The sequence below is a fragment of the Hypanus sabinus genome (assembly GCF_030144855.1).
Source record: "Hypanus sabinus isolate sHypSab1 chromosome 5 unlocalized genomic scaffold, sHypSab1.hap1 SUPER_5_unloc_1, whole genome shotgun sequence".
Lineage (NCBI taxonomy): Eukaryota > Metazoa > Chordata > Chondrichthyes > Myliobatiformes > Dasyatidae > Hypanus > Hypanus sabinus.
This window is the reverse complement of record NW_026778917.1, coordinates 324381-395330: the sequence shown is the minus strand read 5'-3', so window position 1 is coordinate 395330 and position 70950 is coordinate 324381. Positions and strand designations below refer to the sequence as shown.

Below are 70950 nucleotides of genomic sequence, written 5' to 3'. Positions count from 1 at the left end.
TGTCCACAGCAGCAGGCAGGATTTGCAGACTGAGGAGCACTCGGACTATAGCGTTTGCTCTGCAATTTGATCATTTCCCTCTCAACATCAATAGCCCTCTCCCCAGACCCTTTCATACCCCGACTTCTCAAGAATCTATCAACCTCTGCTTTAAATATACTCAATGAATTGGCTTCTACAGCTGTCTGTGGTAATGCATTTCACAGATTCACCAGCTTTTGGCCAAGGAAATTCCTTCTCATCTCTGTTCTAAATGGAAGTCCCTTTACTCTGAGTCTGTATCCTCTGGTCCTAAACTCCCTGGCTACAGAAAACATCCTCTTCACATCCACTTTCAACATTCTAGGACTTTCAACATCTGATGAGTTTCAATGAAGCCACCTGCCCCTCATTCTTCTGAATTCCAGTGAGTACAGGCCCAGAGCCATCAAATGGTCCTCATAAGCCCTTCATTGCTGGAATCATTTTTGTGAACATCCTTTTGAATCCTCTCCAATATCAGCACATTGTGATGAGCAAACCTAGGTTGAGATGGGGTCCACAGTTGACCCCCATGAACTATGCTGCTATTGCGGGGGGGAAGGAGGAGGGAGAAGAGAGAAGAGAGAGAGAGAGGAGAGAGAGAGGAGAGAGAGAAGAGAGAGAAGAGAGAGAGAGAGAGAGAGAGAGAGAGAGAGAGAGAGAGAGAAGAGAGAGAGAGAGAGAGAGAGAGAGAGAGAGAGAGAGAGAGAGAGAGAGAGAGAGAGAGAGAGAGAGAGAGAGAGAGACCTTTGCCCCAAGGACACTTTGCCTGCTCGTTAAAATTCCTGCAGAGACAGCAGGGCGGAGCCGGTTTGATGGACAGCCGATGTCCAGCAAGTGCAGATAAAAAGCAGGTCTGCTAAGATCCAGGGGGACACACCACGGGACACTGAACGAGCTTTGTGCACCCACGTGAAGGTGGGGGTTTGAAGGATCGATTCGGGGAATCGATCAGTGGCTCACAGTGTGTGGAGGTGCGACTGGTGCAGACTCGTTTGTGTGTCCACCCTCGCCTGGGTGACAGGTCCACCACTGAAGAACAGCCGTACGGGGTCACAGTTGGTGACCATAACTGGACAGGAAGATAACGGAAGATTCGACAGCAACTATATCACCTCTCGCTCGCTCTCTCTCTAACGGTACACCAGCAACTACCTCGACTAAACTAAACTGAACTGAACCCTGCACCATCTTAAGACTATTCATTTACCCCTAGACTTTGATAGAGCTTGGTTTCGATTCCTATTTCTATACTTCCGTATATATCATCGCTAACCTGTTTCATATATTTGCATTTTATATGTAAAGGGGGTTTCTTTTTTTTCTTTGTTACCGTTGGGAAAGGGTTTCTTTTTGTTAACTAGCAGGAATGCTAATTTACTGATAACGAGAATGGTATTCCTTTGTAAACCAAATGGGGATTAATGTTCTTTCTTCTGAGTCTGTAAGCTTTTGTTGACGGGCTTTTGGGCAGATCGGCGCGAGGGGGTCGAGAGAGAGGACGCAATGCTCTAAGCTGGGTGAGGATCGGACCCCAAAGGGGGGTCCGAGGCCGGGAGATTCTCCGAGGGGGGGGGAATGAAGCTAGATGTGCTTGGTTGACCACTCAGAGGGTCCTGAGCTGTTTGGAGAGTCGAGGAGTTCGGAGGGTCCTGAGCTGCGAGTCGAGGAGTTCGGAGGGGATCGAATGGTGGCCAGAAGACTTCAGAAATTGAGCTCCAACGGCTGTGCACGAAGTGGTTTGGACTTTGACAAGTTTGGCGCCTTTTCTTTAATTTTCTTTTCATATATACTGTATCGTTATTAATCACTTAGTTATAGTAACCTTTATGAATTGTACTCATTTAATCGCTTATGGTGTACTGTCTGTTTTTGGGCGAGGCGGGGACATCACACAGCATCCACACCAGCTGATTACCCAGTTTGGCGGGGCCGAAGGCTGCTCCCCCTAGACGAGAACGAGCTGAGCGAGCCTGAGGCGACCCAGGGAGTTACATTGTGGGGTGCTCGTCCGGGATTGATTTCTGTGGAAGCTGTGTGATCACCCTCTTTAAATTGTGTCTGCGGCGAAGAGCTGGTGTGCCTTTGTGGGTGTGCGATTGCTGGTTATCACTGCGTGTGTGTTGGGTGGGGTGGCTGCTGTTGCTAGCCTGGAGGTCGTTGTTCGAGTTCCGACTAGTGCTGATGAAATGGTGGTGGGACCATGGGCTGTCCGTACTGTTTGGAGAGTGAGGAGTGACAGGTTGGGATGGTGGGCTCCACCCGGTTGTTGGAATAACGTCCAGCCCTAAAGGGGCGGAGGCGTGGGCAGAGCGGACCCCTCAGTTGTTGGGTGAGTGGCAGTACTTGGCTGAGGGAAAGCGACAGGGACGGGTTGAAAGTTTGAGTAGGCGGGTTGGTGACTTTGTTAGAACTGTCGGGCGCAATTACCTCGAAGTGACGGCTGCCAGTTCTGGGAAAGTGTGGGAAAATGCGTGTGGTTCGACTGGAAGTCAAATGCCGCAGCTGGGGGGCTTATCATATCCGTGGCAGGAGATTGGTGGGAAGTTTTTAGGGTATCCCTTTTTGCCTAGGGGGGCAGATAAATTGCTTGTGGTGCCAAGGGGATCTGTCAAGGGGATCAGTTGTTCCGTTGATTCGAGAGGTGTCGGGAAACTTAGAGGAGGCCCAGTGGGGGAACAGCTTGGGGTCTCTGGGGGAGCACGTTCCCAGCAATGTACCAAGGAACTCCCGAAAGGAACAGACCCTATTCCTGAAGGCTTAGAGGGACCACGCGCACAGGTGTTGTTACGGATGGATGGAAGTCAAGTTAAAGCCATCCTCGGCACCGGGGCGCCGGTTAAGTTGCTGTACAGTTTGTTTCATAACCGTTATTGGAAGCATTTACCCTTGACGACATTGAGGACACTGGAGATTCGGGGTACCAGTGCCGGTGATTATCCAGACGACGGTTGTTGGTCAGTGAAAATGGAGTTCTTGGAGGCAAATCTGGAGGAGACTGAGGTTCAGGAATCGTTAATGCTGATGTGTCCGGACCCTGTTGAGACGGGCAGCGTTTCTGTTCTAGAGAGAACCAATACCCTGCTGGTGCGCTTGGGGACCTGCCCGGAGGAGGCGGTTGAGCGTTGTTTGGAGACATTGTCGATGCACCCAGAGTTTCGAGCTGCTTGTGTGGAAGTGTGTAGCAGCATTGGGCCGATACCGAATTCAAACAAGAGCCAGTGGCGGTACGGCCTGGGGGAAGTATCTGAGGGTGAGACCCTCTTAGTGGACGCTGCGAAATACCACGAGGGAGCGGAGTTGACTGTTGAAGACACCTCGGAGAGAGAGAGGTTGCGGTGACTGGCCCCTGAAGCCGTGGAAGACGTAGGCAGCGTGTGTGTGGATTATATTGCGTTGAAGAGGCGCACTGTCAGTGACCAGAATATGGCCCTGAGGGCCAGAGAGGCGTTGGCCTGTCTGAACGGTGCGATGTGGTTTAAGGTGCTCGATCTGAGGAGTGGATGTTTCCAGATCCCGATGAGTGGGGCCGACAAGGAGAAGACGGCCGTTATAAATTCCCTAGGAGTCTTCGGGTCCGAAAAGATGCCACAGGGCATATCTGGAGCCCTTGCAACCTTCCTGCGGGGCAGGTGGAAGACCATAGGGGATGTGGAGGCGTTTGGAGTTTTGGTGTATGTGGATGATCTCTTGGTATTTGGATTTGCCTCAGGAGAATATGAAGTGAGGTCGTTGCAGGAGCAGCTGAGAACTACCGAGTTAAAGTGTTTTCGGGACATGTGCCAGGGCTGGCGAAGGTCGCAGCTCGTGAGTGACTGTCTCTACAGAATCAAGTTTGAAATGAAGACGGAAAGACTGGAGAAAGTGATCTGGAACCATTCGGGAGACTTACAAGTTGGAGAGAATGAAGAAAGTTGTCTGACTGAGGGTAATAGCAAACTGAGAACCCGGAGAGGGGAGTTTGCGGAGGTGAAGAAATTACAGACGAATCTCAGAAGAGAGAAGCGGAAGCTTGAAGGGAACCTGAAGATGACCATCGACAGTTCAAATGAAGTGCAAAATCTGAAAGTTGATCTGGAAGAAGTCATGAGGAAGAAAAAGGTGGAGAGAAGTGTAGTGAATACTGAACAGGAGGCTGCAGAGACTGCGGGAGCAGTGCAGGCCACGTGTTTCCGTTTAGAGAAGATCAAACAGCAGCTACCGATCACAGGAATGAGGAAGAATACAGATTCGATGGATGACGTGCTGGATGTGTGGTACATGCTGCCTTTTGCTGACTTTCCCTCGATTGAGGAGGAGACCTTTGGCCCTTCTCCCATTGAGTCAGGTGTAGCGGGGAGGGTTAGCTGTGTGCAGTGTGGGGCATGAGTGAGAGGTTGAGAGAGGAGTTGGTAGTGGGCCCAAGGTATCCCCAGTTGTGTCCGAGCCTGAAGGGTTTAGGTGAGGGGGTACGGAGGCCTCAGAAGGGTTAGGGAACTCCCAGATAGTTGGCCTAAGTAGCGCCTGAGGAACAGGGCGTGAGGGTTACTGTGTGGGGAGGAGATGTCACTGTTTGTGCTTGGGTTACGGTGTGTTGGCAGGAAAGGTGGCGAGTTATTTAGTAGTCATGAGGACATGACTTTTATTTGGTGGAGGAAGAGTATAAAGGGGGTTTCCTTTTTTTTCTTTGTTACTGTTGGGAAAGGGTTTCCTTTTGTTAACTAGCAGGAATGCTAATTTACTGATAATGAGAATGGTATTCCTTTGTAAACCAAATGGGGATTAATGGGCTTTTGGGCAGATCGGCGCAAGGGGGTCGAGAGAGAGGACGCAATGCTCTAAGCTGGGCGAGGATCGGACCCCAAAGGGGGGTCCGAGGCCGGGAGATTCTCCGAGGGGTGGGGATGAAGCTAGATGTGCTTGGTTGACCACTCGGAGGGTCCTGAGCTGTTTGGAGAGTCGAGGAGTTCGGAGGGTCCTGAGCTGCGAGTCGAGGAGTTCGGAGGGGATCGAATGGTGGCCAGAAGACTTCAGTAATTGAGCTCCAACGGTTGTGCACAAAGTGGTTTGGACTTTGATAAGTTTGGCGCCTTTTCTTTAATTTTCTCTTCATATATACTGTATCGTTATTAATCACTTAGTTATAGTAACCTTTATAAATTGTACTCATTTAATCGCTTATGGTGAACTGTCTGTTTTTGGGCGAGGCGGGGACATCACACAGCATCCACACCAGCTGATTACCCAGTTTGGCGGGGCCGAAGGCTGCTCCCCCTAGACAAGAACGAGCTGAGCGAGCCTGAGGCGACCCAGGGAGTTACATATAGTACTGTATTACTTAGTTTACTAATAAACTCTATTAGTTTATAGCAATACCAGACTCCAAGGTGTTCCATTTCTGCTGGTTCTTAATCCGGTCACAGGGTACGTGACAACATCCTTTCTTAGATATGGGGCACTAATACTCTGAGTGAGGCCTCAACAGTGTCTTATAAAGCCTCAGCATTTTATCCTTGTTTTATAGTCACCGGCAACCAATAATCTCCAATTATTCCCACAGTTTGCCTCCTGCCAATCAGCCAATGCTCTATCCATGCTTGTATCTTTCCTGTAACACAATGGACTTTTATCTTGCTAAGCATCCTCATGTGCAGCACCTTGTCAAAGGTCTTCTGAAATTCCAAGTACACAGCATCTACTGATTTTCTTTTGTCTATCGTGCTTGCCATTTTCTCAAAGAGTTCCAACAGATTTGTCAGGCAAGATGTTCTCTTGAAGAAACCATGCTGACTATAGCCTCTTTACCATGTGCCTCCAAATACCCCAAAACCTCATCCTTAACAATTGACTCCAACACGTTCTCAAGCACAGAGGCCGGGCTAACTGACCGATAATTTCCTTTTTCCTTCCTCCCTTCCTTCTTGAAGAGTGGAGTGACATTTGCAGTTTTCCAGTCCTTCAGAACCATCCCAGAACCTAATGATCTTCATTCACTTCTGCCCTCTGATAATCTCCAAATTCCAACATACTGCTAGTGTCTTGCACAGTGAAGGCTGATGCAAAATACTTGTTCAGTTCATCTGCCATTTCCTGGTTGCCCGTTACTAGCTCCCCAGTGTCATGTTCCAGGGGCCCAATATCTACTTTCACCTCTGCTTTACTCAAAAAAATCTTTTGGTTCCTCTTTGATATTATTGGCTAGCTCGCCTTCATATTTAATCTTTTCCTCTGTTATTAAAAGCTTCCCAATTCTCAAACTTCCTACTAGTTGTTGTTCTTTTTTATGCCCTCTCTCTCTCTTGCTCTGATGTTGGCTTTGACTTCCTTCGTCCCACCTCCAGAATACCACTTCTTCTTCTGGATGTTTCTATCCCGCACCTTCCAAAATGCTGCCAGAAACTCCAGCCATTTCTGCCCTGCCACCATCGCTTCTCGTGACCCCTTCCAATCAACCTTTGCCAGCTCCTCTCCCATTCCCTTCACTGAAATACTGATACATCGGACTTTAGCTTCTTCCTCTTTAATTCAAGGGGGAATTCTATCATAGCATGATCACTACCTAATCAAATCCAGTTCATCACACACCTGATCAACCACACGCTGCTCGGAAAAGCCATCTCGTAGGCACTCTACAAATCCTCTCTCTCTCGGGCTCCAGAACAAGCACCAACCCGATCTACCCGCATATTGAAACCCCCCATGACTATCGTAAGGTTGCCCTTTTCTATTTCCCATTTTAATTTGAGCCCCCGTCCTGGCTTCTGTCAGGTCTTTTTACCCTTGCAGCTTCATAACTCTACCCACAATGATTCTACCTCGTCCCATCCTATGTCACCCCTTTCTCAGGGTTTAATTTCTTTTAACCAACAGACTGTCCCCACCCCTCTGCCTACCTGCTTGTCCTTTCAATATTTTCCGTCATCTGCCTGTCCTTCCTGACGGTCTCACGATACTCTGTCTCTGCCCCATCCTCAGTTTCCTGAATTACTTTACTGATGGCTACCCATTTCAATTCTACTTCCCATTCCCAATCGGACATGTGTATCCATGGCCTCCTCTACACCATGATAAGGCCCATTCAGGTTGGAGGAGCCACATCACATATTCCATCTGGGTAGTCTCCAAACTGATGGCAACAATATAGATTTCTCCAACTGCCAGTAATTCCCCCCCCCCACTTCTCTTTTTCTATTCCCCATTCTGGTGCCCGTCTCACCCCTTCTCTTCTCCTCACCGGCCAATCACCTCCCTCTGGTGCCCGTCTCACCCCTTCTCTTCTCCTCACCGGCCAATCACCTCCCTCTGGTGCCCGTCTCACCCCTTCTCTTCTCCTCAACGGCCAATCACCTCCCTCTGGTGCCCGTCTCACCCCTTCTCTTCTCCTCACCGGCCAATTACCTCCCTCTGGTGCCCGTCTCACCCCTTCTCTTCTCCTCACCGGCCAATCACCTCCCTCTGGTGCCCGTCTCACCCCTTCTCTTCTCCTCACCGCCCAATCACCTCCCTCTGGTGCCCGTCTCACCCCTTCTCTTCTCCTCACCGGCCAATCACCTCCCTCTGGTGCCCGTCTCACCCCTTCTCTTCTCCTCACCGGCCAATCACCTCCCTCTGGTGCCCGTCTCACCCCTTCTCTTCTCCTCACCGCCCAATCACCTCCCTCTGGTGCCCGTCTCACCCCTTCTCTTCTCCTCACCGCCCAATCACCTCCCTCTGGTGCCCGTCTCACCCCTTCTCTTCTCCTCACCGGCCAATCACCTCCCCATTCTGGTGCCCGTCTCACCCCTTCTCTTCTCCTCACCGCCCAATCACCTCCCTCTGGTGCCCATCTCACCCCTTCTCTTCTCCTCACCGCCCAATTACCTCCCTCTGGTGCCCGTCTCACCCCTTCTCTTCTCCTCACCGGCCAATCACCTCCCCATTCTGGTGCCCGTCTCACCCCTTCTCTTCTCCTCACCGCCCAATCACCTCCCTCTGGTGCCCGTCTCACCCCTTCTCTTCTCCTCACCGCCCAATCACCTCCCTCTGGTGCCCGTCTCACCCCTTCTCTTCTCCTTTACCGCCCAATCACCTCCCTCTGGTGCCCGTCTCACCCCTTCTCTTCTCCTCACCGGCCAATCACCTCCCTCTGGTGCCCGTCTCACCCCTTCTCTTCTCCTCACCGGCCAATCACCTCCCTCTGGTGCCCGTCTCACCCCTTCTCTTCTCCTCACCGGCCAATCACCTCCCCATTCTGGTGCCCGTCTCACCCCTTCTCTTCTCCTCACCGCCCAATCACCTCCCTCTGGTGCCCGTCTCACCCCTTCTCTTCTCCTCACCGCCCAATCACCTCCCTCTGGTGCCCATCTCACCCCTTCTCTTCTCCTCACCGGCCAATCACCTCCCTCTGGTGCCCGTCTCACCCCTTCTCTTCTCCTCACCGCCCAATCACCTCCCTCTGGTGCCCGTCTCACCCCTTCTCTTCTCCTTTACCGCCCAATTACCTCCCTCTGGTGCCCGTCTCACCCCTTCTCTTCTCCTCACCGGCCAATCACCTCCCTCTGGTGCCCGTCTCACCCCTTCTCTTCTCCTCACCGGCCAATCACCTCCCTCTGGTGCCCATCTCACCCCTTCTCTTCTCCTCACCGGCCAATCACCTCCCTCTGGTGCCCATCTCACCCCTTCTCTTCTCCTCACCGGCCAATCACCTCCCTCTGGTGCCCGTCTCACCCCTTCTCTTCTCCTCACCGGCCAATCACCTCCCTCTGGTGCCCGTCTCACCCCTTCTCTTCTCCTCACCGGCCAATCACCTCCCTCTGGTGCCCGTCTCACCCCTTCTCTTCTCCTCACCGCCCAATCACCTCCCTCTGGTGCCCGTCTCACCCCTTCTCTTCTCCTTTACCGCCCAATTACCTCCCTCTGGTGCCCGTCTCACCCCTTCTCTTCTCCTCACCGGCCAATCACCTCCCTCTGGTGCCCGTCTCACCCCTTCTCTTCTCCTCACCGGCCAATCACCTCCCTCTGGTGCCCGTCTCACCCCTTCTCTTCTCCTCACCGCCCAATCACCTCCCTCTGGTGCCCGTCTCACCCCTTCTCTTCTCCTCACCGGCCAATCACCTCCCTCTGGTGCCCGTCTCACCCCTTCTCTTCTCCTCACCGCCCAATCACCTCCCCATTCTGGTGCCCGTCTCACCCCTTATCTTCTCCTCACCGGCCAATCACCTCCCTCTGGTGCCCATCTCACCCCTTCTCTTCTCCTCACCGCCCAATCACCTCCCTCTGGTGCCCGTCTCACCCCTTCTCTTCTCCTTTACCGCCCAATCACCTCCCTCTGGTGCCCGTCTCACCCCTTCTCTTCTCCTCACCGGCCAATCACCTCCCTCTGGTGCCCGTCTCACCCCTTATCTTCTCCTCACCGGCCAATCACCTCCCTCTGGTGCCCGTCTCACCCCTTCTCTTCTCCTCACCGGCCAATCACCTCCCTCTGGTGCCCGTCTCACCCCTTCTCTTCTCCTCACCGGCCAATCACCTCCCTCTGGTGCCCGTCTCACCCCTTCTCTTCTCCTCACCGGCCAATCACCTCCCTCTGGTGCCCGTCTCACCCCTTCTCTTCTCCTCACCGGCCAATCACCTCCCTCTGGTGCCCGTCTCACCCCTTCTCTTCTCCTCACCGCCCAATCACCTCCCTCTGGTGCCCGTCTCATCCCTTCTCTTCTCCTCACCGGCCAATCACCTCCCTCTGGTGCCCGTCTCACCCCTTCTCTTCTCCTCACCGGCCAATCACCTCCCTCTGGTGCCCGTCTCACCCCTTCTCTTCCCCTCACCGGCCAATCACCTCCCCATTCTGGTGCCCGTCTCACCCCTTCTCTTCTCCTCACCGGCCAATCACCTCCCTCTGGTGCCCGTCTCACCCCTTCTCTTCTCCTCACCGGCCAATCACCTCCCTCTGGTGCCCGTCTCACCCCTTCTCTTCTCCTCACCGCCCAATCACCTCCCTCTGGTGCCCGTCTCACCCCTTCTCTTCTCCTCACCGGCCAATCACCTCCCTCTGGTGCCCGTCTCACCCCTTCTCTTCTCCTCACCGGCCAATCACCTCCCTCTGGTGCCCGTCTCACCCCTTCTCTTCTCCTCACCGCCCAATCACCTCCCTCTGGTGCCCGTCTCACCCCTTCTCTTCTCCTCACCGGCCAATTACCTCCCTCTGGTGCCCGTCTCACCCCTTCTCTTCTCCTCACCGCCCAATCACCTCCCTCTGGTGCCCATCTCACCCCTTCTCTTCTCCTCACCGCCCAATCACCTCCCTCTGGTGCCCATCTCACCCCTTCTCTTCTCCTCACCGCCCAATCACCTCCCTCTGGTGCCCATCTCACCCCTTCTCTTCTCCTCACCGCCCAATCACCTCCCTCTGGTGCCCGTCTCACCCCTTCTCTTCTCCTCACCGCCCAATCACCTCCCTCTGGTGCCCGTCTCACCCCTTCTCTTCTCCTCACCGGCCAATTACCTCCCTCTGGTGCCCGTCTCACCCCTTCTCTTCTCCTCACCGCCCAATCACCTCCCTCTGGTGCCCATCTCACCCCTTCTCTTCTCCTCACCGCCCAATCACCTCCCTCTGGTGCCCATCTCACCCCTTCTCTTCTCCTCACCGCCCAATCACCTCCCTCTGGTGCCCATCTCACCCCTTCTCTTCTCCTCACCGGCCAATCACCTCCCCATTCTGGTGCCCGTCTCATCCCTTCTCTTCTCCTCACCGCCCAATTACCTCCCTCTGGTGCCCGTCTCACCCCTTCTCTTCTCCTCACCGGCCAATCACCTCCCTCTGGTGCCCGTCTCACCCCTTCTCTTCCCCTCACCGGCCAATCACCTCCCTCTGGTGCCCGTCTCACCCCTTCTCTTCTCCTCACCGGCCAATTACCTCCCTCTGGTGCCCGTCTCACCCCTTCTCTTCTCCTCACCGCCCAATCACCTCCCTCTGGTGCCCGTCTCACCCCTTCTCTTCTCCTCACCGGCCAATCACCTCCCTCTGGTGCCCGTCTCACCCCTTCTCTTCTCCTCACCGCCCAATCACCTCCCTCTGGTGCCCGTCTCATCCCTTCTCTTCTCCTCACTGCCCAATCACCTCCCTCTGGTGCCCGTCTCACCCCTTCTCTTCTCCTCACCGGCCAATCACCTCCCCATTCTGGTGCCCGTCTCACCCCTTCTCTTCTCCTCACCGCCCAATCACCTCCCTCTGGTGCCCGTCTCATCCCTTCTCTTCTCCTCACCGCCCAATCACCTCCCTCTGGTGCCCGTCTCACCCCTTCTCTTCTCCTTACCGGCCAATCACCTCCCTCTGGTGCCCGTCTCACCCCTTCTCTTCTCCTCACCGGCCAATCACCTCCCTCTGGTGCCCGTCTCACCCCTTCTCTTCTCCTCACCCCCCAATCACCTCCCCATTCTGGTGCCCGTCTCACCTCGTCAAATCTGCTTTCGGAGTCCTTCTTCGGCCCTTTTCCAAATTCCGACTGCATCGCCCTCTTCCCCGTCACCTGGCCTAACCCACCAGTCGCCAGCTTGAACGGCATTCTGGCATCTTCGCCCTTCTCGGCCCGAAACTCTGACCTGCTGATTTCCTCCAGGATTCCCAGCTTCTGCAGAATCTCGGGGGTTCTCGCTTTGGAAGTTGGTGCAGGACCGCCGGGGGGAGGTGTTGGTGGACAGACCAAGATTCAAGTTTATTTTGATAGGCCATTCCGCGGTACTAATGTCACGGAAACTGGCTTTTCCCGGCAGCTTGTTAACGTAAACTGAACATAAAGAACGCCTCTCGTGTGGAGAGAGACCGAGGCTCCTGCAGTCGGTTCAGGAACCTGATGACAAAGGGGAAGAAGTTGTTGAACCGCCGGGTCGGGGCAGATCAAAGGGGTCGGGAGGTTTTCGGGAATAACTGAGACGGGGAGAGAGGGGTCGGGACGGGTCAAAGAGATCGGGAAGTTTTTAGGGGCTGGGGGAGTCACGGAGACGGGGAGGGTCACAGAGGGCAGGGAGTTTTTAGGGGCCGGAGGAGGCCCGGAGAGGGGTCGGAGGGAAGCGTGTGCTTTCGTTCGTGTTTACCGCTCCGGGGTATTTTTCAACGGAGAGTCCCGGCGAATTCGCCCTCAGCCCCGCCTCTGCCCCCCCCCCCACCCCGCCGGTATTCCGGGAAGAGAAAGTGAAACCGAGAGCCGAGGTAAAGGCGCTGCCGCGGCCGCTGCAGATTCGCCGCCCCCCGCAATGGATGCAGTCGCTGCCCTGCTCGGGGTCGCCCTGATTCTCGGTATCTGCCTCCCACCAGGTAAAGCTCCAGCCCCGCCGCGCTCCGACTGAGTCCCGGAGGGCGGAAACACCGTTCTCCGCTGGTCTCCGGCGCTCGGGCCTGGCCAGCTCGACCTCTCCCGGTCGGTCACAGATCCGGACCTCCGACGCCGTCTGCATGTCCCGGAGGCGAGCGGGGTCGATGGGGATGGGGAGGGTAATCTCCCGCTGAGAATTATCTTCAGAGTGTGCTGGAAAGGGGTAGAATCTGGGGACCCCCCCCCCCCCGGGACCCTCCCTGTGACTGCCCTTCCCCGGGTGTGAGATGAGGCCGAACTTGGGTTGCAAGAGCAACACTTCATCTTCTGTCTGGGTAGCCTCCAACCGGACGACATGAACATCGATTTCTTTAACTTAGTTATTTCTCCTCAGCCCATCTTTCCCTGTTTTCCCATTCCTCACTCTGGTTCCCCTCCTCTTTCCTCCGGGGCCCATTCTCCACTCCTATCGAATCCCTTCCTCTTCAGCCCTTGGCCCTTTTCACCTGCCCCGCTCGAAGCTGAAAGCAAAACTGTAATGTTGAGGGTAACTGGTTAGAGTACTGTGAGCAATTTGAGGCCCCATATCTAAGAAAGGATGTGCTGGCATGGGAGAGGGTCCAGGGGACGTTGACAAGAGTGATTCCGGGAATGAAAGGATTAGTTTACCAGGAGTGTGTGATGGATTTGGGCCTGTACTCACTGGAGTTCAGAAGAATTGGGGGGGGGGGGGGGGGGGGGGGGAGGGGAATCTCTTTGAAAGTAATTGAACGTTGGTAGCTCCAGACAGAGTGGATGTGGAGAGGATATTTCCTATAATTGGGCGTAGGACCAGACGGCACAGTCTCTGAATAAAGGCGTTTATTTATATAACCCTTTTCAATCACAAGGCAGTTGCTTTACATAGAAAAAGATATAAAATTAGATATCACATTTCAGCCCATATAAAAAGGAATAAAATCACACAACAATAGCTATGATAAATAGAAGTTTCAATGCAGATTCTAATTGAAAGCTACAGCGAAAAGAAAAGTTTTAAGCCTCGATTCGAAAGAGCTTAAAGTACGATCAATGTTTCGGGCCGAACCCCCTCAGCAGCACTCAGGGTTTTGGCCTGTACTGTATTTTTCCCCCATAGATGCTGCCTGGCCTGCTGAGTTCCTCCAGCATTTTGTGTCTGTTACCTGGATTTCCAGCCTCTGCAGATTTTCTCTTGTTTGTAGTGTTTTAAATTCATTCCTCTGGTGGACAGGAAGCCAGTGTTGTGATCTGAGAACTGGAGTGATGTCTTCTCAGCTCCCGGTCTCAGTGTGGACTCCAGCAGCAGCGTTCTGAATGAGCTGCGGCTGTCTGAGGGATTTTTACAGAGACCTGTGGAAATGCCATTACAGTGGTCAAGCCTGCTAAAAATAGGAGTTTTTCTAGATCTTGCTGAGACTTAAAGCCTTTGGCTCTCGGTATAATGTTGTCGAAATCCAGACTGGAAAACATCGGTACAGATGCTGAGTGCCAAAAGCTGTCAAGTTGCTGACAAGCAGCCTTTTCAGTTATCTTACTTAAAAGTGCTCAGTTTGATATGGGCCTGTAGGTTGTTCTTTTTGAAAAGCAGCTCAATAACTGCAGTTTTCAGGGCTTTTAGGAAGCAGCCTGATAGAGGTATTGACTGTCTTCAGAATGTCTGACACTTTGCAATTAAAAACATTTTTTAAAAGGCTGCAGGTAAAAGGAAACAGGAGGAGGACTTCAGGTGTGGCACAATTTCCTCTGTGGTCTATATTTTGAATCGTGTCATCTTAACGAAGTGAGTTCTGAGTGAGTGAAGGGATGACACTGGCCTGATGCAGACACACTGACAACATGCCTAATCTTCTGAATTTTGTCAGTAAAATAGAACGCAAGGTCATTACGTGACTTTGTAGACAGGAGTTCAGGTGCTGCTGATGTGTGAGCCTCTCAAATAAGGCACGTGCATTATAGCTGTTTGTGTTTATGGTATCAGAGGAGGACGGCCTTGCATGTCTCAGCTTCGTAGATGCAGAAAGTTTCTTTATAAGTGTTGCAATGGACCTGGGGTTTTGTTTTCCGATATCTGTGTTCAGCTTCTCAACACCCTCGCTTTTGGAGTTTAACCAGCGAGCTGTTGCTCTGAGGTGCTTTTTGCTTCCCAGAAACTACGTTTCACTTTTGTGGGGCTGATTGTAATTGTAGACTTGAGCTGGTCTGCAAGGTCACTGACAGAGGCTGGCGAGAAGGCAGGTGCGGGAGAAAAGGCCTGTGTGAACAACACCTTGGTGCTTTCAGAGATATATTGTTCTGTGATTACCTCCGTCTGAGCACTGGTGAATAGAGACATAGTCATTTTAAAGAGCGCACAGAATTGATCAGGAAGAGCATCACCCCAAAAGTGTTAAGACCTTAAGACAAGATTGAGGGTGGTGGTAGAGGGATGTCCATTTCGAACAGAGATGAGGAGGAAATTCTCTAGCCAGAGGATGGTGAATCTGTGGAATTCACTGTGGCGGCCAAGTCATTTAAAATAGATTGATTGCTCAAGTGTCCTGCGGGCTAGCGGAGGGAACGAGAGCCTTACACCTCCTTTGGTAGAGACGTATCTCCACCCCGACACCGGAAAGGTTAGAGGGAGGAAATTTAAAGGGAACAGAAAGGCAATTTTTTTACACAGAGAATGGGAAGTGCCTGGGTTGTGCAGCGAAAGGTGGAGGTGTGACAGGAGTGTTCATGAGGCTCTGAGGCTCATGGATGTGCAGGGAACGGAGGGATGTGCACGTTGTGTAGACAGGAAGGATTAGTTCAGTACAAATCGGCTTGTCACAGTCCCGTGAACCGAATGGCCGGATCGGGTGCTGACGTGCTCTCTGACCAGGCTGATGTCGACCAGTGTCTCCTGGGCCCTGCGTGTTTTAATCCAAGTTCTCTCTCCACCCAGTTCTGAGCCACGGTCCCACGCTGGATACCGGGACGCTGGTGGACTGCACATTTGTCGAGGAGGCACGTGGCAAGGGGAGCTTCCCCGGCGCAGTTGACCAGACCGATGCCATGCTGCTGCTGCGGAGAGTGTCGGGCCGTAGGCTGGAGGATGAGCGGCCCTCGGGCGTGGCCGTGCCCCCTGACCTGAAGCCAGGCATGTTCCTCGAGGTGTTCGGTAAGATCCCACAAACTCCAGGGTGTGGATTGGCCATGTGGCCTCTCCCTGTGCACTATGGGTTTACGAATCACTGATGTGCTTCCTGATCCAGAATCAGGTTTCATGTTCTAGGTATGTGGTGAAAGTTGGTGTTTTGTGACAGAAGTCAGGTGAGAGAAATGCACACGCACATAGTGCAAAAAGCAAGTAAAATTACTGAGATAGCACTCACGGGTTCACTGTCCGCTCAGTCAGAACGTGTTTGGCCACAGTCTCCTACCCCAGTGTTACAAGAATCACCCCTTGTAATAATGATCAGTGAGGCACAGAAAATCTGTACTTACCAACAAGTAGCGTTAAAATCTAACTACCTGTTAGAAGCCCTGACCCTCCGTGAACAGTCAATGAAGAGGATTGCCCAGGAATGCTGGCCTCGTGGTCCCGATCTCCACGTGTCCATGGGGTCCTCCTTATCCGCCTGCTGGCCGAGGCAAAGTTCGTCCTCCATTGGCCAGATCCAAGGTCACTGTTCCCACCCCTTGGTATAACTTGTGGCCCCTGTTATATGTCTGTCCCACCAATGCGTATTGTAGAAGGACTGATTATTCACTGGAAAAATTGGCAACAAGTGATTTTCATAAGTACTAACAGTTTCTGCTTTGTCATTTCTTCTGATCAAGACCAGTGATCGCCCCTTTGAGGGCACCTTGATAAATCTATAAATTGCAATAAATTAGTGCGCATCATGGTAAGCAACCAACTAGCACATGTAGCATGGATCTCAGTTTTGTGCATTTCCTCAGGCATGAGGTCTGTGCGGTCAATAATCAGGTGTGTTGTAAATGAAGGGGCTTCAGAAATTTAACCACATCCAGAGTTACCTGGGATTCATCTCGACCAGTGTGATTAGTTTGTACCTGATCTTGGTCATTTTCTCCAGTAATATCCCTTATTTTCTGGAGGATCTGTATCCAGGGTGTTGATCGTTGCATAACCTGCTCCCACTATTTCCAATAGTCCTCTTTTCCTTCTACTTTTGACTGGCTTAAACTCAGTCCTGCTTAGTTGTCTCCCAAGAAGGTGAGTACATAATGGTTTTATTGTAGGTGAGGACCATGCAGGCACCATTGTTTCAGTTAGATTAAAGATTAAATGCCTCAACATGCTGGTTCCCTGGTACCAAAGTGACAAACTCCCCTGTATCTTCTAACACAGGCATGGGCAAACTTTGGCCCAGGAGCTTTTTAATCCGGCCCACAGAACTTGATGAAATTATATTAATAAACCTTGTTAACGTTTTTTCCCCGCAATTCTGGCGTTTTCCCAATAGATGACTCACTCTATATACATTGACCTTTGTTGAGGTGCAGCGTATTACTCCACATTTGCGCTTTACTCTTTGTTCGGCTCGACCTATTTGTGTGAACAGGCGTTCAGCGTCATGAACATCAACAAAGCCAGCCACAGATCCAAGTTAACTGACCAACACCTCAGATCCATCCTGAGAATCACCACAACAAAACTAAATCCAGACTTTGATGCGCTGGCTAAAAAGGGAGACCAACAACGCTGTTCCCACTGAAATTAAAAATAAGTTTCTTCGTTGTGTTATGTAAAAAATGCATTTGAAAATATTTTTTTCAATAAGTCTTACATGTTAAATGTCATTTCTGTTAAGTGATGGACATGAGTAGTGCGCAGGTGCACGTACGTTCTCAAAATAAAAAATGCGCTCCAGATCAAATAACGCGCTCCGCATACTGGCGCGCTGTCACTGATCTCTCCTTGTGCTGGTCGTTGTTGAGTTTTGGCACAGGGGACAATTGAATAAGAAGGAGCAGGACAAGTAGACCTGCATCTCCTACCGTTTTTGAAATAAAGACAGTCAGGAGGAGAGTGATGATGATAATATCTTGAAGGATAACAGAATTTTCAGTGCTTTAAAATAATAACTGTTACTATTAAAAAAAGCTGTATTTTATTCATTTAATTTTCAGTGTTTTAAAAGTCATTTCAATAAATAGCTAAATACCATGGGACTTCAAAGACAGATATTTTGTTGTAATGCATTTGTTCATTTTCAATTGAAATTAAAGCACATGTTTTCTACATATCCCATGATATTTTATTTTCTCTTATGAGGTGTATTACCAAAACACTCCGTCCATCTGCTCCTGGTCCGGCCCCCCTGTCAAATTTTAGAACCCTTTGTGGCCCACAAGTCAAAAAGTTTGCCCACCCCTATTCTAACACTAATCCTACCCCGTTTGTATTACGCTGAGTCTCTGCTTTTACGCTCTGGTGTAGATTCCGTCACCTGTAGGTGTGGAGTGGTGATCTTTCTAATAGATTTAAAAACCTGGAGAGGGCCTGGCCCCTGACAAAAAGACTTCTCTGTGTCCCTTAGTGTCTTCCCTATTCTACTCTCCCTGTGTACTACAGTGCCGTGGGGGGCAGTTTATACTGAAACATAGAAATCTACAGCACATCGCAGGCCCTTCGGCCCACAATATTGTGCCGACCATGTAACCTACTCTAGAAACTGCCTAGAATTTCCCTAGCGCAGAGCCCTCTATTTTTCTAAGCTCCATGTACCTCTCTAAGAGTCTCTTAAAAGAGCCTATTGTATTCACTTCCCCCACCGTTGCCGGCAGAGTACTCCACACACTGACCACTCTCTGTGAAAAGTTACCCCTAACGTCCTCTCGGTACCTATTTCCAAGCATCTTAAAACTGTGCCCGCTTGTGTTAGCCATTTCAGCTGTGGAAAAGGCCTCTGGCTATCCACACGATTAATGCCCCTCATGCTCACACAGCGAGGAGTCTATCAGGTCATCCTCTCATCCTCCGTCGCTCCAAGGAGAAAAGGCCGAGTTCACTCAACCTATTCTCATAAGGTATGCTCCCCAATCCAGGCAACATCCTTGTAAATCTCCTCTGCACCCTTTCTATGGTGTCCACATCCTTCCTGTAGTGAGGCAACCAGAACTGAACACGGTAGTCCAAGTGGGGTTGAACTAAGGTCTTGTATAGCTTTGACATTCATACAATTAACTGGGTCAAAACAAAGCCCCGCTTTGGCCATGTAATCACTCCCCAGTATACGTTCCTGCTCCCAGGGTAATTCCACCAACACAACTGAATGTTCCAATGCTATGTCTCCTATTCTCAATTCCAATGTTACACTCACATGCCCCACTTATTACCTCGTATCTTCCAATTTACGTTATTTACATTAGTGGTTCGGGATCCTCCAGTGTCCCATAAAAAGGTAACAGGGCGGCCTCTGACCCTGCCACTCACTCGAGGTCTTCCGGTTTCATCCCACCTTGTGTCACACACCCACACTGGTGAGGCCTGACACCGTCGCTGAAGCTCCGGGTACAATCCCCTGGATGTTGGTGTCTCCACAATGTTGTTGTGGGCTCTGTCTTTCTGGCCCCTCCAAGGGCAAACCACATTGCTCTGCTCTTCCTCGTCTCAGGTATGGACATTCTCTCTTAATGTGTCCCTCTTGGCCACAGTTACAGCATTTAATTACTCCACCTTCGGTTCTCCCTGTTCCTGGCCCTGTTCCATTTCCTCTGCCCTTCCCTGCTCCTTCCCTTGGGGTGGGTCCCCCAACCTCCTTTCTCCAGGCAGGTGCCTGACTTTTAATAGTCATCAGCTTCCCATTCCAGAGTTTAGTTGGTCATTGTATCTCCTTTTCCCATCCTGTACACCTTTTCCTCAGTAGCCGTGCCTCAGTGTGTATGGGATCAAACATTCCCTGTGCCTTTTTAGATTCATTGATACGGTGAGACCCCAGTGTCCTCAACCACCTATTTGAGGCCACTGGTCCGAAATGGTCCTGCTCTAATGCTGTCCCATACACCCCTTGGAACACAGTCCATAAATGGGATGTAAATGCAGTTACCTTCTCTGGTAACAGTTGGCTAGTGCGTTTACCGGGTCCCCTCTGTTAACTCCCATAACAGTCACTGTTGCGTTTTTCATTTCCTCACTTCTTGTTGTTTATCTGCTGATGTTGAGTGTATATTTGGGTGTGGTGTATGTTATATTCCGATTTTGATTTGCTCCCCCTATCTGACAGTAACTAGAGGTGTCAGTCGTGCAGATGGTAGCACGGCTGTCGTCGGTAAGGTTACGGTGGGAGTTCCTAATTATCGTAACCATATCTAGTAGTTTTATCTGCTAAAGTAGCTTCTTCTACTGAATATCTCCTTATTCACCTTCCTCCGCTTTTCAGATCCAAAAGCACATACTATTCCTCGCAAGTTGGCCCTGCAACTTTTGAATCTGCTTTCAACACTTTGCATGATCTCCAGTGTTACTTGTCCTTTCCTGTGCTGATTTCTGAATCACATTCAGAGCCGTCTTTAAATCACCACTCTGTTTCTTTAATCCCTCCACTTCATCCTTCGCCAGTGTGGCTGCTTCCTCTAGTTTGTTTTTCTCTCTAAGTAATTTCTGACACTTCAACTAAAACTGGTTCATATCATCGTCCATACTTCTCTGACCCTGTAAGTCAGTAACCCTTTCTCTAAAGGTTTCCACCTCCTTTCGGAGCCTTTTGTGTTCTTCCCATCTCTCTCGCTTCGCTTCAGATTTTTGCTGATATTCTGGAATTTCCTGTCATAACCTATCTCGCTCGGCTTCTGCTTTCTGCCGATATTCATTTTCCGATTCTAATCTATGCCATTTGTCGTAATTCTGTTAAATTTGATTCTATCAGATCCTCTATTAAACAGCCAACTATTGTTGGTTTTTGCAATTGTTTAAACTTCCTGCTCGACAGCTCCCCTTGGGCGATTCTCTACAGAGCATCACCAGCCGTTTCCCCTTCACAACCAGGGTGACCGACAAGCTCCTCATGTTGTGGCCACTTCCCCAACACGTATTTCTGGAGGTATCCCCTCCAACCAAAACAATCCAAGTCCTGTGGACTAGTAGGATTTCCTGAATTCGTCATCCTGGGTCAGTGATCGCTAACTACCCAGTCCCAGATCTCTGTACCTCACCCACGTGGTCTGACTCGAGTCTCCCGCTGATTTATCCTCGAGCCCACCCAGGGATGCCAATTCTGTTACAAGAATCACCCCTTGTAATAATGATCAGTAAGGCAACAAGTAACTTGTTGTCTCAACTAAAAAGCACGTGGGTTCACAATCTGACTCCCTGTCTGCACCCGACTGGAACCCCTGACCCTCCACAAACAGTCAATGAAGAGAAAAGCTACTACCCGGGAAAGGAGCTTACGCTGACCAGGCGTTCCTCGTGATTTCCACAGCTCTTTCCGATCCTGCGTAGGGGCCACTCCATGCTGGAGGGCGATGCGACCGGTTGGAATCATACATCTGTAGATATTTGCGAGAGTCTTTGGTGACACACCAAATCTCGTCAGACTCCTGATGAAATTATGCCAGTTTTGTAATTGCATCAGTATGTTGGGTCCTAAGACACGTTGACACCTGGGATCTGATAAGGTGGCAAGGCTCTGAAAACTCATAACACGGAGAGGAAATTGCTAATCTCTACTGTTTACTCACCTGCCACCTCCCACTGCCCGAACGGGTTTCGCTAGGATTAAGGTACACCTGGTATTTTGCCAGTCCTGGAGCGCAGGGAGATGCGTTCAACATGCTCTGTCGGTTGTTGAACCTAACGATGCATTTAAGATTAAGTTAAAGATTGCTTAATGTAACTTGCAGAATGCAAGTGAAAAGGAGAATGAAATAATTGTTACTCTGGATTGATGCAGCTCAAAACACAATAAAAAAACAATAAATATAAATAAGGTAACTTATTGATTGTATGTCCATAAAGTGACACTAGGGACAGGAGTGTCTGACAGGAAATGATCAAGTCGTGATGGTTGGGGTTTGTGGAGAGACGTATTAGTGGGTGGAGGTGTTGATCAGCCTGACTGCTTGGGGAAAGTCACTGTTTTTGAGTCTGGTGGTCCTGACGTGGATGCTACGTAGCCTCCCTGCTGATGGGAGCAGGACTAACAGTCCATGAGCAGGGTGGGTGGATCCTTCGTGATGATTCTTTCTGTCTCTATGTCCTTGATGGTGGATGGGCTGCTGTGGTGTGAGTTGAGCAGGTCTGACTGCCGTTGTGGAGGCCTCCTCTCCGCCACAGTGCGGTTTCTGTACCAAACCGTGCTGGAAGTTGTCAGGACGCTCTCTGAAATGGTCATCTTTAACCTTCTGTCATTTCAGGCTGTCTCAGCCTGAAATATCGACGGTTTACTCCTCTCCGTGGACACTCAGCCCAACTTGCTGAGTGCCTCCACAGCTTTGCGAGCGTTGCTCTGAATCCCCAGCATGTGCAGAATTATTCTTTAATCTCCCCACCCTCCTCTCCGGAACAGATCACTCTCGGGTTACGGGACATGCGGGGTTTCGCCAGCCGGCGGACGTGAGGGAGAAGCACGGCTGTGAGATTAATAAGTACCTTCCCCAGGACTCCATTCTGGCCTGGGCCGCGCACCTGTCCGAAGACGAACGAACGCCGGCTTATCAGTCAGGCCGCTGGTTCAGCACGCACCTGCACACCCACGACCGCTCCTTCAGCGTGAGCAGTCTGCACCGCGTGGTGTCAGAGCCCGCAGGAGAAGAGGATCCTGCGCCTGTGCAAACCTCAGGTACACCTGCCCTGGTCCTGCTGGGGAGCCCAGTCGGCAGTGAAGGCTTGTCAGTGTGAGAGGGGGGTACCGAGGGAGAGTCACACTGTGGGAGGGGGGTACCGAGGGAGAGTCACACTGTGGGAGGGGGGGGTACTGAGGGAGAGTCACTGTGGGAGGGGGGTACCGAGGGAGAGTCACACTGTGGGAGGGGGGTACCGAGGGTGGGTCAGTGTGGGAGGGGGGTACCGAGGGAGAGTCACACTGTGGGAGGGGGGGTACCGAGGGAGAGTCAGTGTGGGAGGGGGGGTACCGAGGGAGAGTCAGTGTGGGAGGGGTGGTACCGAGGGAGAGTCAGTGTGGGAGGGGGGTACCAAGGGAGAGTCACACAGTGGGAGGGGGGTACTGAGGGAGAGTCACACCGTGGGAGGGGGGTACCGAGGGAGAGTCGGTGTGGGAGGGGTGGTACAGGGAGGGTCACACTGTGGGAGGGATGGTACAGAGGGAGAGTCAGTGTGGGAGGGGCAAGACTGAGGGAGAGTCGCGCTGTGGGAGGGGGGTACTGAGGGAGAGTCAGTGTGGGAGGGGTGGTAACGAGGGAGGGTCAGTGTGGGAGGGGTGGTACCGAGGGAGGGTCAGTGTGGGAGGGGTGGTACCGAGGGAGAGTCAGTGTGGGAGGGGTGGTACTGAGGGTGGGTCACACTGTGGGAGGGGGGTACCGAGGGAGAGTCACTGTGGGAGGGGTGGTACAGAGGGAGGGTCACACTGTAGGAGGGGTGGTACTGAGGGAGGGTCACACTGTGGGAGGGATGGTACAGAGGGAGAGTCACTGTGGGAGGAGTGGTACAGAGGGAGAGTCAGTGTGGGAGGGGCAAGACTGAGGGAGAGTCGCGCTATGGGAGGGGCGACTGAGGGAGAGTCTCAGTGTGGGAGGGACGATACTGAGGGAGTGCTGCACAGAGGGAGGGGTGGTACAGAGGGAGAGTCACTGTGAGGGGTGGTATAGGGTGGGTCACACTGTGGGAGGGGTGGTACTGAGGGAGAGTCTCAGTGTGGGAGGGGCAAGACTGAGGGTGAGTCTCAGTGTGGGAGGGACGATACTGAGGGGTGGTGCATTGTGTGAGATGCTGAGGGGGGGTGTGCTTTCTCTGCTCGTCTCCAGTTCCCCTTGCTGATTGTGGCTCCCTCCTCTCTGTCTCCTGCAGTTGTGCTGAATGTCTTCAGCCGGATGCCTCAGGTCAGTGCCAGGCAGGGTCAGGATGTCCTGCTGGACTGTGGCTTCACGCTGGACCGGTCGATGGGATTCGCGGTGGAGTGGCGATACCAGTTCGAAGGCTCGGGGCACGTGGTTTATGCCTACAACGGACTGCAGGACCGCGTACATATAGCGCAGGAGGGTGCCGAACTCCTGATGAACCTTCTCCACAGCCACGGGAACGCGTCCCTGGTCCTGCGCAACGTGCGCCTACAGCAGGATGGCACGTATATCTGCACCGTGTATGCCCCCAACCTGCAGGCCCAGCAGGCTGTTAGCCTCCACATCTTAGGTATGTCCACCCTTCATTGCCCTCGCCCCTCTGTCATCGCCCCTCTGTACCCCTGTGGCGATAGGCTTTTCCATCGTTAGAGGGGCAGAAAGTGGATACTGTGGACGTGAACAGGACACTCGGGTGGTATGTTGTTTCCGAGGGGTGCTCACAGCATTCTGAAGGGGAGGGCTGGACAGTGGGACGTATTGTTACCAGCAACGTAGGTAGTGGGTCCTGTGGAGAGGATATAAAGAATTAGAGCAGAATCTGACCCCACAGGACATCCCTAAACCTGGGGCTGAACGTAGAACAGGAACTGGCCCTTTTGCCTGTCCATTTTGTGCTGAATGTGGTGCCAAATTAAAGTAATCACTTCTGCTTTCTACAGCCTATATCTCCTCACACCCATTTCCTGCATTGTCAAGTGTCTCTCTCTAAGAGCCTTTTAAGCACCGCTGTTGTACCATCTGCCGGCTGGTGGCGCAGTGAGATCAGCACCAGACTCCGGAGCGAAGGTTCCCGAGTTCCAATCCAGGGCGGGCCACTCCCGGACACCGGGGTGGATTTCCATCTGTGCCAGGTTGAGTGTCGGCCTCATTTAAAAAAAACACTGCGCTTGAAAAGGACATGGCGGACCACTCTCACACAAAACTATTGTATCGTCAGGAAATGTAGACGAGAGCAGTGGAGATGATTCAACGATAACTTTGAGAATAGATCACAAACTAAACTTAGCTGGGGAGAGTGAAAACTGGGAGGAACTGGTGGAGTCCGGTTGGATCACTGAGTGAACAAGGACTGGGGATGAGTCTGGAGCGAGTGGTGGGTGAATCCTGTTGGCTGGGTGGCTGCTGGCAGGTGTCAGTGGGAGCAGGACTGACTCCACCACTGCCCATTCCAGACACCCAGAACTCTCTGTGTAAACAAACACTCCGCATATCATCTTTCAATTATCCTTCCTTCAGCTAAAATATTCCCCCTGAGAAAGAGTGGCTGTCCACTGTCTATGTAGACAATGAGACAGTCATTCAGTCAGCTGTTTGATTACTGACTGGGTTGGCACACGTGGGCCTGCCAGTGCTGCACCGTTCTCAGTACGTCTTGCGTGTGACAACCCTGAGGAGACACTGAGGCACTTGACGAGGACCAGTCAGAAGAACTTGGGTTTAAGGGGAGCGGCCATTGTGCGAGTGTTGGGGTTTGGCTCATTCGGGCTTCCCTGAGGAGAGATGTAGGTGTTAGGTTGATCTTTTTAATGTACATTCAGAGCAGGATAGCGGGGTGGCTGACGGGATAGCGGGGTGGCTGACGGGATAGCGGGGTGACTGACGGGATAGCGGGGTGACTGACGGGATAGCGGGGTGACTGACAGGATAGCGGGGTGACTGACAGGACAGCGGGGTGACTGACGGGACAGCGGGGTGACTGACGGGATAGGGGGGTGACTGACGGGATAGCGGGGTGACTGACGGGATAGCGGGGTGACTGACGGGATAGCGGGGTGACTGACAGGATAGCGGGGTGACTGACAGGATAGCGGGGTGGCTGACAGGATAGCGGGGTGATTGACAGGATAGCGGGGTGACTGACAGGATAGCGGGGTGGCTGACAGGATAGCGGGGTGATTGACAGGATAGCGGGGTGACTGACAGGATAGCGGGGTGACTGACAGAATAGCGGGGTGACTGACAGGATAGCGGGGTGACTGACAGGATAGCGGGGTGGCTGAGGATAGCGTTGTGATTGACAGGATAGCGGGGTGACTGACAGGATAGCGGGGTGACTGACAGGATAGCGGGGTGACTGACAGGATAGCGGGGTGGCTGACAGGATAGCGGGGTGATTGACAGGATAGCGGGGTGACTGACAGGATAGCGGGGTGACTGACAGGATAGCGGGGTGACTGACAGGATAGCAGGGTGACTGACAGGATAGCGGGCTGACAGGATAGCGGGGTGACTGACAGGATAGCGGGGTGACTGACAGAATAGCGGGGTGACTGACGGGATAGCGGGGTGGCTGACGGGATAGCGGGGTGGCTGACGGGATAGCGGGGTGACTGACGGGATAGCGGGGTGGCTGACGGGATAGCGGGGTGGCTGACGGGATAGCGGGGTGACTGACGGGATAGCGGGGTGACTGACGGGATAGCGGGGTGGCTGACGGGATAGCGGGGTGACTGACGGGATAGCGGGGTGACTGACGGGATAGCGGGGTGACTGACGGGATAACGGGGTGACTGGATAGCGGGGTGGCTGACGGGATAGCGGGGTGACAGGATAGCGGGGTGACTGACAGGATAGCGAGGTGGCTGACAGGATAGCGGGGTGGCTGACGGGATAGCGGGGTGACTGACGGGATAGCGGGGTGACTGACGGGATAGCGGGGTGACTGGATAGCGGGGTGACTGACAGGATAGCGGGGTGACTGACAGGATAGCGGGGTGACTGACAGGATAGGGGGGTGACTGACAGGATAGCGGGGTGACTGACAGGATAGGGGGGTGACTGACGGGATAGCGGGGTGACTGACAGGATAGCGGGGTGACTGACAGGATAGCGGGGTGGCTGACAGGATAGCGGGGTGGCTGACAGGATAGGGGGGTGACTGACGGGATAGCGGGGTGACTGACGGGATAGCGGGGTGACTGACGGGATAGCGGGGTGACTGGATAGCGGGGTGACTGACAGGATAGCGGGGTGACTGACAGGATAGCGGGGTGACTGACGGGATAGCGGGGTGACTGACGGGATAGCGGGGTGACTGGATAGCGGGGTGACTGACGGGATAGCGGGGTGACAGACGGGATAGCGGGGTGACTGACAGGATAGCGGGGTGACTGACAGGATAGCGGGGTGCTCCTCTTGCAGGGTGCGGGAAGCTCCGGTGATGGTGACTCCGCAGGAAGTGCATCCAGCTCTGACAATCCGCATTAAGGAGCTGGAGCTGGGACTGGATGAACTCCGGGTCATTCGGGAGACTGTGTGATTGATTGACAGGACATACCGGGAGGCAGTTCCCAAGGTACAGGGTGACAATCAGGAGGGGGAAACCCTGTGGCCACCCCCCTCAACAACAGGATACTGTGGTGGGGGGGGAAGATGACCTAGCAGGTGGGAAGTCACAGTGGTCAGGTCTCTGGCTGTGACTCAGAAGGGAAGAGGGGAGATGCAGCAGGCTGTAGTGAGAGGGGTTTCGTTTGTTAGAGGAACAGAACAAAGGTGGACAAGAAAGAGATTGTTGCCTCCCTGGTACCAGGGTCAGGACATCTCGGAACTAGTTCTCAACTTTCTTAACTGGGGCGGTGAACAGCCGGAGGTCATGGTTAATGTAGGTACCAATGACATGGGTAGGACAAGTGACAAGGTTCTGCAAAGGGAGTTTGGTGCTAAGTTAAGGGACAGAACCTCCAGGGTTGTGATCTCAGGATTGCTACGTGTATCACCTGTTAGTGAGGCCGGAGCCAGGAAGATTATACAGTGTAAAACATGGCAAATTAGTTGGTGTAGCTTAAGATCTTTAGATCATTGAGCTCTCTTTCAGGGAAGGTGGGATGTGTACAGAAGGGGTGAAGGGGCCAGAGAGAGTCACAGAGATGGGGAGGGGTGAGGCACTGAGTTCTTGGACCCTATATAGATTACGGAGGAGATGTTTGCTGTCTTGAGGCAGATTAGGGTGGATAAATCCCCAGGGCCTGACGAAGTGTTCCCTCAGACCCTGTGGGAAGCGACTGCCAAACCTGTAATGGGCCACAGCAGCTATGAGCTACAGGAGAGGTGCCGGAGGATTGGGGGATATTATTCCACTGCTTAAGAAAGTTATTGGAAGGAGCTCTAAGGAACTGGATAGACAGGGGCTGATTGGAGGTAGTCAACAGGGCTTTGTGCGTGGTGAGTCGTGTCTAACCTATCTTAGAGATTTTCGAGGAAGTTACCTGGTAAGTTGATGAAGGTAAGGCAGTGGATGTTGGATACATAGACTTTAGCAAAGCCTTTGACAAGGTTCCGCTTGGGATGTTGGTCACGGACGTGAGGTAGTAAATTGGATGAGACATTTGCTTTATTGGAGAAGCCAGAGTAGTTATAGATAGTTGCCTCCCGAATGCGGGGGGTTGCTGTGACTCGTGATGTTCCATCAGGATTGGTGCTGGGTCCATTGTTGTTTGTCATCTATTTCAATAATCTGGATGATAATGTGGTAAACTGGATCAGCAAATTCGTGGATGGCACCAAGATTGGGGTGTGCTGGACAGTGGTGAGACTATCAACGTTTGCAACCGGCTGGGAAACTGGCAGATGGAATTTAATGCAGAGAAGTGTGAGATGTTACACTTGAGGAGCATCAGCCAAGCTCGGTCTCACACAGTGAGCGGTAGATCAGAGGATGTGGGAATAGGGCCCATTCAAAGTGGTGTCACAGGTCGATAGGATCATAAAGAAAGCTTCTGGCATGATGGCTTTCATAAGTCAAAGTACTGAGTACAGGAGATGGATGTTATGTTGTACAAGATGTTGGTGAGGTCTAATTCGGAGTACTGTGTGCAGTTTTGATTAAACCTACAGGAAAGATGTAAATAAGGCTGAAAGAGCGCAGAGAAATATTACAAGATGTTGCTGGGTCTGGACCCCTGTCATAGGGAAAGGTTGAATATTCCCTGGAGCGTAGAGATTGAAGGGAGATTTAGTGGGGGTACACAAAACTCTGAGGGGTGTCAATAGGGGAAGTGCAAGCAGGCTTTTCCCACTCAGGTTGGATGACGAGAGGTCATGGGTTAAGGGTGAAAGGTGAAATATTTAAGGAGAATGCGAGGGGGTGGTGAGATGGTGGAACGAGCTGCCAGTGGAAGAGGATTTGATCATTTAGGAGAGCTGCGTGGATGGGAGGGGTGGAGGGCACACAGAACAGTTTGTCTCAGACTAGATGGTGTCAGTTCCGTTCCGTGTTTCTGGTTGTCTCACTGCCCCTGCGTGTCTGTGCAGAGCCACCGACACTGGTGCTGAGACCCGACCCGCTGTACCTGTATCCGGACCAGGCGCAGGACATCCTGTGTGAGGCACTGGGCTACTACCCGCTGGACGTCAGCATGACGTGGACCCGCAGGGCCCCTGGTAACGGCAGCGCAGAGCTGCTGCCCAACAGCTGGCTGAACGGACACAACAAGAACAGCGACGGCACCTTCAACGTGACCGGCGTCATCTCGGTCCGCCCTACCGCTGCCGATCACGGCACCGTCTACACCTGCCACGCGCAGCACGTCTCCATGAAGGGTGGGGTCAGGAAGAGCCTGACACTGAAGGTGGCAGGTAAAGACCTCTCCCCCCTCCCACTGTCAATACCGCCTCTCCCACGGCGTGGCACTCTCTCCTCTGCCCCCCCCCCCCCCCCGCAGTGCGATGCTCTCCCCCACCTCTGTTCCTCTCTCGGAGCAGCAGCCCCCTCCCCAGCCTCGGTCTTCCTCCCACTGCGTAGTCCTCCTTTCATGGCGGCCCTTCCACAAAACTCAACGTACTGAGTCTTGTCTTTTCCATTAGTTTTAAACTTGTGAACTTCATAATAGGATGGATACTTTCTTAAAGTGTATACAGTGCAAGAGCACAATGCCATTTAAACACCAGAGAAAGTGTCGGGCCTCATCAGTGTTTATCCTGAAGGCAAAAAACACCCAATCTAAAGTCTAGCTCAAACTTTTTTAGATAAGGGGCCAGAACTGCCCACAACAGCCACTCGCTGAGGCTTCGCCAGAGCTTCAGAAAGCCTCAACATTACACCTGCTTTTACATTCCAGCCCTCTCAAAATGGAAGATTTGCCTTCTTTACCACCAACTCTTCCTGCAAGTTAATGTTTAGGGAATCCTGCACGAGGACTCCCAAATCCCTTTGAACCTCGGAGTTCTTGCCCTTTAGAAAATAGTCTGTCCTTTCATTCCTTCCACCACAGTGCCTGGCCATAAATTTCCCAGCATTCCCCTCCTCTCCTTCAGGCTCTGCCTGTCTGCACTGTCTCCCTGCCCCCCCCCCCCCGCCCCTTCAGTGTCCCTCCTCTACTGCCACTGGTCCCGCAGTGCTCCCTCAAGACCCTGCATTCCCAGCGCTGATTCCGAGACCGTTTCCTGTTCCGAGGGGCACACATCCTGTGCAACCCGTCTGGAGTCTGTGGTGGAAAGCTAAATCTTCCTAATGTCTCCACAGGAGTGTCGGGACCCTCGGTGGAGGACGCGGTGGGGATGCTGGTCTGTGCCTTTGTCCTGTACGGGGCTCTGAAACTGCTGTACTGTTTTGTGTTCCCTCAAGGTGAGCTCCTACTGCCGTCCGCTGGGGCTGGGGGTGGATATCGACAGGGAGAGCGGGAGCTGATCCCTGTACGGACAATCCGGCTTGTGATCTTTAGGCCCCCACACCCCTTCCTGTCTGTGACCCCCTCCAGCCCCCAGACTGCCCCCTGTCTCTGTAACACCCCCTAACTCTGACCCCCACACCCCTCCCTGTCTCTGTGACCCCCCAACTGACCCCCACACCCCTCCCTGTCTGTGACCCCCCAACTCTGACCCCCACACCCCTTTCTGTCTGAACCCCCAACTCTGACCCTCACCCCTCTCTCTTGTAACATCCCCTAACTCTGACCCCCACACCCCTCCCTGTCTCTGTGAACCCCTCCAGCCCCCAGACTGCTCCCTGTCTCTGTAACACCCCCTAACTCTGACCCCCACACCTCTCCCTGTCTCTGTGACCCCCCAACTGACCCCCACACCCCTCCCTGTCTCTGTGACCCCCTCCAGCCCACAGACCGCTCCCTCTGTTTCACCCCCTAACTCTGACCCCCACACCCCTCCCTGTCTCTGACCCCCAACTGACCCCCACACCCCTTCCTGTCTCTGTGACCCCCTCCAGTCCCCAGTCCGCTCCCTGTCTCTGTAACACCCCAACTCTGACCCCCACACCCCTCCCTGTCTCTGTGACCCCCACACCCCTCCCTGTCTCTGTGACCCCCCACACCTCCCTGTCTCTGACCCCCAACTCCAACCCCCACACCCCTCCCTGTCTCTGTGACCCCCCAACTCTGACCCCCACACCCTCCCTGTCTCTGTGACCCCCCAACTCTGACCCCCACACCCTCCCTGTCTCTGTGACCCCCCAACTGACCCCCACACCCCTTCCTGTCTCTGTGACCTCCCAACTCTGACCCCTACACCCCTCTCTGTCTCTGTAACACCCCCCAACTCTAGCCCCCACACCCCTCTCTGTCTCTGTGACCCCTCAACTCCAGCCCCCACACCCCTCTCTCTCTGTAACACCCCAACTCTGACCCCCACACCCCTCCCTGTCTCTGTGACACCCCAACTGACCCCCACACCCCTTCCTGTCTCTGTGACCCCCTCCAGTCCCCAGTCCGCTCCCTGTCTCTGTAACACCCCAACTCTGACCCCCACACCCCTCCCTGTCTCTGTGACCCCCACACCCCTCCCTGTCTCTGTGACCCCCCACACCTCCCTGTCTCTGACCCCCAACTCCAACCCCCACACCCCTCCCTGTCTCTGTGACCCCCCAACTCTGACCCCCACACCCTCCCTGTCTCTGTGACCCCCCCAACTCTGACCCCCACACCCTCCCTGTCTCTGTGACCCCCCAACTGACCCCCACACCCCTCCCTGTCTCTGTGACCTCCCAACTCTGACCCCTACACCCCTCTGTCTCTGTAACACCCCCCAACTCTAGCCCCCACACCCCTCCCTGTCTCTGACCCCCAACTGACCCCCACACCCCTTCCTGTCTCTGTGACCCCCTCCAGTCCCCAGTCCGCTCCCTGTCTCTGTAACACCCCCTAACTCTGACCCCTACACCCCTCCCTGTCTCTGTGACCTCCCAACTCTGACCCCTACACCCCTCTCTGTCTCTGTAACACCCCCCAACTCTAGCCCCCACACCCCTCTCTGTCTCTGTGACCCCTCAACTCCAGCCCCCACACCCCTCTCTCTCTGTAACACGCCAACTCTGACCCCCACACCCCTCCCTGTCTCTGTGACCCCCACACCCCTCCCTGTCTCTGTGACCCCCCACACCTCCCTGTCTCTGACCCCCAACTCCAACCCCCACACCCCTCCCTGTCTCTGTGACCCCCCAACTCTGACCCCCACACCCTCCCTGTCTCTGTGACCCCCCAACTCTGACCCCCACACCCTCCCTGTCTCTGTGACCCCCCAACTGACCCCCACACCCCTCTCTGTCTCTGTAACACCCCCCAACTCTAGCCCCCACACCCCTCTCTGTCTCTGTGACCCCTCAACTCCAGCCCCCACACCCCTCTCTCTCTGTAACACCCCAACTCTGACCCCCACACCCCTCCCTGTCTCTGTGACCTCCCAACTCTGACCCCTACACCCCTCTGTCTCTGTAACACCCCCCAACTCTAGCCCCCACACCCCTCCCTGTCTCTGACCCCCAACTGACCCCCACACCCCTTCCTGTCTCTGTGACCCCCTCCAGTCCCCAGTCCGCTCCCTGTCTCTGTAACACCCCCTAACTCTGACCCCTACACCCCTCCCTGTCTCTGTGACCTCCCAACTCTGACCCCTACACCCCTCTCTGTCTCTGTAACACCCCCCAACTCTAGCCCCCACACCCCTCTCTGTCTCTGTGACCCCTCAACTCCAGCCCCCACACCCCTCTCTCTCTGTAACACGCCAACTCTGACCCCCACACCCCTCCCTGTCTCTGTGACCCCCACACCCCTCCCTGTCTCTGTGACCCCCCACACCTCCCTGTCTCTGACCCCCAACTCCAACCCCCACACCCCTCCCTGTCTCTGTGACCCCCCAACTCTGACCCCCACACCCTCCCTGTCTCTGTGACCCCCCAACTCTGACCCCCACACCCTCCCTGTCTCTGTGACCCCCCAACTGACCCCCACACCCCTCCCTGTCTCTGTGACCTCCCAACTGACCCCTACACCCCTCTGTCTCTGTAACACCCCCCAACTCTAGCCCCCACACCCCTCTCTGTCTCTGTGACCCCCCAACTCTGACCCCCACACCCCTCCCTGTCTCTGTGACCACCCAACTCTGACCCCCCCACACCCCTCCCTGTCTCTATGACCCCCAACTCTAACCCCACAACCCTCCCTGTCTCTGACCCCCAACTCCAACCCCCACACCCCTCCCTGTCTCTGTGACCCCCCCCAACTCTGACCCCCACACCCATCCCTGTCTCTGTGACCCCCCCACACCCCTCCCTGTCTCTGTGACCCCCTTCCTGATGTGAGCAGTTGGCTTACAGTGCGGACCGTGCCGATACCCAGGGTCACTGCGGGGAGGTGTGTGGTCAGAATAATCATCAGTGTCTTGTCTGTCCTGCAGGTTCTGCACTCAGCGTTGGGACAGAGGATGGAGAAAAGGTAACTTCAGAATCAGACTTAATTTCGCTGACATATCTCGTATATACATGTATGTAAACAATCAAATGAAATAAGTCGTGCCCATGAGAGCAGTGAGGAAGTGTTCATTGTCCATTCAGGAATCTGATGGTGGAGGGGAAGAAGCTGTTCCTGAAACATTGAGTGTGTGTCTTCAGTGTCTGGACCTCCTCCCTGATGGCAGCAATGAAAAGTGGGCATGTCCTGGGTGATGGGGGTGCTTAACGATGGATGCTGCCTTTTGTTATCAGCATCTCCTTTTGAAGGTGTTCTCGGTGCTGGGGAGGTTGGTGTCCATGATGGAGCTGGCTGAAATTCCACCTCTGCAGCTTTAGCCAATCGTGTGCCAATAGCCACTCCTTCATATCAGATGGAGATACAACCAGTCAAAACGTAGGAATTAGCATCTCTGAAACACCCCCCCCCCCCACCGTCTCTGTGATTCTCACCAGCCCCCGGTCCCCACACCCCTCCCGTCTCTGTGATTCTCCCCAGCCCCCGGTCCCCACACCCCTCCCCGTCTCTGTGATTCTCACCAGCCCCCGGTCCCCACACCCCTCCCCGTCTCTGTGATTCTCACCAGCCCCCGGTCCCCACACCCCTCCCCGTCTCTGTGATTCTCACCAGCCCCCGGTCCCCACACCCCTCCCGTCTCTGTGATTCTCCCCAGCCCCCGGTCCCCACACCCCTCCCCGTCTCTGTGATTCTCACCAGCCCCCGGTCCCCACACCCCTCCCCGTCTCTGTGATTCTCACCAGCCCCCGGTCCCCACACCCCTCCCGTCTCTGTGATTCTCACCAGCCCCTGGTCCCCGCATCCCTCCCCGTCTCTGTGATTCTCCCCAGCCCCCGGTCCCCCGCACCCCTCCCCGTCTCTGTGATTCTCACCAGCCCCCGGTTCCCCCCCATCCCTCCTGTCTCTGTGATTCTCACCAGCCCCCGGTCCCCGCACCCCTCCCCGTCTCTGTGATTCTCACCAGCCCCCGGTTCCCCCCCATCCCTCCTGTCTCTGTGATTCTCACCAGCCCCCGGTTCCCGCATCACTCCCAGTCTCTCTGATTCTCCCCAGCCCCCGGTCCCCCCCATCCTTTCCCGTCTCTGTGATTCTCCCCAGCCCCCGGTCCCCCACACCCCTCCCCGTCTCTCTGATTCTCCCCAGCCCCCGGTCCCCCCCATCCTTTCCCGTCTCTGTGATTCTCCCCAGCCCCCGGTCCCCCACACCCCTCCCCGTCTCTGTGATTCTCCCCAGCCCCCGGTTCCCCGCACCCCTCCCCGTCTCTGTGATTCTCCCCAGCCCCCGGTCCCCCGCACCCCTCCCCGTCTCTGTGATTCTCACCAGCCCCTGGTTCCCCCCCATCCCTCCTGTCTCTGTGATTCTCACCAGCCCCCGGTTCCTGCATCACTCCCAGTCTCTCTGATTCTCCCCAGCCCCCGGTCCCCCCCATCCTTTCCCGTCTCTGTGATTCTCCCCAGCCCCCAGTCCCCCCCACCCCTCCCCGTCTCTGTGATTCTCCCCAGCCCCCGGTTCCCCGCACCCCTCCCCGTCTCTGTGATTCTCACCAGCCCCCTGGTTCCCCGCACCCCTCCCCGTCTCTGTGATTCTCACCAGCCCCCTGGTTCCCCCCCATCCCTCCCGTCTCTGTGATTCTCCCCAGCCCCCAGTCCCCACACCCCTCCCCGTCTCTGTGATTCTCCCCAGCCCCCGGTTCCCACACCCCTCCCCGTCTCTGTGATTCTCACCAGCCCCTGGTCCCCCCCATCCCTCCCGTCTCTGTGATTCTCACCAGCCCCCAGTCTCTGCACCCCTCCCCGTCTCTGTGATTCTCACCAGCCCCCGGTCCCCGCACCCCTCCCCGTCTCTGTGATTCTCCCCAGCCCCCGGTTCCCACACCCCTCCCCGTCTCTGTGATTCTCCCCAGCCCCCGGTTCCCCCCATCCCTCCCGTCTCTGTGATTCTCCCCAGCCCCCGGTCCCCCCCATCCCTCCCGTCTCTGTGATTCTCCCCAGCCCCCGGTCCCCCCCATCCCTCCCGTCTCTGTGATTCTCCCCAGCCCCCGGTCCCCCCCATCCCTCCCGTCTCTGTGATTCTCCCCAGCCCCCGGTCCCCCGCACCCCTCCCCGTCTCTGTGATTCTCACCAGCCCCTGGTTCCCCCCCATCCCTCCTGTCTCTGTGATTCTCACCAGCCCCCGGTTCCTGCATCACTCCCAGTCTCTCTGATTCTCCCCAGCCCCCGGTCCCCCCCATCCTTTCCCGTCTCTGTGATTCTCCCCAGCCCCCAGTCCCCCCCACCCCTCCCCGTCTCTGTGATTCTCCCCAGACCCCGGTTCCCCGCACCCCTCCCCGTCTCTGTGATTCTCACCAGCCCCCTGGTTCCCCGCACCCCTCCCCGTCTCTGTGATTCTCACCAGCCCCCTGGTTCCCCCCCATCCCTCCCGTCTCTGTGATTCTCCCCAGCCCCCAGTCCCCACACCCCTCCCCGTCTCTGTGATTCTCCCCAGCCCCCGGTTCCCACACCCCTCCCCGTCTCTGTGATTCTCACCAGCCCCTGGTCCCCCCCATCCCTCCCGTCTCTGTGATTCTCACCAGCCCCCAGTCTCTGCACCCCTCCCCGTCTCTGTGATTCTCACCAGCCCCCGGTCCCCGCACCCCTCCCCGTCTCTGTGATTCTCCCCAGCCCCCGGTTCCCACACCCCTCCCCGTCTCTGTGATTCTCCCCAGCCCCCGGTTCCCCCCATCCCTCCCGTCTCTGTGATTCTCCCCAGCCCCCGGTCCCCCCCATCCCTCCCGTCTCTGTGATTCTCCCCAGCCCCCGGTCCCCCCCATCCCTCCCGTCTCTGTGATTCTCCCCAGCCCCCGGTCCCCCCCATCCCTCCCGTCTCTGTGATTCTCCCCAGCCCCCGGTCCCCCCCATCCCTCCCGTCTCTGTGATTCTCCCCAGCCCCCGGTTCCCACACCCCTCCCCGTCTCTGTGATTCTCCCCAGCCCCCGGTTCCCCCCATCCCTCCCGTCTCTGTGATTCTCCCCAGCCCCCGGTCCCCCCCATCCCTCCCGTCTCTGTGATTCTCCCCAGCCCCCGGTCCCCCCCATCCCTCCCGTCTCTGTGATTCTCCCCAGCCCCCGGTCCCCCCCATCCCTCCCGTCTCTGTGATTCTCCCCAGCCCCCGGTCCCCCCCATCCCTCCCGTCTCTGTGATTCTCCCCAGCCCCCGGTCCCCCCCATCCCTCCCGTCTCTGTGACCCCCTTCCTGATGTGAGCAGAAGGTGTGATGGTTTACAGTAACAAAACAAATCTCTAACTCCTGATGAAATACAGCAGCTGTCGTGATTCTTTGTATTTGCGTCAATATGCTTAGCCCAGGATAGATCTTTAGAGATGCCCCCCTCCCTGTATGAAGTGATTGTCCATACCTCGCAGACAGGCGGTGGAGGGGCAGCTGCCTCCTTGAACCTCTGTGGTCTCCGGTGAAGGAGATCCCTCGGTGCGATGGGGAGGCAGTTCCAGGGTTTAGACCCAGTGACGTAAGACAGAGGAGCAGAATGAGGCCATTCAGCCCATTGAGTCTGCTCCGCTGTTCCATCATCACTGATCCCAGGTCCCACACAACCCCATTCAGTGGCCTTCTTGCCACAACTCTTGATGCCCTGACCAATCAGGGCACTATCAATTTTATTGTAAATAGGCACCCTATCCTCATTATATGGGGGATGCATTCCTCATAGTCGACACATGATGTGAAATCGCATAATGTGAATAATTATTTAAGTGGAGAAAGTAGGGATGCGTTCCACAGGGCTTCCTAAATATGTTTTATCTCTAATTTATTCACATTTTCATACCAACACGACACAAAAGCAGTACCACAAGACACATTTGTATTATATTTAATCAATTTAAGATAATATTCAGTGTAATAATCATAGAAAGTTAATATACTAGGGTGTACAGTACTCACCACCAGTGGCAGGTGTGTTTGCTCTGGGTGATGAGTGGTGGTTGTGGTGTCGGGCAGCTTTACGTGGATAAGGTGGATGGTTGTGGTCGTCAGGATCATATCAAGTACAGCAAGGGGTGGAGGAAGACTCACAGAACTCTTAGAACAGCCGGCAGCAGTTTGAAGAAAGTGGTGAGGGTTGTTTGCTTGGCAGCATTTTGTTTTTCAGCATAAATTTTCCTGTAGGGAAGAAGGGTTGATGGCAGGGAACGACTGAAATGCTGATTCTGCTCTAAACTTGGGTCCGTGTCCATCGCCATTTGTGCCCAGTGTTCCGACTTCCACCATTCCCTCACCGTTGGGAAACTCCTGGGATTTTCAAAATCGTCTGTTGCTTACAGCATCTGAGAGATAGTTCGCCATAAAAAAAATACTCCTTGAATGTGGATCGCACCTTGGTCGAGTGTTTGAATCAGCGATGTTGTGTTAGGCGGCAGGAAACGCAGTGTTATGTTAGGATGAATGCTGTCCAAATGTTTAGGATGGGCTGGCGCATTGTCAAGAAACAAAAGAACTTTAAAGGCAAGATTCTGTTCCCGGCAGTAGTGTCCCAGGGCTGTGCTACTTTCACCTGATGCCGCGCTGTTTATAATTTCCAACTTTTTTTCAAGTGTTAAAGCGGTTCTCTGCCGCTCGGCTGATGGCCCAGGACATGACATCGGACGCTTAGGAGGCATCGTTAAATTTTTCAAGCACAAAATCACTGCACTGTAGTAAAACCAACAAAAGTTTAAGAGTGGAAAATCGCACGTCCACACCTTGCCAAAACCAATGCGAGACTGGCGGGAGTGAGACTGTGAGACACACGCATGTGACTTGTATTGGAGGGAAAGCGGTACTCCCCGCATAACAGAGTTTTTGTCACATATAAGGAGATGTTGGTAGAAATAGGTTCCTCGCATAACTGTGAATCCACACAGTCTGAAGACACATCTAACGAGAATAGGGTGTGTCCACGGTCTCCACAGCTCTCTGCGGCAGAGCATTCCACAGTTTCACTGCTCTCTGGCTAAAAAATTCCTCCTCACCTCTATTTTAAAGGGTTGCACCTCAATTTTGAGGCTGTGCCCTCCAGTTCTGGATACCCCCACCAGAGGAAACATCCTCTCCACCTATCGAGTCCTTTCAGCATTCAGTAGGTTTCAATGAGATCCCCACACATTCTTTTAAATCCCAGTGAGTACAGGCCCAAAGCTGCCAAACGCTCCTCATATGTTAACCCCACTTTATATGATTCCCAGAATGTTTTTTTTACCCTTGCAATTTCTTAACTCTACCCACAAAGATTCAACATTCTCTGATCCTATGTCACCTCTTTCTAAATATGTAATTCCACACCACCACCTCTGCCTCCCTGCCTGTCCTTTTAATACAAAGTATATCCTTTGATATTAAACTCCCATCTGACTTCTTTCAGCCATGCCTCAGTGACACTCACAATGTCATACTGATCCATCTCGAATTGCACCAGGAGTTCATCCACCATATTCCAAATGCGACATGCATTTAAATACAACATCCTCAATTCTGCATTCTTTACCCTTCTGAATTTTGCCTCTGTGGTACAAATTAACTCTTTGCTCTGTCTGCATTTGTACCCAGTCATTGTCTTGTCCTTCCTTACAACATGTTACACCCAGCCATCATCTACTTGTAGACCTGCTGGCTCATCCTCAGCTCGATCATACTGGTTCATCCCCCTGCTGTACTAGTTTAAACCACTCCCAACAGCTCTCGTAAATCTGCCCGCTAGAGTGTTGCTGCCCCTCGGATTCACGTGCAACCTGTCCCTTTTGTACAGGTCATACCTGCCCCAGAATGTTCCAGAAATTCAAATTCCTGCCCCCTGCTCCAATTCCTCAGCCATGTATTTATCTGCCACCTCATTCTATTCCTATCCTCACTGTCGTGTAGCACAGGCAGCAATTCTGAGATTACTACCCTTGAGGTTCTGCTTTTCGACTTCTTTCCTAACTCCCTGTAGTCTGTATTCAGGACCACCTCCCTTTTTCTGCTTATGTCATTGGTACCAAAACGTACCACAACTTCTGGCTGCTAACCCTCCCTTTTCAAGATATTGTGGACACTATCAGTAACTTCGCAGTCCCTGGCACCTGGGAGGCAAACTACCAACCGTGTTTCTTTCTCGTGCCCACAGAAATGTCTATCTGCCCCCCCCCCATGTCCCCTATTACAGCTGGCGGTGCAGTTCCCTACCCCTATAAGCCACAGGGCCAGAATCAGAGCCAGAGGCACGGCTGCTGTTGCTCCCCCCACATAGGTCATCCCCCAACAGTGCTCAAAATGGAGTACTTATTGTGAGGGGGGCGGCCACAGGGGTGCTCTCCACTATCTGACGTTCTCCCTTCCCTCTCCTGACAGTCACTCATTTATCTCTCTCCTGTAGCCTTGGGGTGACCACCTCCCTGTAGCTCCTGTTATCACCTCCTCACTCTCCCTGACCAGACGAAGGTCATCGAGCTGCAGCTCCAGTTCCCTAACTCGGTCCCTCAGGAGCGGCATCTCAACGTACCTGGTGCAGATGTGGCCATCAGGGAGGCTGTTAATCTCCTGGAAATCTCACAGAGCACTGGCCCTGTTCTTTCAGGTGTTAGATAAGAAAAAGAAATCAATAAAGTTATCTGCTTGCCGCTCTTCCGCCTTGCCAGTCGAATGACGACCACTCCCATGGAGACCGGGTTTTTCAAGCTCCACTCCACGCTGGAATGCTTCTGTGTCTGCAGCACTGTCCAATCAAAACCTCACGTTGAAAACTGGCTGCTCTTTTCCGCCGTGCTCCGGACCTGCGCGGAATGCTGTCCTCGCACGTCAGGGCCCTCCCTCCCGGAGGTGCTGTTCCCCTGGAGCATTGGACAGTTCCACGGTACAGGCTCTTTGGCCGTCGACGTTCGAGACACTCCAACTCTTCCTTCCCCAGGCGGCCCTCCACTTTTATCCAAAAGTTCAAAGTAGATTTAGTATCAAGGTACACATACGTCACCATTTGCAACCCCGACATTCATTGACAGGAAATGCAAATAAACAGGATAGAATCAGTGAAATAGCACACCCAACAGGAAGGGTAAACAGCCTACGAGCAAAGGGCAACAAACTGCAAATACAAACGGGAGAAAAGAAAGGAAATGATTGATTATTAAATAAATAAGCAATTAATATGGAGATGAAGAGACCTTGAAAGTGAGTCTATAGGCTGTTCAGTTACGGGGTAATTGAACATGGTGTGGCGCGTGGCCAAGTGGGTAAGGCATCAGTCTAGGGATCTGAAGGTCGCTAGTTCGAGCCTTGGCTGAGGCTGCTGTGTCTGGGTGGTGGGGTATCAGATGACAGATGCGTTAGAGCTCCATGTAGATATAATCGACAGTGGGGAGGTCTTTACCTGTAATGGACTTGGCCATATCTGCTATTGTTTTGCCATTCAAAGGCATCGATGTTTCCGTATCAGGTGTGATGCAGCCAGTCAGCGTATTCTCCACCACAGTTTCAGACGGCATGCCAAATCTTCACAACTTCTAAGGACGTAGGGGCATTGTTGTGCCTTCTTTGTAATACGGATACTCTGAACTGATAACACCAGGGAATATCCACGTGCCTTATAAATGTCCCAAATACATTTCTGCCACCATCATCACCCCTGGCCGAGTGATCCATGCACACACCGCTCTCCATGTAAAATAAAACTATCTCTGACTACCCTCAGCTCCATCCCCCCCCCCCACCATACTTCTCTCCAATCACCCTTGAGTGAGGGAAAGGAGTTTGCAGGAAGGGTAGGGTTTTGGAGGGAGGAAGTTTGTGTTTGTGAGGTTGAATCTGTTTACATGCTGTTTATCTCTTTCTAGGAGAAGAGTCAATAACCTGTGGAGTGCTGCTGAGGCTGGGGGTACGTACAAATGGGGTGTATTGGGGGTGGGGGTAAGATGGGAACCTCCCAGTTCCTGTAGAGACCTTCCACCGTAAACCATCCTGTCAGCTTCATCCTACTATTGAACAGTGCGCTAGCTGATCAGCTCTGCCCTACCAATGGCCGCCAATAAGAACGTAAGAAATCGGAGCAGGAGTCGGCCATCCGGCCCATCGAGCTGCTCCGCCATTCAATAAGATCATGGCTGATCATAGTCTTATTCTCACCTACCTGCCTTTTCCCCATAATGCTTAATTCCCCTACTACGCAAAAATCTATCCAACCTTGTCTTAAATGTATTTACTGAGGGAGCCTCCACTGCTTCAATGGGCAGAGAATTCCACAGATTCACCACCCTCTGGGAAAAGCAGTTCTTCCTCATCTCCAACCTAAATCTACTCCCTGAATCGAGGCCATGTTCCCTAGTCCTAGTCTTCTATGTCTCACCCATCAGTGGAAACAACTTTCCTGCCTCTTTCCCGTTCATAATTTTATATGTTTCTAAAAGATCTCCTCTCATCCTTCTGAATTCCAGTGACTCAATCTCTCCTCATAGTCTAACCCCCTCATTCTGGTATCAACCTGGTGAACCTCCTGTGCATCGCCTCCTCATATCCTTCCCCAAGTAAGGAGACCAGAACTGCACACGGTACTCCAGGTGCGGCCTCACCAGTTGCAGCATGACCTCTCTGCTCTTAAATTCAATCCCTCTAGTAATGGCCAACATTTCATTTGCCTTCTTGATAGCCTGCTGCACCTGCAAACCAGCCTTTTGTGATTCATGCACAAGCACTCCCAAGTCCCTCTGCACAGCAGCATGCTGCGATCTTTTTCCATTTAAATAATAATCTGCTCTTCCATTTTTCCTTCCAACATGGATGACCTCGCAATTAGCAACATGGTACTGCATCTGTAGACCCTTGCCCACTCACTTAACCTATCTATATCTCTCTGTAGACTCTCTGAATCTTCTGCACAATTTGCTTTTTCTACTCAATTTAGTGTCATCGGCAAACTTAGATACACTACATTCGGTCCCCTCTTCCAGATCGTTAACGTATATCATGAACAGTCGAGTGTCCAGCACTGACCCCTGGAGCACACCACTCACCACTGATTGCCAACCAGAGTAACACCCATGTATCCCAACTCTGCTTTCTATGGGTTAACCAATTCTCTATCCATCTTTGCATCCCTATGGATATGTCTTTTATGTGGCATCTTATCAAGTGCCTTCTGGAAATCCAAGTAAATAACTTCCCCTCTATCCACTGCGCTCATTATATCCTCAAAAAACTCCAGCAAGTTTGTCAATCAGGACCTGCCTTTGCTGAATCCATGCTACATCTGCCTGATTTCTTTCCAGATGCCTCACTATTTCATATTTAATGATAGGTTCAAGCATTTCCAACTACAGATGTTAAACTAACTGGTGTACGTTACCTGGCTTCTGCTTACATCCTTTTCTTGAATAGTGGCATCACATTCACCATCTTCCAATCTGCCAGGACCTGCCAGGAGTTATCACCAAAGCCTCAGCGTAACCTCTGCCATTTCTTTCAGTACCCTGGGATGCGTTCCATCAGTACCAGGGGTCTTGTCTGTTTTTGGGCCCACAAGTTGCCAGGCACTATCTCTTTAGTGATAGCTATTGTATCAAGGTCCTCACCTCCCATCGCATCCATGTCATCTCTCTTCGGCCTGTTAGATGTGACCTCCACTGAGAAGACCGACACAAAATAGTCATTCAAAGCCTCAGCCATTTTCTCATTTCCCAATATCAATTCCCCCTTCATCCTCCAGGGGACCTACTTTGGCCACCCTTTTCTGCTTTATATGATCATAAAAACTTTTACTCTTCGATGTTATATTTTGTGTTAGTTTATTTTCATAATCTATCTTCCCTTCCTTAGTGGTTCTTTGTTGCTTTTTAAAGTTTTCCCGATCTTCTGGTTTCCCACTACTCTTGGCGACTTTGCTTTTAATTTGATGCCTTCCTTTATTTCCTTAGTTATCCATGGCAGGCTCTCCCCACCTTTACTGTCCTTGCTTTTAACTGGAATATACTTTTGTTAAGCACTGTGAAAAATCTTTCAAAGTCTTCTACTGTTCCTCAACCATCCCACCATATAGCCTGTGTTCCCAGTTTACCCTATCCAACTCTTCCCTCATCCCATTGTAGTCTTCCTTGTTTAGGCAACCTGTCAGTTCTGCCCAACAAATGGCCATCAATAAATCAGCCGGTCAGCTCCATCCTACCATTGGCCAATAGCAAAACTGGCCTATCAGCTCTAGCCTACCATTGGCCATCATCTGCCACCTTACCCCGGCCCCGGCAGAGACCAGTCCAGTCATAGTTGAACTTATTGGAGGCCGAGGAGGCACAGGCATGGATGTAGTTGCTGGGAGATATTCCCCAGTTGGGTAAGGGGTCCCTTGGGTCAATGGAGGAAGTGAGGATCTGCCGTCGTGGGAAGAGCAGTGTTTGGAAGTCTTGCTGCCCAGGAACTCACTACGTATTCCTGGTTGGGAAGGACCAGGATTTGGTCTGTTGGGGATGAGGTGTTGCGTACGATCATTGGGGGAAGGGAGATATGTCCACATACCACAAGAAGACACAGCAGAATTAGGCCATTCAGCCCATTGAGGTTGCTCCACCATTCCATCATGGCCGACTTACATTCCCTCTCTCAGCCCCATTCCTATGCCTTCTCCCTATCACCCTAGATGCCCTGACTATCAACCTCTGCTTCAAATGAACCCAAATGACTTGGCCTCCACAGTTGTCTGTGGCAATGAATTCAACCTATTCACCACCTTCTGGCTAAAAAAATATAATCCTCATCTCTGTTCTAAATGGACGTCTCTCTGTGCTGAGGCTATGTCCTCTGGTCCTAGACTCCCTCACGACTGGAAACATCTCCTCCATGTCCAATCTAACTGGGCCTTTCAATATTCAGTAGGTGCCTCACTGTATTTTAAATGTTATTAATATACCTGACTCAAACACCTCCACGAGCAGCTCATTCTGAAAACCTCCAGCTTCGGGGTGAAAAGAAGTGGCCCCTCGGATTCCTATTAAATCTCTCCCCTTCCAGCTTGAACCTTTGCCCTCTGGTTCTTGATTCCCCAATCCTTGGGAAAAGATTGAGCGTGTTCACCTGATATTCTTATTCTCCTAAACGTGGAGCATCAGATTAAATCCCTGGAGGAGTACCAGGTTAGCTGTGTAAACGGCAAGCATCCTAGCACAGACTCAGCAAATGATCTGAAAGTATGAGTGTCGAGGCCATGAGGGTGGTCTCTGTACTGGACCATGGGTGGTCCCAACGCTTTGCCCACACCCCTATCTCACCCTGCCACACAACCGACCCACCACAGTGAGATAGTTCTCTGAAACAGAAAGGAAATGCTGGAGGAACTCGAGTCAGGCAGCGTCTATGGAGAGGGAGTGCCCCTGGGCTGCAGAGGTAGGGAAGCGGGCAGGTGACCGGTAACACCAGGAGGGGGTGGGGGTGTGAGCGGGACAGTCTCAGATAGAATAGGGTGAAGGAACAAAGAGAAAGGAATCTGATAGGAGAAGTGGGGGGGGATGAGAAGGAGAAAAGAGGGAAGGAGGGAGGGCAGGAGGGGAGTCAGAATGAGGAATGGAGAAAGATTGATGGGGAGAAATTACCAGAAGTTTGAGAAACCCATCTTTATGCCATTGAGTTGGAGGCTACCCATATACAATATCAGGTGTTATTTCTCGAACCTGAGTGGGAGGCCATGGATAGACGTGTCGGAACGGGAGGTCCAGTTGCAATGGCTGGCCGTCAGGAAACCTCGGCTGTACTGGCGGACGGAATGGAGGAGCCCACTGAAACCACTGGCTTTGTAGCTTTGCCACGGTTACTTGTGCCCTGCCCGCTTCACTCGCTCTAGACTTTCACCGTGCCCTGTAACGGGCGTTGTCTGTTCCAGGTCACCCCAACCCGCACGGTATGTACAGGAGGAAGAGAGAGCACCTTATTCTGCTCTATAATGTGTGTCTTTCAAGGATTCGGCCAAGAACCCTGTTAAACTGCGGACTTTCGTGGATTGGTCTAAAAACCGTGTTTATGGCGGACTGTTAATAAATGTGTGTGTTTCACGGAACGAACTGTCATTGCGTTAAACGCGGACTGTTTGCAAGATGTATATAATTTTGTGCATTGTGCACCAAGCAGTTTTCTAAATTGTTGCGGAATAAAATGCTCTACTTTCATACCTGTCTGGACTGGGAATTTGATGGTGTGTCAGGAGCTTGTGCAGACGCTGGAAATACAGAGCAACACACAGTGTTGCTGGAGGAGCTCGGCCTCAGAATCAGAACTGGGTTTAGTATCACTGACCTATGTTGTGAAATTTGGTGCTTTGTGACAGTGGTACATTGCAAAATGTAAAATAAACCCTAAACAAAAATAAATAAATACCTGTGATTTATAGTTCATACCAGGACCGGTACATTTTGGCCAAATTAGCCGAGGTTTCATTGGAAAGAAAAATAAAAACAATGAGAATCAAGTTATGTATTTGAATGAAATACAGAACAAATTAGAAACTACTCTGGTACTTTCAAACTGTGTATCAGTTCCTAATAGTTCTCAGCTGAGGAATCCCTGCAGTGTACAGAATGAACAAGATCAGTACAGACACCGGGCCAGATGATGGACAGCTTTCATACAACAGTGTCCACAGTCTCATCCTCCAAATCTTCATTTTCATTGTAACATTTAAGATGATTGTTGACAACTCTAAATTCATAGACTCCATTATTCTAAAGAAAAGTTACGTAGCTTCTACCCAGATGTTTTGCCAGTTTGTAAATCTCTGAGCAGTAACTTGTCACATTCATTCTGGTCACGTTGTAAGCTTTATACAAAGCATGCAGATGTTGTCATCTCATTAGATGCGCAACATGCATTTCACCAAGTGGAATGGCCATATATGATGTTTGCACTTAAGAAATTTGGATCTGGACCATCTTTCATCAAATGATTGAGATAATTTATTCACACTCATCTGCCTCTATTATCACTAATCAGAATATTTCCTCCCCTTTTGCAATTAATCGTGGGACTAGTCAAGGCTGCCCTCTTTCTCTGTTTTTGTTTGCAGTTATCATTGAGCCACTGGCTGTTAGCATCAGACAGGACGCTTTGATATCTCCCATTGATATACATGAACATAAACATCACCTTTTGTTATACTGACTGATGCACCATCAATAACTCACTCTGAGACGTAAGGCAAGATATCGGCTTTTATTGACTGGAGGAAGGAACAAGCAGTGAGTGACCCCCATACTACATCCTGGAGACTGAGAGGCCGGGCTCAGGCCTTGATCGCCTTTATACAGGGGTCTGTGGGAGGAGCCACAGGAGCAGTCAGCAGGGGGGCGTGTCCAGACAGGTATATGTAGTTCACCACACTGACGATGTCCTTTTATATATCTCCAGCCCACCAACATCAATACCCGCCCTTCTGACTCTAATTACTAATGTTGGTAGTTTCTCAGGTTTCTCTATCAATTGGAATAAGAGTGAACTAATGGCAGTCACTGCAGTGATTAATACAGAGTATTTAGTCTATTCCCTTTAAAATAACTCATTGTAGCTGTGTGCTACATGGGAGTCGGTAACTGCAGTCGAAGGAAAACTTTATTCGAAATACCCAGCCTTGCTTTTAAGCCTCCCTCAACCTGCCCCTCGTGGCGCAGAGGCTCCAAAGCTCTGTGCTCGCAAACCCCCGTAGGCTATCTCCCTTAGCCCGAACGCTGGCTAATTGTGAGCCGGTTCGGATGTGCCAGGAAATGGGTCGCCACATAACCCCCCCCCCCCAGAACCGGCGATACACCCCCCAATGTCCACAGTCTGGGCCAGAACCTGCTTGGGAGGTCGGCCTCTGCGCCTCTGCGCCGGAAACTCGGCCGGTTGCGCCAGGTCCACATGGGCCGGTTTGAGGCGGTCCACCGTGAAAACCTCCTCTTTCCCCCCAACGTCCAGCACGAACGTGGACCCGTTGTTGCGGAGCACCGTAAACGGCCCCTCGTAGGGCCGCTGCAGCGGTGGCCGATGCCCGCCCCTTCGTACAAACACAAACTTACAGTTCTGCAGGTCTTTGGGTACGCAGGTCGGGTGCCGCCCGTGCTGTGAAGTGGGTATGGGGGCCAGGTTACCGAGCTTCTCGCGTAGTCTGCCCAGGACTGCTGCGGGTTCTTCCTCTTGCCCCCTTGGGGCCGGTATGAACTCCCCGGGGACGACCAGGGGTGCGCCGTACACCAACTCGGCCGACGAGGCGTGCAGGTCGTCCTTGGGCGCTGTGCGGATGCCGAGTCGGACCCAGGGAAGCTCGTCCGCCCAGTTAGCTCCTCGCAGGCGGGCCATGAGGGCCGACTTCAGGTGACGGTGGAAACGCTCCACTAGCCCGTTCGACTGTGGGTGGTAGGCAGTGGTGTGCTGCAGCTGAGTCCCCAAAAGGCTGACCATAGCTGACCACAGGCTGGAGGTGAACTGGGCGCCTCTGTCGGAGGTAATGTGGGCAGGCACACCAAAGCGGGACGCCCAGGTGGCGATCAGTGCCCGGGCGCAAGATTCGGAGGTGGTGTCGGTGAGCGGGACCGCCTCTGGCCATCTGGTGAACCGGTCCACGATAGTGAGGAGGTGCCGCGCTCCGCGCGACACTGGCAGGGGACCCACGATATCCACATGAATGTGGTCGAAACGCCGGCGGGTGGGGTGGAACTGCTGCGGTGGGGCTTTGGTGTGCCGCTGCACCTTGGCCGTCTGGCAGTGCATGCACGTTTTGGCCCATTCACTGACCTGTTTGCGGAGTCCGTGCCAAACGAACCTGCTGGAAACCAGCCGGACAGTTGTCCGGATGGAAGGATGCGCCAAGTTATGAATGGAGTCGAAAACGCGCCGCCGCCAGGCTGCCGGGACGACCGGACGGGGCTGGCCGGTGGCGACGTCACAGAGTAGGGTCCTCTCACCCGGGCCCACGGGGAGGTCCTGGAGCTGCAAACCGGAGACTGCGGTTCTGTAACTCGGAATCTCCTCATCCGCCTGCTGCGCCTCCGCCAGCGCCTCAAAGTCTACCCCTTGGGAAAGGGCATGAACGGTAGGGCGAGAAAGCGCATCCGCCACGACATTGTCCTTACCCGAGACGTGCCGGACATCCGTCGTGTATTCAGAGATGTAGGACAGGTGGCGTTGCTGGCGGGATGACCAGGGGTCGGATGCTTTCGTAAACGCAAAGGTAAGCGGTTTGTGGTCCGTGAACGCGGTGAAGGGCCGACCTTCTAAGAAGTACCTGAAATGCCGGATTGCCAGGTAGAGCGCCAACAGTTCCCGGTCGAAAGCACTGTACTTGAGCTCGGGTGGCCGCAGGTGTTTGCTGAAAAACGCCAGGGGTTGCCAGCGACCTGCGATGCGTTGCTCCAGCACCCCACCGACTGCCGTGTTAGATGCGTCCGCTGTGAGGGCGGTAGGGACGTCCATTCTGGGATGTACTAGCATTGCGGCGTTCGCCAAAGCTTCCTTCGTTTGAATGAAAACGGCGGCGGACTCCTCGTCCCGGGTAATGTCCCCCACCCCTGCCCTTGGGGTTGGCGGGCGCTGCGGCCGGGCCTGGACTGGTTTGCTGCTGGGAGTGTGGCCGGGTGATCAGTGCGATGGACGCCCCGCTCACCTTTTTGGCTTTCCACAGCAAGTCCGCCCGGGCTGCCACCTTCCGGGGGTCACTGAAATCCACGTCGTACAGCAGCAGGCGTATGTCCTCGGGCAGCTGCTCCAGGAATGCCTGCTCGAATATGAGGCAGGGTGTGTGTCCGTCGGCCAGAGACAACATCTCATTCATTAAAGCCGATGGAGGTCTGTCGCCCAAGCCATCCAGGTGCAGTAAACGGGCAGCCCGCTCGCGGCGTGAGAGTCCGAAAGTCCTGAGGAGCAGGGCTTTGAATTCCGTGTACTTGCCGTCTGACGGGGGCGACTGTACGAACTCCGCGATCTGGGCCGCCGTGTCCTGGTCGAGGGAGCTCACCATGTAGTAGTAGCGGGTGTCTTCTGAGGTGATCCGGCGAACGTGGAATTGGGCTTCGGCTTGCTGGAACCATAGGTTCGGGCGCTGTGTCCAGAAACCCGGCAGTTTCAACGAAACCGCATGAACAGAGGCGGCGTCGGTCATTTCTGGTCCAAAAATCGTTTGGACCGTCGGGGTCACCAATTGTAGCGGTGTGCTACACGCAGCGCTAAAATTACGACACGGAGTCGGTAACTGCAGTCGAAGGAAAACTTTATTCGAAATACCCAGCCTTGCTTTTAAGCCTCCCTCAACCTGCCCCCCCGTGGCGCAGAGTCTCCAAAGCTCTGTGCTCGCAAACCCCCGTAGGCTATCTCCCTTAGCCGGAACGCTGGCTAGTTGTGAGCCGGTTCAGATGTGCCAGGAAATGGGTCGCCACATCATGATAATTTTTCGTCTCTTGGTGTGACTATTACAAAAAACCCAGATGACCTTTTGCAAGTGAATTGGCAAAACAAAGTTGAGCAGGTTAAATGCAATATTGACTTTTGGAAAACACTTCCAATTTCTTTGGTGGGGAGGGTTAACGCAATCAAGATGATTGTACTGCCACGATTTCTTCACCTTTTCCAGTCAATTCCATGTTTTAAGCAATTGGATTCAATTATTATACCCTTCATGTGGAATTATAAAGCCATTAGAATTACTAAAAAACACTTGTCAAAGCCCAAGGAAGCAGGTGGTTTTGCCCTACTGGACATTAAAATGTATTACTGGGCTGCCCACCTATCTGTTCTTGCATGGTTGTAAAAAGGCCCACCCTCTACCTCAGACTCGTGCCCAGCATGGTTACTCATAGAGCGAGTGCTTTGTAAGAAGACTTCCTTACCAGCTCTCCTTAATAGCCCCACTGCAGTTAGTAAGTCACATTTTAGAACAGTAAACACAAAGTAAGCTGCAGTTGCTGTGGTCAAGGTGAGGACAAGGGGAACCCTATCCCGAATGGGGTGGTGGGCGGATGGGGTGAGGGCAGATGTGCAGGAAATGGGAGAGGTGCGTTTGAGACCAGAGTTGATAGTGCAGGAAGGGAAGCCCCTTTGTTTAAAAAAGGAAGACATCTCCTTCTTCCTGGAATGAAAAGCCTCATCCTGAGAGCAGATGCAGCAGAGACGGAGGAATGTGAGAAAATCTTGCATTTTTGCAAGAGACAGGGTGGGAAGAGGAATAGTCCAGGTAGCTGTGAGAGTCTGTAGGCTTATAGTAGATATCAGTAATAAGAAAAATAAGGGAAGCTGACTTGTTAGATACTATTATGAATATGAACCCCTCGATGAAAGGTTCTATTGGAAGAATTTATAATTTATTATTACAATGGGATAAGCGTCCTTTATTTAAGATTAAACAGGTTTGGGAGAAGGAACTCAATTTGACTTTTATATGGGAGGATTGGACACGGATTCTGAAGCTGGTTAACTCTTCTTCGATCTGTGCTAGTTATTCACTGATTCAATCTAAAATTGTACATCATTACCATTTGACAAAGGAGAGACTTTCTACAATACTTCCCAATGTTGACAAGTATTGTGATAGATGTAAAACTGAAATATCTACACTGACACATATGTTCTGGTCATGTTCTATATTAAAACAGTTTTAGAAGTCAGTCTTTTCGACAATTTCTAAAGAACTCAGAATCAACTTACAACGTAATAAATTGACTGTGCTTTTTGGAATAATTCCTCAAAATATCCACGGTATTTCTGTGCCTGACCAACATGTTATTGCATTTGTTACATTGATAGCTGGGAAGGCCATCTTGTTGAAATGGAAGGATATGTCAGCTCCTGCTTTGTCACAATGGTTCTCTCAAGTGATGCTGTGTCTTAGCTTGGAGAAAATTAGAAATCGAACCTTTGAACCTTTATTTGATTTTGAGAAAAGATGGGGCTCATTATTATCATTTCAGTTAATGGATAGATTTCCTCCATGATCTAAATGTAAATTTTTTTGATAAGTCACATCTGCCAGAAGTGCTTGCGGCTGGGCGCAACAGCTGGAGCAGCAGCTGGATGACCTTCGACTCATAAGGGAGAATGAGGCAGTCGTAGATGAGAACTACAGGGAGGTAGTCACACCTAGGCTGCCGGAAGCAGGTCGTTGGGTGACAGTCCGAGGGGGGAAAGTGAAGGAGAGTAGACAGGTAATGCAGAGCACCCCTGTAGCCATTCCGTTGAATAATAAGTTTACCGTCCTGGATGCTGTTGGTGAGGATGATCGACCAGGTGTGAGCCACGGTGGCAGGGCCTCTGGCACTGAGTCTGACCCTGTGGTGCAGAAGGATGGGATGTCCACAGATCCCTGAAAGTTGCCTCACAGGTAGATAGGGTAGTTAAGAAAGCTTATGGGGTGTTAGTTTTCATAAGTCGAGGGATAAGTTTAAGAGACATGATGTAATGATGCAGCCGTATAAAACTCTGGTTAGGCCACACTTGGAGTACTGTGTCCAGTTCTGGTCGCCTCACTATAGGAAGGATGTGAAAGCATTGGAAAGGGTACAGAGGAGATTTACCAGGATGCTGCCTGGTTTAGAGAGTATGGATTATGATCAGAGATTAAGGGAGCCAGGGCTTTACTCTTTGGAGAGAAGGAGGATGAGAGGAGACATGATAGAGGTGTACAAGATATTAAGAGGAATAGACAGAGTGGACAGCCAGCACCTCTTCCCCAGGGCACCACTGCTCAGTACAAGAGGACATGGCTTTAAGGTAAGGGGAGGGAAGTTCAAGGGGGATATTAGAGGAAGGTTTTTCACTCAGAGAGTGGTTGGTGCGTGGAATGCACTGCCTGAGTCTGTGGTGGAGGCAGATACACTAGTGAAGTTTAAGAGACTACTAGACAGGTATATGGAGGAATTTAAGGTGGGGGGTTATATGGGAGGCAGGGTTTGAGGGTCGGCACAACATTGTGGGCCGAAAGGCCTGTAATGTGCTGTATATCTTTCTTTCTTGTTGGCAGTTTGATGTTTATTTTTAGAAGCTTTCTGTATGATGCATGGCTCCGGGGTTGTACCCCCAATGGGTTTCTGTATGATGCATGGCTCCGGGGTTGTACCCCCAATGGGTTTCTTTCTCACTTTTCTTGCTTAGTAGGGTTTTTTTATTCACAACGTTTTCAGTCTTTAAGATAATTTCTTTTTTGAGACATTGTAAGTTGTTACTTTGATGTACTTGTGCTATTTTTGAATAATAATAATAATAAAAAGATTTGAAAAGAAAGAGAAAAATCACACCAGCCAACTCACAGGTGAAGTTTCACCTCACCTAGAAGAACTGTCTGGGGCCCTGAAAGGTGGTGAGGGTGAGACCCGACGCAGACTGGGAGACCATTCCGCTGAACACCTATGTTCTGTCCGCCGGAGAAAGCAGGATCTCCCAGTGGCCACACATTTTAATTCCACGTCCCAATCCCGTTCTGATACGTCAATCCACGGCCTCCTCTACTGTCAAGATGAAGCCACACTCAGGTTGGAGGAACAACACTGGGTAGCCTCCAACCTGATGGCATGAACCTTGTCTTGTTTATTATTTATTGTAATGCCCGCACTGTTCTGTGCACTTTATGCAGTCCTGGGTAGGTCTGTAGTCCAGTGTAATATTTTTTCTGTTTAGTTTATTACGTAGTTCAAACTAGTTTTTTTACTGTTTCATGGTCCTGAAAAACATTGTCTCGTTTTTACTGTGTACTGTTCCAGCAGGTATGGTGGAAATGACAATAAAAGTGACTTGACTTGATTTCTCTAACTTCCGTTAATGCTCCTCCTCCCCTTTTTACCCCATCCATTTATTTATTTATTTCCTCTTGCCGCCCCCCCCCCCCCGTCCCTCTCACAATCACTCTGCCTGCACTCCATCTCCCTCTGGTGCTCCCCTCCCCGTTTCTTTCTCCCTGATGAATGAAGAATCCCCTCTCTCTCTGAGTCGCCACCCATCGTTGTGAAAACCGAGAGGAAGTTGCTGACGCGATGAGGGAAGAGTTGGAGGGAGAAGCCTCACTGTGGCCAGTGACATCGGGAACTTGAAAAGGGAGAACTTGAACTTTGCGCCGGGGGCGGGGTTTAGGCTGTGACGTAGTGTGAGTGACAGCGGGCTGGGGCAAACGAACTTGATGCGACCTGACCAGCATTTTTACTTGAACTTTGCGCCGGGGGCGGGGTTTAGGCTGTGACGTAGTGTGAGTGACAGCGGGCTGGGGCAATAGAGAGAAGGTGAACTTTGCGCCGGGAAGTGTGGGGCGGGGTTTCGGCTGCGACGTATTGTGAGTGACAGAGGGCTCGGTCAATAGGGAGAAGGTGAACCGCGCCGGGGCGGGGTTTAGGTCGTGACGTAGTGTGAGTGACAGAGGGCTCGGTCAATAGGGAGAAGGTGAACCGCGCTGGGGCGGGGTTTAGGCCGTGACGTAGTGTGAGTGACAGAGGGCTCGGTCACCCCGTCGTGCTCGTCGCCGGACTGGTTCCAAAGTGAAAGTTCCGGGGGTAGAGACCCCGACGCTGCCCCGGGGCCGTGGCTGCCGCCGACCCGTCACCATCCCGGGTAAGTGTCCCGAAGCGGCCGGGAAGGGTTTGGGGAACGTGGGAAGGAGGGAGCGCGGCCTGGGCGAGTGGCCGTCTCCCCGCCGGAGTGCGGGTCACTGTCCCGGGATGGGGGTGGGGCGGGGGCGAGACTGCTGGAAATGCCGTGGGTCCAGGCCTGCCCGGAATGTCAGGCCTTCCGGGATCCGCAGTCGGACTTGCTCCCCCACCCCACCCCACCCACCCGCCGCGGCGCCATTTTGTCACTGTGTCCGGTTACTGTGGCTGCGGCTTCCCCCCGGTCGTGTCCAAAGCGGTGCCGTCTGTGTACTTCTCCTCCTGACAGTCACCTGTCTCCTGCAATCCGGGGGTGACAGGTTTGCCTGGAGCTCCGGTTCCCTTGTACGTTCTCTGGGGTGCTCCTGCTGCAGATGTGTTTGTCCCACACACAGTACAGAACATGGCTCACTGTGCCCTAACAGACGTGGGGTGGACAAATAACAACAGAAAGAGGGAAACATACGATGCGTTCCCTCACCCACGCCCGAGCCACTCTTAACACCGGGACCCTGAAAAGAATCGCGTTCAGTGTGCGTTTACATTATTTTCATCGCCCTTTCTCGTCAATCTCTCTCGTTGACTTGTCGCTGCCGAAGTCAAGAGAACCTTTTAAATCTGAATTCTGGTCCTGAGTGAAGGATAACTCTTTTTACGCACTCCTTTCATTGATCGCCCAATCGCCAGGTACCAAGTGTTCCCAACACAAACTTCTGTCACCTGCCTGACTCCTTCCCCAACAGCAGATCCAATAGACAATAGGTGCAGAGTAGGCCATCCGAGCCCGCGGCTGATCATCCACAGTCAGTACCCCGTCCTGCCTTCTCCCCATATCCCTTTACTTCGCTATCTTTAAGAGCTCTATCTAACTCTTTCTTGAAAGCATCCAGAGAATTGGCCTCCACTGCCTTCTGAGACAGAGCATTCCATAGATCCACAACTCTGTGGGTGAAAAAGTTTTTCCTCAACTCTGTTCTAAATGGCCTGCCCCTTATTCTTAAACTGTGGCCTCTGGTTCTGGACTCCCCCAACACCGGGAAGATGTTTCCTGCCTCTAGCATGTCCAATCCCTTTATAATGTCTCAATCAGATCCCCTCTCATCCTTCTAAATTCCAGTGTATACAGGCCCAGTTGCTCCAATCTTTCAACCTATGACCATCTGGGGAATTAACCTTGTGAACCTACGCTGCATTCCCTCAATAGCAAGAATGTTCTTCCTCAAATTTGGAGACCAAAATGAACACAATACTCCATGTGTGGTCTCACCAGGGCCCTGTACAACTGCAGAAGGACCTCTTTGCTCCTATACTCAACTCCCCTTGTTATGAAGGCCAACATGCTATTAGCTTTCTTCACTGCATCTGTGACTGTACTGATGTGACATTTCCACTGTCTAGTAATGTCACCCCTCCTCCTTTGATCCCTGCCGCTCTGTCATGTGTAAAACAATGGAACCCCCGTGTAGTGAGCTGCCAGTCCTTTCCCTCCTGCAACCGAGTCTCACTGATGGCTGTGATATGTAATTCCAGGCGTTGGTCCAGGTCCTGAGCTCATCTGCCTTTCCTATGATACTTCTTCAATTGAAATATGTGCATCGCAGCACATCAGTCACACCATCCTCAAACTTTTGATTCCTGACTTTGTCTGAGGTTTTACTAACATCTCCCTCCACAACCTTTCCACTAACTGTTCTGACACTCTGGTTCCCATCCCGCTACAAATCTAGCTCCTCCCCCCGTACAGCACTAGCAAACCTTCCTGCTGGAATATTAATCCATTTCCAGTCCAGGTGTAAACCGTCTCTTCTGTACTGGCCGCACCTTCCCTGGAAGAGAACCCAATGATCAAAAAAATCTTATGCTCTCCATCTTACACCAGCTCCTTGGCTACGTTTCTATTTCTGGCCTCACTAGCATGTAGCAATCCTGAAATCACAACCCTGGAGGGGAGGCCCTGTCCTTTAACTCCCTGAACGCTGTTTGCAGAACCTTGTCACTCTTCCTACCTGCGTCGTTGGTACCTACGTGGATCACACCCTCCCACTTAAGAATGCTGAGGACTCGATCTGAGAAGTCCTGATCTGTGGCACTGGGAAGCGACATACCATCTGATAGTCTCGTTCTTATCCACAGAGCCTCTGTTCTGTTCCCCTAACTAACAAATCCTCAATCACCACAGTTCACCTCTTCTCCCCCGTTTCCTTTTGGTTGGCTGAGCCACTCAGTGCCAGAGACCAGACCGCTGTGACTTTCCTCTGCTAGGTCATTCCCTCCTCCCCCAGCAGTATCCAAAGTGGTGTATCTGTTGTTGAGGGGATGACCACAGGGATACTCTACATTGGCTGTTTACCCTCTTTTCCCCTTCCTGACTGTCACCCAGTGTCCTGCACCTTGTGTGTAACCATCTCTCTCTATGTCCTGTCCATTGCCCCCCAGCATCCCAAATGATCTAGATTTTACCCACATCCAGCTCCAAATCCTTAACGCAGAGTAACTCCACTCTCAGCACAATGAACTGGGCGACTGTTTGGGGGTGGGATCTGCCACTTGCTCCTCTGGGGGATGGACGATGCTCTCAGTCTGGATGGTGCCCTGGTTTTTGTCTGACCATGGGTGGAATGTCATTTCAGGTTCCCGTGAACGTTGCTGTGGGATTCTCGATGACTGGGTATAGTCGAGCGATGAAGTGGCAATATCTTTTAGCGATTCTCCTCCTGCTGGTCACCACGTCTCTTGGTAAGACAGTGCAGTGTTCCTGGGCTCCCCTTTCCCAACTCCTCGGGACAATGCTTCCGATTGGGATGTCCTGGGCGGACAGTGTGGAACCTGCAGCCTTGGCTGAGGTGCTTTACATTGAGCGATGAATCTCCTGGCATTGGCGGAGACGGGTGGGTTTTGGAAATCAGTGATTGAGGTGACGAGGCGTCACAGTTAGTGTACAAGATGTTGGAGAAGAATAAGGCTATTCCATCCATCAGGTCATCTCCACCATTCATGTTCAAGTGTAGCTTATCGTCATACAACCGTAACCATACACACGTATACGGCCAGAAACGAGACAATGTCCCTCCGTACCAAGGTGCACAGTACAATACAGTAACTCACATACACAACACATAATTAATATTACCCCTATTAAATGAAGAAATAATGCTGGGCATTCCCGATGCCAGGTGAAAAGTAAACAGTATAACGCTGTGGCATTTCATTCTGGATGAGCCCTGGGACCACAGAGTTCCGTGGTCTCTCAACCTGGGGGAAGAAGCTGTTTCCCAACCGAATGCTGCAGTACCTCCTGCTGACTGGTGGGAGGGATGCTGAGGGCCCCGTGGCTGCTGCGCTCCTGATGATCCTCTAGCCCGATGGCTAATTTACTGTTGCTCTCAACCCCATTCTCCTGCCTTTTCCCCGTAACCTTCGACCACTGATTAATCTAGAACCTATCAACCTCCACTTTAAATATACCCGATTGCTCTGCTTCCACAGCCGTCAAGGAAACAAATTCCACAGATATGCCACCTTCTGGCTAAGGAAATTGCTCCTCGCCTCTGTTCTAAAGTGCTGTCCTTCTGTTCTGAGCTGTGTTCTCTGGCCCTCAGCTTCCCCACCCTCCACCTCCACTGTATCGCAGCCTTTCAATATTTGCCATTAAGCCATAAAGGTTTGGTTGTTAACCCTACCATTCCTGTGATAATTCTCATGAACCCCCTTGAGACACTCTCCAACGGCAGGACATCCATTATTACAGATGGATGATAAATGGCTTAACAGTTTTTTTTTGTAATTTATTTTTTATTGAAGTTTATCATCAAACAAACATTTCCAAAAGATGTATTTCAGACATTGTACATATAACTCATATAATCATATATGCTGCAAATCTCCACATAATATTTATCTGAGGTATACACTTATAGAAAAGAGAGGAAAGAAAGAACAAGCGAAAGGAGAAAACTATGTACAAATAGGGAGTGATCTTTTTTAAAAACAACATATTCATTGATTTGTGACAATAAAATCAGGCCTAAGAGGCATTATGTAGTTAAACCATTTTTCCCAGTATGAATCAAATTGTTCCAGCTTATGATTAACAGATGCTGTTATCTTCTCCATTTTGTAAATGTCCATTGTAATTTCCATCCACGTATTTAAGGTTGGGCTCTCCTGTGATAACCATTTCCTAGTAAGAGTCTTTTTACCAGCCACCAGCAGTATATTCATTAAATATTTATCTCTTTTCAACTATTCTTGAAGTATCTGGTCTTACTTTCTAAGGGTGTTTCACATTTAAAGATGTCTTGTAGGGCATTGTGTATCCCCCTCCAATAGTCTTTGATAATGGGGCATTCCCAGAAAATATGATAATGGTTTGCATTTTGATTTCCACAATTTCTCCAGCAAACAGGGAGGTTACTATCACAGTGGGATTTTTGGAGAGGGTGTAATAAAATATTTTATCAAGTTTTTCCATCCAAACTCCCTGCATTTCTGTGAACTGGTACACTTCCATTGATAACCTCCATATTATTGTCCATTCTTCCTCAGATATAATTATCCCTCCTTCCTTCTCCCATTTTGTTTTAATGTATGAAGTCAAATGTGTTTTAAGATTTGACAAACCCTTATACACACTTGAAATGATTCTACTACCGTTATCTGAATTATGTTTTTCTGAACAGCTCTATCAAACGTGTACTTGCCTTGGTTACATTTTTAACTGTCCTGTTAACATATTGTCATATCAGTAATTACCAATAAAAGTCTTGTTTTTCTAATAAGTATTTCTTTTTAAGCATTTCAAAACTGAACAGTGTTCCTCCTTTCATTATATTACAAAGAACTGTTATTCCTTTAGCTGTCCAGTCCTTAAATCTAGCATCCAATTTATTTGGCGTAAAATCTGAGTCATATGCACAGCATTTAAGAATTGCAATATCTCCCTCTAGTTTATATTCTTTTATAATCATTTTCCATATTTTAGGAGTCCATTTTACCCATGGGTTTTCAATAGTATTTATGTACCATTGCAAGTTGTTATCAGACAAAATTGCCAGTATGGGGATGGGAAGTACCCGCTCCTCAATGTTTTTCCATTGAGCGTCATGTGATGGGTTGCACCAACATATCACAGCTCTCAACTGAGCTGCAAAATAATAACCTCTAAGAGAAGGTAGGCCCCATCCCCCCATTTTCCTTGGCTGATTGCAAAGTTTTGAGACAAACTTTAGGCCTTTTAACTTGCCATATATATCTTGATAACATTTTGTTCCATTCATTGAATTGATTTTGATTAATCTCTATTGGTAGGGTCTGAAAGAGATATAACAGTCTGGGCAGTATATTCATTTTAATAGACTCAATCCTTGAATTGAGACTGAAAAAAGGAATCAGGTTCCATCTTGCCATATCTTCCTTAAATTTTTGTATAAAGGCTGATAATTACATTCTGATAATTTTGCCAAATCTTTTGGCATAATGATGCCCAAATATTTGAAAGACTCTGTGTGCCATGCCCAGGGTTATCTACTTTCAATTTCTCTTGGGCTATAGTTATATGAAAGTAATTGGGTTTTATCTATGTTGATCTTGTATATATAGAACATAGAATAGTACAGTACATTACAGGCCCTTCGGCCCACAATGTTGTACCGACCCTCAAACCTGCCTCCCATATAACCCCCCCCCCCACTTTAAATTCCTCCCTATACCTGTCTAGTAGTCTCTTAAACTTCACTAGTGTATCTACCTCCACCACTGACTCAGGCAGTGCATTCCATGCACCAACCACCCTCTGTGTGAAAACCCTTCCTCTAATATCCCCCTTGAACTTCCCTCCCTTTCCCTTAAAGCCATGTCCTCTTGCACTGAGCAGTGGTGCCCTGGGGATGAGGCTGGCTGTCCACTCTTGTCTATTCCTCTTAATATCTTGTACACCTCTATCATGTCTCCCCTCATCCTCCTCCTCTCCAAAGAGTAAAGTACTACCTCATTTAATCTCTGATCATAATCCATACTCTCTAAACCAGGCAGCATCCTGGTAAATCTCCTCTGTACTCTTTCCAATGCTTCCACATCCTTCTATAGTGAGGCGACCAGAACTGGACACAGTACTCCAAGTGTGGCCTAACGAGAGTTTTATAGAGCTGCATCATTACATCGCGTCTCTTAAACTCTGTCCCTCGACTTATGAAAGCTAACACCCCATAAGCTTTCTTAACTGCCCTATCTACCTATCTAACTTTATGGATATGTACCCCCAGATCCCTCTGCTCCTCCACAAGTATCCTGCCATTTATATTGTACCCTGCCTTGGAGTTTGTCCTTCCAAAGTGTACCACCTCACACTTCTCTGGGTTGAACTCCATCTGCCACTTCTCAGCCCACTTCTGCAACCTATCAATGTCTCTCTGCAATCATTGACAATCCTCACCACCAATACCATCAACCTTTGTGTCGTCTGCAAACTTGCCAACCCAACCTTCTACCCCCGCATCCAGGTCATTAATAAAAATCACGAAAAGTAGAGGTCCCAGAACAGATCCTTGTGGGACACCACTAGTCACAACCCTCCAATCTGAATGTGCTCCCTCCATCACAACCCTCTGCCTTCTGCAGGCAAGCCAATTCTGAATCCACCTGGCCAAACATCCCTGGATCCCATGCCTTCTGATTTTCTGAATAAGCCTACCGTGTGGAACCTTGTCAAATGCCTTACTAAAATCCATGTAGATCACATCCACTGCACTACCCTCATCTATATGCTTGGTCACCTCCTCAAAGAACTCTATCAGGCTTGTTAGGCACAATCTGCCCTTCACAAAGCCATGCTGACTGTCCCTGATCAGACCAGGATTCTCTAAATGCCCATAGATCCTGTCTCTAAGAATCTTTTCCAACAGCTTTCCCACCACAGACGCAAGGCTCACTGGTCTATAATTACCCAGACTATCCCTACTAACTTTTTTGAACAAGTGGACAACATTCGCCTCCCTCCAGTCCTCCGGTACCATTCCCATGGACAACGAGGATATAAAGATCTTAGCCAGAGGCTCAGCAATCTCTTCCGTCGCTTCGTGGAGCAGCCTGGGGAACATTCCGTCAGGCCCCGGGTCTTATCCGTCCTAATGTATTGTAACAACTCCAACACCTCCTCTCCCTTAATATCAACATGCTTCAGAACGTCATCCTCACTCATATTGTCCTCATCATCATCAATTTCCCTCTCAGTGGTGAATACCGAAGAGAAGTATTCATTGAGGACCTCGCTCACTTCCACAGCCTCCAGGCACATCTTCCCATCTTTATCTCTAATCGGTCCTACCTTCACTCCTGTCATCCTTTTGTTCTTGTAATTGAAGAATGCCTTGGGGTTTTCCTTTACCCTACTCGCCAAGGCCTTTTTGCCCCCTCCTTACTCACCTTAGCTCCTACTTTCTTGCTACCCTATATTCCTCAATAGCCCTATCTTATCCTTGCTTCCTAAAACTCATGTTTGCTGCCTTCTTCCACCTGACTAGATTTTCCACCTCACTTGTCACCCACCCATGGTTCCTTCATCCTACCATTCTTTATCTTTCTCACCGAGACAAATTTATCCCTAACATCCTGCAAGAGATCCTTAAACTTCGACCACATGTCCATAGTACATTTCCCTGCAAATCATCATCCCAATTCACACCCGCAAGTTCTAGCCTGATAGCCTCATAATTTGCCCTTACCCAATTAAAATTTTTCCTGTCCTCTCTGATTCTGTCCTTTTCCATGATAATGCTAAAGGCTAGGGAGCGGTAGTTACTGTCCCCCAGATGCTCACCCACTGAGAGATCTGTGACCTGACCTGGTTCGTTACCTAATACTAGATCTAGTATGGCATTCCCCCTAGTCAGCCTGTCAACACACTGTGACAGGAATCCGTCCTGGACACACTTAAACAAACTCAACAATTGAAACTAATATGGTGCCAATCAATATTAGGGAAGTTAAAGTCACCCATGATATTTCTGATAAAATATTTTGATAAAGTCACCCTGTTATTTTTGTACGTTTCCAAAATCTGCCTCCCAAACTGCTCCTCAGTATCTCTGCTGCTACCAGGGGGCCTATAGAATACCCCCAGTAGAGTAACTGCTCCCTTCCTGTTCCTGACTTCCACCCATACTGACTCAAAAGAGGATCCTGCTACATTACCCACCCTTTCTGTAGCTGTAATAGTATCCCTGACCAGTAATACCACCCCTCCTCCCCTTTTTTCAATTATCAGTATCCTGATATTTGACCATATTGTTCATAGGATTGCATCAATTTAGGTAGAGTATGTTGGTTGCCCTAGGTAGATCAAAATGTCATCCACATAACAAGCCAATTTATGCTCCGTCCCTTTAATAGTAATTCCCCTGATATCTTCATTTTGTCTGATTTATTGTGATAATGGTTCCAGATATAACGTGAAAAGTAGCGGTGACTATGCATAACTTTGTCTCGTGCCCCGTTCTAGGGTAAAACTATTTGATAAATATCCATTGATTTTAATCCTAGCAGTAGGATTGTCATATAGTGTCTGTATAGTTTTAATAATTGTGTCATGTAAACCAAATCTATGTAAAACTCTGTAAAGAAAATTCCAATTAACCGAATCAAATGCCTTTTCAGCGTAAACACTTATCAGCATTGCTTCGATTTAATTTTTTTGTAAATGATCCACAATGTGAAGTGTCCTTCGTATACTATGTTTGATGTTGTTATATAAAAACTGTTTGATCCTTACGTGTCAGAGTGAGTAGAAACTCTTCTGATCATTTGGCCATGATGGAGGTAAATAATCTATAATCTACATTAAGAACGGATATTGGTCTAAATGACCCGCATTCCATTTTATCCTTGCCTTCTTTTGGTATAGCTGAGATTATTGCTTCTTTCCAGCTGGGGGTGGGGTGGCTCTGTTGGTGAGGAATCATATTCAGTCCCTTGCGAGGGGGGTCATAGAATCAGGGGATGTAGAGTCAGTATGGATAGAACTGAGAAATTCTAAGGGGAGAAAGACCCTAATGGGAGTTATCTACAGGCCCCCAAACAGCAGTCTGGATGTAGGGTGTAAGTTGAATGAAGAGTTAAAATTGGCATGTCACAAAGGTAATGATGCAGTTGTCATGGGGGATTTCAACATGCAGGTAGACTGGGAGAATCAGAATGGTACTGGACCCCAAGAAATGTAGTTTGTGGAGTGCCTCCGAGATGGATTCTTAGAACAGCTTGTACTGGAGCCTACCAGGGAGAAGGCAATTCTAGATTTAGTGTTGTGCAATGAACCGGATTTGATCAGGGACCTGGAGGTAAATGAACCATTAGGAGATAGTGACCATAATATGATATGTTTTAACCTACAATTTGAGAAGGAGAAGGGAAAATCGGATGTGTCAGTATTACAGTTGAACAAAGTGAACTATGGAGCTATGGGGGAGGAGCTGGCCAAAGTTCAATGGAACAATACCTTAGCAGGGAAGACAGTGGAACAATAATGGCAGGTATTTCTGGGAATAATGCAGAAGGTGCAGGATCGGTTCATTCCAAAGAGGAAGAAAGATCCTAAGGGCAGTAAAGGGCGGCCGTGGCTGACGAGGGAAGTAAAGGGCAGGATAAAAATAAAAGAGAAGTATAACATAGCAAAGATGAGCGGGAAACTGGAGGACTGGGAAGCTCTTAAGGAGCAACAGAAGATAACTAAAAAGGCAATACGCCAAGAAAAAATGAGGTACGAAGGTAAACTAGCCAAGAATATAAAGGAGGGTAGTAAAAGCTTCTTTAGGTATGTGAATAGCAAAAAAATATTTCAAGACCAAAATTGGACCATTGAAGATAGAAACGGGTGAATTTATTGTGGGAAACAAGGAAATGGCAGATGAGTTGAACCAGTACTTTGGATCTGTCTTCACTAGGGAAGACACAAACAATCTCCCAGATGTAATAGTGGCCAAAGGAACTAGGGTAAAGGATGAACTGAAGGAAATTTTATATTAGGCAAGAAACTGTGTTGGATAGACTGTTGAGTCTGAAGGCTGATAAGTCCACGGGACCTGATGGTCTGCATCCTAGGGTACTTAAAGAGGTGGCTCTAGAAATCGTGGACGCATTGGTAATCATTTTCCAATGTTCTATAGATTCAGGAACAGTTCCTGCTGACTGGAGGGTGGCTAATGTTGTCCCACTTTTCAAGAAAGGAGGGAGAGAGAAAACAGGGAATTATAGCCTGACGTCAGTGGTGGGAAAGATGCTGGAGTCAATTATAAAAGAGGAAATTACGACACATTTGGATAGCAGTAGAAGGATCAGTCTGAGTCAGCATGGATTTATGAAGGGAAAATCATGCTTGACTAATCTTCTGGAGTTTTTTGAGGATGTAACTATGAAAATGGACAAGGGAGAGCCAGTGGATGTAGTGTACCTGGACTTCCAGAAAGCATTTGATAAAGTCCCACATAGGAAATTAGTGGGCAAAATTAGGGCACATGGTATTGGGGGCAGAGTACTGACATGGATTGAAAATTGGCTGGCTGACAGGAAACAAAGAGTCCAACGGGTCCCTTTCGGAATGCCAGGCTGTGACCAGTGGGGTACCGCAAGGTTCAGTGCTGGGACTGCAGCTGTTTACAATATACATTAATGATTTAGATGAAGGGATTAAAAGTAACATTAGCAAATTTGCTGATGACATACAGCTGGGTGGCAGTGTGAAACGTCAGGAAGATGTTATGAGAATGCAGGGTGACTTGGACAGGTTGGGTGAGTGGAAAAATGTATGGCAGATGCAGTTTAATGTGGATAAATGTGAGGTTATCCACTGGTGGCAAGAACAGAAAGGCAGATTACTATCTAAATGGAGTCAAGTTAGGAAAAGGGGAAGCACAACGAGATCTAGGTGTTCTTGTACATCAGTCAATGAAAGCAAGCATGCAGGTACAGCAGGCAGTGAAGAAAGCTAATGGCATACTGACCTTTGTAACAAGAGGAATTGAGTATAGGAGTAAAGAGGTCCTTCTGCAGCTGTACAGGGCCCTGGTGAGACCCCACCAGGAGTATTGTGTGCAGTTTTGGTCTCCAAATTTGAGGAAGGACATTCTTGCTATTGAGGGAGTGCAGCGTAGGTTCACAAGGTTAATTTCCGGAATGGCGGGACTGTCACATGTTGAAAAATTGGAGCGACTAGGCTTGTATACACTGGAATTTAGAAGGATGAGAGGGGATCTGATTGAAACATATAAGATTATTAAGGAATTGGACACGCTGGAGGCAGGAAGCATGTTCCCACTGATGGGTGAGTCCAGAACTAGAGGCCTCAGTTTAAGAATAAGGGGCAGGCCATTTAGAACAGAGATGCGGAAAAACTTTTTCACCCAGAGAGTGGTGGATATATGGAATGCTCTGTCCCAGAAGGCAGTGGAGGCCAAGTCTCTGGATGCATTCTAGAGAGAGTTAGATAAAGCTCTTATAGATAGCGGGGTCAAGGGATATGGGGAGGGGTACTGATTGTGTAAGATCAGCCATGATCACAGTGAATGGCGGTGCTGGCTAGAAGGGCCGAATGGCCTACTCCTGCACCTATTGTCTATTGGGTGGCATTTGTGCCTTTTTTAGAGCCAGTTCAGTGTGGGGAATAAGACAGGAATTAACTCATTTTGAAATTCTTTTACCACTCTGCCGTATACCCATCTAATCCTGGTGATTTGCTTAATTTAAGCCTATTAATTGCAGCTTTTAGTTTAACTTCAGTTATGTCAGCAGTCATTCTTCTATTTTGTTCTTCGCTTACAGTGGGTAACTAGAGAATTCAAGAAGGTGTCAATTTGGGTTATGCTTCCCCCGGAACTTTGGAATATAAAGTTTTGTAAAACAGTTCAAAAGCTTCTTGAATTTCACTGAGTTTAATTTTTATCATTTCTGCTCTTGGATCCCTAATTCTATGAATTGTATTTTCTGCTGTTTTTTTTCCATTTTCCATGCCAGTATTTTTATAGATTTAGATCCACTTTTATAGTGCCTCTGTTTCAGAAACATTAAATTTTCCCTGATGTTATGATTAATATTGTAATAATTATTCAGAAATGCAGCAGGTTAAGAGGCCCGTGTGACTATGTCTGTCGGATATTCCCGTCTTCATGTTTAGTTGTTATTGAACCACACAGGAATACAGCCGAACGAAACAGTGTTCCTCTGGGGGTCAAGGTGCAATAGTCAGACACAGCACAAGGCATATTCAGCACATATGAGTCAGCAATAAGTGTGCAGTTTCACAAAAATATAATCTAGCCCAGGCCCTGTAGTTTGATGATGCACAGGATGTTGTTGGCAAGAAGAAGCTGGCAGCAGTCCCATGATCACTCACTTGCAGATCCGCACACACGATCCAGCTTGTCTTCCACCGAGCAAACACTAGAGAGCAGCACCAACCACACTGATTAACTTGACGCCTCTGCTGCTGGAATACGATAAATTACGTGCAGATTAAGTCAGTGACGATAATTCTGTCTCTATAAAGTGTCTGAGAGGGTTACTGTCGACACTCTGACTGTGTTTTACCTGCACGTCCCCAGGGGAGTTTATCGTGGTCACTCCGAGCAAGCCTGTCGTGGCTGAGGTCGGCCAGGATGCTGTGTTGGGTTGCCAGCTGGTTCCGGCCGAGGTCCCTGTGGAGATGGAGGTGCGCTGGTTCCGGGAGGACTGGTCCAAGGTGGTGCACCTGTACCGGAAGGGGCAGGACAGTCCTGAGTCCCAGATAGCACAGTACTCCGGGAGGACGGAGCTGTTCAAGGACTCCTTTCCCCAGGGGAACGTCTCCCTGCTGCTGAAGAAGGTGACCGTGCGCGATGCGGGACGCTACAAGTGCTTCGTGGTCTCCAAGACACTGGACGAGGAGGGCTCTCTGCAGCTGCAAGTTGCCAGTGAGTGAGGGTGTCACTGGACAGCGGGAAATGGGCTGGGGGGGGGTGGCGTTTGCAGGGGACCGAGAGGGTACTTTGTCGCAGCGGAGGCAGGACAGTGCAGGTAGCAGGAGGTTAGCTGGGGGGCGGGGCTGGATAAGGTGGAGAGGCTGGGCAGTATAAGGGAAGTGGAGGTGAGGGAGGACAGGATGAGGGGAGGGGAGGGAGGGTGGGATGACAGGATGGGAGTTGGGTGAGACAAGGAGTGGAGAGGGAGGGTGGGATAAGGGGAGAGGGAGGGTGGGATATGGGGAGTGGAGAGGGAGGGTGAGACAAGGAGAGGGGAGTGGAGAGGAAGGGTGGGATATGGGGAGTGGAGAGGGAGGGTGGGAGGATGGGATGGGAGTTGGGAGGGAGGGCAAGAGAAGGGGAGAGGGACAGTGGGATGCTTGGAAAGGATGAGCGAGTGCAGAGGGGACAGTGTGCTGTGGAACGGTGAGGCTGGTTGCTTACTGAGACAGGTGTACTGAATGAGATGTTGATATGTCTAGGGGTTGAGAGAGGTCACTATGGTGATTCGGGGAATGCAGGGGGAAAACTCCTTTGTGAGCTCCTGTTTAAACTGAACTGGCGCCATTGCCCACTGACACCCCTCCCCTCCAGGTATGGGACAGCAGCCCACGATGAAGATGGTGGGCTACGAGGGCAACGGGATCCTGGTGGGCTGCATCTCGGAGAAGTGGTTCCCGCGGCCGCAAGTGATGTGGCGGGACGCCGCGGGTCAGCGCATCTCAGCACACAAGGAGTCGGAGGTAGCGGACGATGCTGGGCTCCTGAGAGTGGAGAGTGTCATCGCTGTGAGTCACGCCACGCCTGGCGTGTACTCCTGTGTCATCCAAAACCAGCTTCTGGGCCGGGAGTACGAGGGTCGGCTGGAGATACCAGGCATGTTCACCCTGTGCTCAGCTCTGGCCAATGTTACAGATGGGGTTACACATCTTGGGGGGAGTGACACGGGCTTTGAAGGTGGTGCAGAGGAGGGTCACTAGGTCGAGTTTGGAGGTGAGGGGGTTGTCCTTTAAAGAGGGATTGAGTTGACTGGGGCTATTCTTGCTGAAATTCACATTTGTAAAATGAATTTATAATCAGAGTGCATATATTTTGCCATATGCTACCTGGAGTTCCATTTACTTGATGGCATTTACAAGAAATATAAAGAAATACAATAGAATTTCTGATAAACTGAAAAATAACTAAAAAAGATTATATTTTGCAAATAGAAAAGATAATATTGTGAACATGAGTTGAAAAGAGTTCCTGAAGGTGGGCACCACACAAGATGCTGGAGGAACTCGGCGGGCCAGGGAGCATCCATGGCAAAGAGTACAGTCGCTGTTTTGGGGGGAGACTCTTGGGCAGGAGTTTGCAGTTGTAGAATCAGATCAGAGTTGTGGAGAGTGAGGTTCTCCACACTGCTTCAGAGTATGATGGTTGTCGGGTAACAACTGTTCCTGAACCTGGTGGTGTGGGAGCGAAGACTCCAGTTCCTCCTGTTCAGAAGAATGAGAGGGGATCTTCAAGGGATTAGATGAGGGATTATCTTCATTTATCACCGGTACATCGAAATAGGGGACTCAGTGAGTGAACAGACAGGAGATTCTGTTAATGTGAACGGGACATCTGGGTGGTATGTTGCCTCCCAGGTGTCAGAGTCAGGGATATCTCAGATTGCATCAACATTTTGGAGAGGGAGGGAGACCAGCCGGATGTCTTGGTACATATTGGTACCAATAACAGAGGAAGGAAAGGCAATGAGGTCCTGTGAAGAGATTTTAGTGAGCTCGGTGGAAAGCTGAGAAGCAGGATGTCCCGGGTAGTAATTTCTGGATCGCTGCCTGGGCCATGTGCCAGTGAGGGTAGAAACAGGATGATTTGGCAGATAAATGTGTGGCTGAGAAAGTGGGTGGGAACTGGAGTGAAGAGACGCAGGATAGGACGGATGGTAAAAAAGTAAAGATAGCGTGCAGTCTGGATGTCAGGAAGGACAGGCAGCTGATGCGACGTAGTCACAGGCAATAGGACAAGTATCAAAACATTAGTGCTGCAGAATCAGAAAGGATAGCAAATACAGTACTCAAGATGCGGGATCTCAATGAGTGGAGTATAAGAAGTGTCATGGCTGCAGAAAAGGTTGATGTCATGGAGGGATTGTATACGGAGTCTGTGGGTGGAGGGTAGGAACAGGAAGGAGGTCAATAATTCTACTGGGTGTTTTTAATAGGCTGCTCAATAGTAACAGGGATATCGAGGAGCAGATAGGGAAACAGATCCTGGAAAGGTGTAATAATAACAGAGTTGTCGTGGTGGGAGATTTTAATTTCCCAAATATCGATTGGCATCTCCCTAGAGCAAGGGGTTTAGATGGGGTGGAGTTTGCTAGGTGTGTTCAGGAAGGTTTCCTGACACAATATGTAGATAAGTGATCATAGTTCTATCTCCTTTACAATGGCATTGGAGAGAGATAGGAACAGACAAGTTAGAAAAGTGTTTAATTGGAGTAAGGGGAATTATGAGGCTGTCAGGCAGGAACTTGGAATCTTAAATTGGGAACAGATGTTCTCAGGGAAATGTATGGAAGAAATGTAACAAATTTTCAGGGGTTATTTGTGTGGAGTTCTGCATAGGTCAGGAAAGTTATGGTAGGGTACAGGAACTGTGGTGTACAAAGGCTGTAGAAAATCTAGTCAAGAAGAAAAAAGCTTACAAAAAGTTCAGAGAGCTAGGTAATGTTAGAGATCTAGAAGATTATAAGGCTAGCAGGAAGGAGTTTATAAAGGAAATTAGGAGAGCCAGAAGGGGCCATGGGAATTCCTTGGCAAGCAAAATTAAGGAAAACCCCAAGGCATTCTGCAAGTATGTGAAGAGCAAGAGGATAAGATGTGAAAGAATAGGACCTATCAAGAGTGGCAGTGGGAAAGTGGGTATGCAACCAGAGGAAATAGCAGGGGTACTTAATGAATACTTTACTTCAGTATTCACTATGGAAAAGGATCTTGGTGATTGTAGTGATGACTTGCAGCAGACTGAAAAGCTTGAGCATGTAGATGTTAAGAAAGAGGATGTACTGGAGCTTTTGGAAAGCATCAAGTTGGGTAAGTCACCGGGACCGAATGAGATGGACCCCAGGCTACTGTGGGAGGCAAGGGAGTAGATTGCTGAGCCTCTGGCAATGATCTTTACATCATCAATGGGGACAGGAGACGTTCCAGAGGATTGGAGGGTTGCGGATGTTGTTCCCTTATTTAAGAAAGGGAGTAGAGATAGCCCAGGAAATTATAGACCAGTGAGTCCTACCTCAGTGGTTGGTAAGTTGATGGACAAGATCCTGAGGCAGGATTTATGAACATTTGGAGAGGTATAATATGATTAGGAATAGTTAGCATGGCTTTGTCAAGGGCAGGTCCTGCCTTACGAGCCTGATTGAATTTTTTGAGGATGTGAGTAAACACATTGATGAAGGGAGAGCAGTAGATGTAGTGTATATGGATTTCAGCAAGGCATTTGATAAGGTACCACGTGCAAGGCTTATTGAGAAAGTAAGGAGGCATGGGATGCAAGGGGACATTACTTTGTGGATCAAGAACTGGCTTGTCCACAGAAGGCAAAGAGTGGTTGCAGACGGGTCATATTCTGAATGGAGGTCGGTGTGTCTCAGGGGAACTGTTCTGGGACCCCTACACTTTGTGATTTTTATAAATGACCTGGACGAAGAAGTGGAGAGATGGGTTAGTAAGTTTGCTGATGACACAAAAGTTGGAGGTGTTGTGGATAGTGTGGAGGGCTGTCAGAGGTTACAATGGGACGTTGATAGGATGCAAAACTGCACTGAAAGTGGCAGATGGAGTTCAACCCAGATGAATGTGAGGTGGTTCATTTTGGTAGGTCAAATATGATGGCAGAATATAGTATTAATGTAAGACTCTTGGCAGTGTGGAGGATCAGAGGGATCTTGGGGTCCGAGTCCATAGGACACTCAAAGCAGCTGTGCAGGCTGACTCAGTGGTTAAGAAGGCGTACGGTGCATTGACCTTCATCGATCGTGGAATTGAATTTAGGAGCCGAGAGGTAATGTTGCAGCTATTTATTCTTGGAGCGACAGAGATGAGAGGTGACCTGATAGAGGTGTATAAAGATGATGAGAGGCATTGATCGTGTGGACAGTCAGAGGCTTTTTCCCAGGGCTGAAAAGAGGACACAGGAGGACACAGGTTTAAGGTGCTGAGAATAGGTACAGAGGAAATGTCTGGGGCAAGTTTTTTACTCAGAGTGGTGATTGCATGGAATGGGCAGCCGGCAATGGTGGTGAAGGCGGATATGATAGGGTCTTTTAAGAGTCTTTTGGATAGGTACATGGAGCTTAGAAAAATAAAGGGCTATGGGTAAGCCTAGTAATTTCTAAGGTAGGGACA

At 50.9% G+C, this 70950-nt stretch overlaps 2 protein-coding genes across 3 annotated transcripts in view; both read left to right on the top strand.

Moving 5' to 3' along the window:
- Positions 1-11747: 11747 nt before the first annotated feature.
- Positions 11748-45152, top strand: LOC132385428 (tapasin-like). Of its 2 annotated transcripts, none has more exons than XM_059957490.1 (9): positions 11748-11877; positions 15232-15447; positions 21806-22078; positions 23263-23604; positions 28566-28889; positions 29776-29877; positions 32937-32974; positions 40845-40885; positions 44870-45152. In XM_059957490.1, exons 1-8 carry the CDS (start codon positions 11826-11828, stop codon positions 40857-40859), a joined length of 1362 nt encoding a protein of 453 aa, XP_059813473.1. In that variant the 5' UTR covers positions 11748-11825; the 3' UTR covers positions 40860-40885; positions 44870-45152. The 2 variants fall into 2 exon arrangements, with proteins under 2 accessions (XP_059813473.1, XP_059813472.1); XM_059957489.1 differs by lacking the exon at positions 11748-11877 and adding an exon at positions 11886-12286.
- An 8236-nt stretch (positions 45153-53388) lies between these two features.
- Positions 53389-70950, top strand: part of LOC132385427 (butyrophilin subfamily 2 member A1-like) — a 51614-nt gene continuing 34052 nt past the window's right edge. The window contains exons 1-4 of the mRNA XM_059957488.1: positions 53389-53535; positions 56201-56306; positions 66155-66502; positions 67145-67426. Of these exons, the coding sequence (XP_059813471.1) occupies positions 56231-56306; positions 66155-66502; positions 67145-67426 (706 nt within the window). The 5' untranslated portion in view covers positions 53389-53535; positions 56201-56230. The remainder of the gene's footprint in view (positions 53536-56200; positions 56307-66154; positions 66503-67144; positions 67427-70950) is intronic.

Excerpts from the sequence above, each read along its gene's own strand:
- LOC132385428 (XM_059957489.1), top strand. The coding sequence starts at position 12,226 with ATGGATGCAGTCGCTGCCCTGCTCGGGGTCGCCCTGATTCTCGGTATC. Across the intron at positions 15,448-21,805 it reads CATGTTCCTCGAGGTGTTCG|ATCACTCTCGGGTTACGGGA; the intron begins GTAAGATCCCAC and ends TCTCCGGAACAG. Across the intron at positions 29,878-32,936 it reads CTGTTTTGTGTTCCCTCAAG|GTTCTGCACTCAGCGTTGGG; the intron begins GTGAGCTCCTAC and ends TCTGTCCTGCAG.